Source organism: Labeo rohita, chromosome 3, assembly GCF_022985175.1.
Source record: "Labeo rohita strain BAU-BD-2019 chromosome 3, IGBB_LRoh.1.0, whole genome shotgun sequence".
In the NCBI taxonomy this organism is placed as follows: domain Eukaryota; kingdom Metazoa; phylum Chordata; class Actinopteri; order Cypriniformes; family Cyprinidae; genus Labeo; species Labeo rohita.
In genome coordinates this window covers 437690-508038 of record NC_066871.1, presented here as the reverse complement: position 1 = coordinate 508038, position 70349 = coordinate 437690, and the positions used below count along the sequence as shown (strand labels likewise).

At 41.2% G+C, this 70349-nt stretch overlaps 1 protein-coding gene across 1 annotated transcript; it reads left to right on the top strand.

Annotated features, from left to right (window-relative positions):
• Window positions 1–29973: 29973 nt before the first annotated feature.
• Window positions 29974–63475, top strand: LOC127161014 (uncharacterized). The gene is made up of 10 exons (XM_051103665.1): window positions 29974–30162; window positions 33356–33440; window positions 34052–34182; window positions 34328–34418; window positions 34633–34736; window positions 44368–44457; window positions 44534–44601; window positions 56559–56642; window positions 56785–56839; window positions 61540–63475. The coding sequence occupies exons 2-10, from the start codon at window positions 33356–33358 to the stop codon at window positions 62617–62619; spliced, it is 1788 nt and encodes a 595-aa protein (XP_050959622.1). The 5' UTR covers window positions 29974–30162; the 3' UTR covers window positions 62620–63475.
• Window positions 63476–70349: the final 6874 nt, after the last annotated feature.

Here is a 70349-nt window from a genome sequence, read left to right as displayed (position 1 = left end):
ATTTGTTGAACATCAAATTAAATTGATACTCTTAAATTGCTTTGGACGTTTATTGTATTTTCTAGCTCAGGGAACAGACACAGTCTCTATGGTGTGATATCTAGGCGAAAGGGTCTCTATGTGCTGAGAATTAACTAATTTCTGTGACGTAAGGCGGCTAGCAGACGGTTGGATTAGCCAGTCTGTCTGCTTCCTGACCTGGGCCCCAGTTAGACAAGTGCAAACTGTAACTGTGCGTTCACACCAGACGCGACTTGATTCGCGCGTAGTTGGACGCTTGAACATTTTGAGTTTACTCGCTTCATTCGCGCGTGAAATTCACTTCACAACAGACGCGAATTCGCGTCATGGGAGAGGCTTCTGCCAGGCGGCTCCAGTCTCATTGCGAAATGGCTGACATGCTGCGCTTTATGTGCTATGGAAGGCTGAAAAACGGCATAGACTGTTCGGCGCCGTGTCTGGGTCCATCAGATCAGTCCGTCAATATGTATATAGCTCAAAGTGAGTAAAGAGCATTTTTTACAACTTACCAGATTGTCTGACCTCCTCACTCACTTTCTTCCAAGCAAGATTCTTTTTATTCCTGTTTCTATAAAAGTACGAAGATATCGTACAGCTCCGGGTATCCATATACAGGGACGATGATTTTGACCTCCATTGTTGTTTCGGGTTTCTCCCTCCGCTCGCTATGTCGTAATCTACTAGAGCAAGCTCCTGATTGGTTAACGCGGCGCGAATATTCGCCAAAGTTCATATTTTTTAACTCGCGCGAATCACGCGTTCACGCGTCAAACGCCCAAAATGCTCCATTCGTGCGAATCGCGCCGCAGGATGTCTATTCGCGTCTTTGCATTGACTCAACATGTAAATCACTCGCGCTTAACGCTTCATTCGCGTCTGGTGTGAACGCACCTTTAGACTATGTGCCATATTTCTAGAAGTGAAGCTCCATATAGAGATGAAGACCATCTCTTTTCAACAGATCGGGTCTGCCCCAAAAACTCATCCAATTGTTTATGAATCCTATGTTATTCTGCAGGCACCACTTTGACATCCGGCTATTTAGTGATGACAATCTACTATATATCTCGTCAGCACGGTAAGCAGGGAGGGGATCCGAGCATGTTACAGTGTCTGACATCGTACTTGCAAGTTCACACACCTGTTTAACATTATTTTTAGTGATCTCTGACTGACGAAGTTGAACATCATTAAGGCCGATGTGAATAACAATCTTACTGAATTTACGTTTAGCATTAGCCAGCACTTTAAATTTGCCAAGATGTCAGGCGCTCTGGCTCCTGGTAAACATTGGACTATGGTGGCTGGTGTCTCTATTTTCACATTCCGTACAATAGAATCGCCAATTACTAGAGCACTTTTAACAGGTTTCTCCGTGGGTGCGTCACTGAGTGGGGAGAACCTGTTTGATGTTCTGATCGGAACAGAAGAGCGTTTTTTTTTTTTTTTTTTTTTTTATGACTCGCGACTATGCCGCTTCACAGTCACCCAGTTACCCTGCTGCATGGGTGCATGAGTGCTGTAACTACCGGAACCGAACAATTTGCATGGCAATCTGGGCTAGTCACATCCAAAGCTGTATCTAAGGCCCTCACATTCTTACTGTCCTCTATTAAAGAGGCCGACTGCCGACAGAGATAGATAAGCTATACATGTGGCAAGTGGTGCAAACAACAATAGCAGGAGAAGAAGCCATTACTCACCGTTATTGTAGAAGGATTCCAATTTACCACTGTTGTTTGATGAACTCTTGAAGAGAGGAGCAGGAGGAGGAACAATGGATTGAATAGGACGTAAAAGGAATCGCGATTCGCAAGCTAATCGGCTAACGGAATGTTAACGCGCTGCAGATCGTGGTTGTGGAATAAAAGCGAACGGTCAGCAAGAGAAAAAGGAAAATAGAAGTAGGCGCCAATAGAGAACGTGAATGTAAGATGCCAATGACAAGCTAAATGGCTAATGGAATGCTGCCGTGCTGCGATTGGAGGAGGCAGATTAGTGTGACGGATAATTTCAAAAATCTGTTGGGAGTAAAGCTATGAGTGATAGTGAGATTGAGATTTCTAAAGAAAAACAAGTTCCAGAAAGCTACAAAGACAGAGAGCTACAAAACACAAACCACTCGGCAGCTCCGCATCACACATTATGTAATGTATAGTGGATCTGTTTGTGCTCATACTTTTATGTTTTCCAGGATTATGTAATTATTATTCAATCATAGTAAAATCAAATATCTTCAGCTCCAAACTTTTTATTGCAATATGGTCAATTATGTCTTTGTTTATATGTGAGTGCCCATGTATATGTGTGTTCAGATATATACACACTTCTATATAACTTCTTTGCTTGTGAACTTTTTTATATTGGAGTGTTAAGGAAGAATGCAGTCACAAATAACTGACTTTGGGTGAAATGAGTAAACTAAGTGTACTTTATTTTAATAGAACTATAAACAAATTGCATTCATTTTAACTGGTTAAAAATAGCACATCTCAGGCAATTTGCATAGAAGAATAACACACTGTTTGTGTTACATTTGAATTAATGTCATAAATTGTGATTTAAAACACGTTACTGTGTTAAATATTAACCTGTGTTAAGACGAATATCACACTGGTTGAGTTGAAATGAACACAAAATGTGTTGTCCTTAATTTGACACACAAGTGCATTAAGATAAAACAGATGAGTTGAAAACAACGCAACCTGTGTTATAAGAGTGTAGAAAGTTTAAATAAATAAATGTGACACACTCTTTTAGACTTATTTTGCACCTGTAATAAAAAATGTTGAATTTGTTTTAAAGCTAATTTTTTAAGGCTAACCTATGTTATTATTGATCTATTTGTCTGCCTAGCAAAGAATCAAGTTAATCCTAAATCAAACAACTAAAATGTATGGAATACAGGTTGAAGAATACATAAAGTCTTGGATTAAAAAAAAAATGTAATGTTTCGATCTAGAAGAATTAGCCCAATATACTCACAAATGTTGCATCTTACCTCTGTTTCTCATTCAGACTTTGAGTTTTTTTAAAGGCTTTTTTTCAAGAATGAAAGACAGATGTACACCACCAAAAATGCCATTCAGTTGGTTTGGTAGTTGCCATTTACCCCCAGAGTTTTTATAAGAATGTCGGCATTTTATGGGCAGTCGTGGCCTAATGGTTTGAGTCTCAGGTCCTTGGTGAGAGTGAATAACGTCTCGGTTACGTATGGTAACCCTCGTTCCCTGATGGAGGGAACGGAGACGTTGTGTCGAGTAGTGTACGACACTAGGGGTCGCTCTTGGGAGCCCAAACACCTCTGACAGTATAGAAAACAGGCCAATGAAATTGGGTGTGCAGATTTTCACAGCTGGCCACGCCCCGGCCATCCGGGTACAAGTAGGGCAGCCTGTGCATCTGCTCACTCGTTCTGATCTGAGGAGCCGAGCGTCTCAACTCACTCAGAGGCGGTCCAGAGTTGTGGCATGGGAGACACAACGTCTCCGTTCCCTCCATCAGGGAACGAGGGTTACCATACGTAACCGAGACGTTCCCTATCTGTCGTACACTCCGAGTTGTGTCGAGTAGTGTACGACACTAGGGGTCCCCGTCAAATCACGCCACAAGTCTGGCCGCGTCACGAGTGACCGGGCGCAGATAGTAACAGGCCAGCGTGTTAACATAAGTGCGACTCACCTCTTCGTGACCTTCCAACATCCAAGAACTGACCTGTTACAGCAAGTGTCCTGCAGCCGGGCCTGCCTCAGTGGAGCGGCTGAGTGTCTTGGCGGACGTTGGGGAAGTGACTATTTCCCGAAGGAAAAAAGGCACTACGGAGCTCACAACCTGCCCAGAGGGGGGGTATAAAGTGAATATCATTAGATATGGGACCTGAAGTGGGTCTCACGCTAGGGGAGACTACCAAATTCAGATCCTAGAGACAAACCTGTCTTTAGGAGAAACACCGCACCATAGAGAGTTATAGGTGGAATTACACATATGGGGCCACATAAGGAGCCACTACATACGGGGCACAAATCCGACCAAGAGTTAGTAAAGTAACCATACCTTGTGTTGGGATTTTGCAGCGAGTTCCTCCGCCGAACTCCGCCACGTCCAGAAGTGCCAAGTGATGGAGAAGGTGTCCAGGGTTCGCGTCAGGAAACCTACTGAACTTAGAAGCGTAATCACCATTTTAGGGGAAGTGCTTAAGCAAGCTCTACACCCAACCAGAGCTTGCGATTGAAACTCTAGCTGACACTGGTTCCATGCACAAACTGGCAAGTATATAGGTGTAGCCCAACCTGTAGCTCTTGAAGATGTCTGTTAATGAGGCTGCAAGGTAAGCCTCCGGCCTTGTAGGCCGTACAGATCGCATCCACATTTTTTTTTTTTTTTGTGGGAGATCCTGGTTTGGAGACAGCCTTCCCCTTCCGCTGTGCTCCCTAACAGACAAGAGCTGACCAGGACGTCTGAAGTGCTGAGAACGTTCCAGGTAATGCGTGGGACACGGACCGGGCATGATAGGATCAGGTTGGGGTCATTTCCCTGGTAAGGAATAGCTTGCAGGGTTACCACCTGCTCAGAGGGAGTGGTGGTTACCATGGGCATGTATCCAGGCCGGGTTCCCAGGACAACGTGAGAGTTCACCGGCCCGAATTCCAGGCACGAACGTTGATGGAGAGGGCTTGAAGGTTTCCCGCTCTTAACAGGGGTGAGCACCACCGGGGGGGCCGTCTCACAGAGAGGGCACCGAATCACCCAGCTGAGGGCTCAACGGATCTTACTGTAGGCCCGAGGACCACAGACAGACCAAGAGGGGATGTGGTGTTACCAAGCGTGCCCCACCGATCTGCCTTCTACCAAGTCATGGTGGCTGTACACGGACCTTGATGTAGAAGCAGAAAGCTGCTTATTCAGGCCTCCTTGGAGGAGGGATAGCACAGATTTGACGCCGCAACTCCGTGGGTTCTACCCTTAGAAAGAACCTCTGCGCCAACCCCAGGGCATGCCACCATCTGGCTCAGTCCTGTATAGGGTGCTTCCCACTGTGGGTGGAAGATTTCTGGAGGCTTCCTGGTCGCATTTAGGGACCATAGAAGAAGCTCCAGAAATCTGGGCGCAGGTGCCAGATTGTGCCCCTCCCCTGAGGAAGGAGGTTCCTTCTCAGGGGGGGTGTGTCAGGAAGGCAACGATGGTAGGAGCACGAGCTCCGAGAACCAAGTTCCGTTGGGCCACACAGAGCTACCAAGAGAATCTATTTCAAAACCTTCCTGACATTGCACCGTGTCTGTGCAACAAGGCTTACTGGGGAGTAAGCCGTACGGTCCGCTGAGTATTAACGGACCTGAACCGAGGGGAGTCCTTGGTCAGGCCGTATACCCTACTGCAATGAGTGGATTCCAGTGAGACACAGAACACCTGTGCCTGGCCGAATCGACTCTAAAACAGCCGGACCGTCTGAGGGTGGAGCCCCCCACTCACCTCGGGGCAAACCTGTCACCCGGACAGTGAGTGGCGCACCACAGCCTGAGTCTGTGCTGGCTCCAGGGCAAGAGATGGCGGGTGAGTTGTGATATGTGAAAGTAGCGTACACCATCCTAGTGTATGCCACAGTCACTGTGTTGTCAGCGCCAACCAACACACGCTTGCCATGACCGAGGCCGAATCCCTTCAGGGCCCAAGCATTGTCAACAACTCCAGGCGACAGAATGCCCAAGCAGCCGAGGGCCCAACCAAACCCCGAGGCTGCATACCCGTTGCACATGGCACCCCAGCTTGACTTGGAAGCAAATGTTGCAACACAGTGCGTCTAGACACCTGTCCCAGGGGCAACCTGCCCGCAGGACTAGCTTGTCCCCAAGGGCTGAAGGTTTGCAACACAAAGTGTGACGTACACACGATGTGAGCTTAGTGCCGCGTCCATCTCGGGACTCGGTATGAAGTCAGTGCTACAGCGGTTCCATATGGATCAGGTCAGCAGCGTAACTGCGGCTGAAGCTGCCATATGTCCCAGGAGCCCTGGTACATGAAGGAGACCGCTGTGGTGAACCCGGAGTGCACCCACGCACTACAGCACTGACTGTACACAGTCCTAGGCAAACGCGTAGAACAGTGACCGAGTCTATATGGAGAAAACGGCAACCCCGTACTGAGGGGAGTTTACTCTTTTCCCAGAAGACCTGAAGTCCCAATCTAGCCAGGTGGTTGTGAACCACATCCCTGAGAGTGCAAACCGCACCTCGTGAGTGTGCTAAGACAGCCAGTCACAGAGATAACTAAGAATGCACATGCCCTCTACCCCGGGGGCGAGGGCAGCACCCTTGACCTCCGTAAAGGTGCGGGACGATAGGGATAGGCTGCAGGGGGAACCTTGTACTGATGAGCCCGCCCTTGAAGACAGAGTCTTGGAGGGAACAAGGCAAGTTGCTTAGCCAAGTCAGTTAGTTCTTGAGAAGCTAAGGGAGAGATCGCACCCACGTAGGGACTCAGCTAGCAGTCTCAGTGAACTATACCCGACGTACCTGGAATGGGGATGTCGCTGAATAAGGCAAGGAGCATCGTGCTTGGAGAAGAAGCCCCAAGAACACGGTGTGTCTTTGCCAACACGCAGAAAACCAGCTAAGTGCCCAACCACCCTGGTCTGCAGACTCAGCATCTAGCCGTCATATGGAGGGCTATTGCTGCAAAATCACCGGGATAACCGGGCCTATATACTGACCCGGCAGTGACTGTCTGTGGAGACAGACAGTCAGAACCGTTGTGCCGAATCCACCTCTCATCCCCGGGTCGAAAGTGGATCTGGGTGGGTCAGTTAGGCCGCCTGCTCTGGATTGCTTGTCTGAGGACAAGCTAGAAGCCTAACGAGGGTTCTAGCCAGCCTACTGACAAGCTGGTGTTACCACCTTCCCACAAGAACTTTGACCGTTGGACGGGTCTGGCCGGAGGCCCGGCTGTCGCGGGGCCTCAGGAGTTCTATAGGGGGCCGTCCATGGCAACGACAGACAGGAGTAGTCGGGGGACAGGGCCGAAGCTGCTCCTTAACCACCGTGAAGGACTTGCGTGCAAATGCTATCACGGTGTTGCCAGAAGGACCGACCTGAGAAATGGGGGGGGAGCGAACTTCCAATTTCCCGCATTTCCGACAGGTGAAGCCACAGGTGGCGTTCCTGGACCAACAAAGTGGACATCGCCCTCCCCAGAGCGTGCGCCACAACCTCATTGCTTACCGAGCGTAATCGGTATCGTATGCAGTACCCGCAGCTCTAGGTTGGCACCACCCTTGTATCGAAATCGCAGCAGGCGGACGCAGCTTGTCCAGAAGCCATGCAAGCCTTGCCCGGAAAGAACTTACAGGCTCTGGACGGGGGTCATGGGAGGAACCCAACAAGTGGCGGCGTATTGAGGGCAGTGCCCCTCAATCGCTCCCTCCGCCCTGTGAACCTCTGAAACCCTCTCGCTGGACCCCCATGGAGGATGGTGTAGGAGGAGAAGTTGGACTATCACGTCCCACCCGTTTTCTCTTCTTTAAACGGACTTTCTGCGATACCATCAACCTCTCGTGCACCTTTGGAAAACAGGCACTGGAAACGAGCATACCGGTCGTTACCCAGATGTCTATTAACCAGCCCTTTCATGACTGCCCGTTTCAGGCACGGCCGCCATATTAGCGTCTGCCTCCAACTGAGAATCAACACCCCACAGAGGTTTGCTCAGCTGAAGCTTCAGCTTTAAACAGTACACGTCCTCCTAGCGATGCTGCCGCTAACCTTTTCCGCCCATTTAGAAGCTCCAAATAAGAAAGTCAGCTGTACTGAGACAGACTAACAAACTCGTCCGAAAGCTCGACCGCGGGACGCGAGGAGCGAGAGGTTCGCGGGGTTTTCACCCGGCGAAACCATCCGTGCTTCCTAATACTCGCCACTGACGCCCCTAACAACGGCCTCGTACCCGGAGATAGAAGGACCGTAGCGGAAAGCAGTCAGGGTGAGCCGCGGCTTCATGAAAAGCACACGGCTCGTGAGCAAAGCGCGTCCATGATCATGTTCTCGCCAGCAAAACATGAATCAACAACAAAGGCTGTATCAGCGTGAGCATAACTCCAGAGTGAACACAACCATCGTGTTGATCGTATGGAAAGGTAAGCCGCAACCAGGATGGCACGGAGGGAAAGATATGTTAATCAACACACCGCGCTAGCTCTTTCTGAGAAATACCTTCTTAGAAGGAAGATTCCTCTTCAAGATCGCCGTCGACGCACGCAGGGGAACTCTCACAACACTTATCTGTGTATGAGAAGGGAGAGACCGCTGCCTGTGCTGCTGATCCAACGACGAAAGAGGTGAATGTTGCCGCTTCTCACGCAGAGTCGCTGCATTCGGCTCCGAAAAACAGAACGAGTGAGCAGATGCACAGGCTGCCCTACTTGTACCCGGATGGCCGGGGGCGTGGCCAGCTGTGAAAATCTGCACACCCAATTTCATTGGCCTGTTTTCTATACTGTCAGAGGTGTTTGGGCTCCCAAGAGCGACCCCTAGTGTCGTACACTACTCGACACAACTCGGAGTGTACGACAGATAGGGAACCAGCACTCTCTCCACCCTCAATACCACAAGTGAGACCCTTAAGCAAGGCACCAAACCCCCAACTGCTGCCCACTGCTCCAGGTGTGTGTGTGTGCACTTGGAAGGGTTAAATGTATAACACAAATGGGTATGGGTCACCATACTTGGCCACATTTCACTTCCTTTTTTACCTTTCCTTTTCTGACTGTTTTTATTGCCAATACAGAAAATGAAAAATCTTTTTTCTTCTTTTTGTTTTAGCATGATCTTTCAATCTCAGCATTGTCTTGCAGTATTTTGTGATTTAAATTTGGGCATTATCCAATGAATGGTGTAGGACCAGTTGGCAAAAGAAAATAAAGACCAAAAATGTGACTTTGTCCAAAACCATAAGATATCAAGTGGTTTTTTGTTCTACATATAGCAGAAGAAATTATACAGGTTCTCTGAAAAACCACAGTGCGAAATAAAATAAAATAAAATATGTATACCATACCCACATATATTATGAGACATGCTGTAGACCAATTATATCACACATGATAAATGACAAATGTTATGTACTTGGCAAAGTATATAGTAAACATTGACAAATACAGACAGTAGTTAAAGGTGCTCTATGGAGTATTGACTTAAATGCAGTTGCATGTCTGCAAGTATTGCGGTCTTTAATGTGCAACGGTTGCTTCTGCAAAAAAAAAACAATGTAAACAGAAATGTCAACCACAGAAATGAACATATATATCCTGTTTTCACAAAACATTTCCTGCAATGATTACAGATGATACATTTGCTCAGCTGCAATTGTAAAGGCACACTAGGGCTGTCAAGATTATGAAATCTGGCTGATGATTAATTGTCTAAAAAATAATTGTGATTATGTCAATTAATCGTCTGGTTAAGGGCTTTGAAAATACATTTTTATGCATTGTTCATTAAATTGTTAAAAAAGGATTGTGATTAGGGACAACATAACATGGAAATGCTTTCGAAAACCAAAGTTACCTTTGGAGACACATTCATATAAACCCCTACACAATACTTTTTTACTTTACTACTTTTTTACTTTTACTTTTTTTTTATTTGCTGTGCTCGCACAGTATTTTCTGCTATTGCATCTCACACTGCAGGTAAACTCAATTGTCAGTTCACCTTTTACTCTTTAATGCCATTCTGTACACAATGAGTGACAACTGCATTAGACAACCACATTAACTCCCGAAAAATACAGCTAGCATACAGGCAACTGCTTTTACAGAAATACTATGCAGTGTTGAGCCCTGCATTTAACTTTTTTCTATGCCCATTGGGCCGAGCTTTGGGCTAATTTTCACATCATAGTTCAGATGCGGGCCGAGAATCGGGCCTGTTTTAGGTTTCTCCTCCTTTTTATATTTTAGACATCCATCAATTATCGTGACAGAATCAGAAAGAACTTTATTGCCAGGTATGCTTGCACATACAAAAAATTTGTTTCAGTGCCATTAGCTTCCAGTACACAGAGACAACAACAACAACACACAGACACTAAAAATAAGACGAGATTAAGAAAATACACAAATGTAAATATAAATAGACAAAAAAAAATAGAAGAAATTGAGAAATAAATAAGTAGTATTTTCTGTTGTGCTAGGGTGGAGGTGGTAGCAAATAAACATCAAATTATTTTACATATTTTTATTGCACAATGGGAGGAACATTTTAACTGTTCATAAGGTGGACTAACTGGGGGAAAAACTGTTCTTGTGTCTGGTTGTCCCGATATTTGGGGCTTTGTAGCGCCGGCCAGATGGTAAAAGTTCAAAGATGGGATGGCTTGGATGTGAGGGATCCAGAGTGATTTTTTGAGCTCTTTTCCTCACTCTGGATGTATACAGTTCTTGAAGGGTGGGCAGGGGAGCACCAGAAATCCTCTCAGCAGTCCAAAATTTTCTCTGCAATCTTCTGATGTCACTCTCTCGAGGACCACACAAGAGACTTTGTGTTCCTCGCTCCCATGACGCACTATCCGGACAGCTGCCTTTGCTCATTCTCTTGAACAGGACTAAACAACTCCGTCAAAGTGCGGCTGTTCAGGTATTATCCTCGGGAGAGCATCGGCGACTATATTAAGTGGGTGCAGGTGTTCAGCAGATCTTCGTTGACTGCAGAGGATGACACCAGCCCCACTCAAGACCCAGAGTCCAGCCAACCCTCACCCCAACACGTGGGGCACGAGCACGACGGAGAGCCAGAGCCGCGAGCGACAGAGCTGTTATCACATGGAGTAACAGTGAGAAGAATTGCCACAGAGCCTGAGCCTATCATCCAGGTGCGAGAGCCAGAGAGATAATAGAGAGATACAACCACGATCGGATGACAAGAGCAGGTCATTTGTAACTCTAATAAGAGGGTCTGTAATCATTATGATCATGTGTATGTGAATATCTGCGCATGTGTGCTAGTTATTGCATCTGGGGTGGGAGAGGCAGCATACAAATCAAATAGTAAAAGATTATTAATGAATATATAAAAAATTAATAGTAATAACAAAAAGGAAGCTATTGGAAAAATCAAATGTTATTAGCAATAATAATAACCAAAATATCTATGACAACAATAAAATAATAATAATAATAATAATAACAATAACAACAATCACATTAACAAGACTTGGAGATTTGGAAAGGGGGGAGGACAATGAAGAAGGCAAGTAATAATACCAATAGTACTGAATTATAACTTTAAATGACACATACATGACACGTCTCATCATGAGTGCCGGGGAAGAAGGTGGTTTAATATGTTAAACCACCATCTGGTAATAGGTTTAAGAGGATCAGTTCTATTCCATTTTAATCTTACTGGGGCATGGTCTCGAATGACAATAGGACGGATCTTTGATTTTAAATTAGATTCTGAAATATTTGATATGAGAGAATTACTAGTGAGAAAGAAATCAATGTGGGAATATGAGTGATGGACTGGTGAGAAAAATGAGTATTCTTTAACATTTGGATGTTGTAATCTCCAACTATAGCCAAGACCAACTCATGAACTGTTTTTGGTTTCTGCAGATTGTCAAATGCGTCTATTTCTTGAATTATTAGATCTGTCTTTTGCTGGGTTGAGAACTGTATTAAAATCACCTGCTATTATGACTGGAAAATTAGAAATATTTGAAATGGAGGAAAAGAAGTTTTAAAAAAATAGATCATCTGCGTTTGGGCCATATACATTATCAGTTGTTACTGGGCTATTATTGATTGAGATGTTTATGATAATAAGCCCTCAGGGTCTATAACTGTTACGATCACTAGCTGGAGTGCCTGTGAACTCCAGTAGAGGGCACTCCAGCCACGGACTCTGGCTATGCTTTGTGGACTCAATCTGCTGATTGTTGTTAGCTTGTAGTGTTTCCCTAGTTCCTTGTTTTTGTTCCCTTCCTTTGCCTTGGGTTTGGGTTTTGATCCTGTTTCCGGACTGTTTCTGCATTTGTTGATCTTTTGCTACCTCCCCTGACCTTACGCCTGTTTTTCGGATTACTCTTTTGGATTACCGATGATTATTTGGGGTTTGACACGGTTTGCTGGTTTTAAACCCTGCCTGTCTGTCCACGCTCTTAATAAAGCCCTGCATTTGGATCCACACTTCAGTTGTCTTCACTACCATTACAGAACAGGTAATGGTAACCGGTCTCTTGAGGACCACATCCAAGATTTTCTGGACATTGTTCAATACTCTGATTTCCCAGACTGTGCACTCATAGATATATTTTGCCATGGACTAAATGAACCGTTAAGAACAGTGCTCATACTTAGGGTTGCTTACTGAATTTTTGGACTTTGCTCTGCTGCTCACTGGATCCTCATTCACTGTGGGTGTTGTTGAGGAGTTGGTTAACAAAATGGCAGCCTTCTCAGAGTCAATTCAAGTTACAGCCGAGCTTCTTGAGTCTTGCCACATCACAGCTGACTGTCCTAAGCCTCACGTCATGTCTGCCAGGCTAGGGCCCACTCCCACGCACAAGATGGCCACCAGCCCAGAGCCACTGCACAAGATGGCCGCCAGTTGAGAGCCACTACACAAGATGGCCGCCAGTTGAAAGCCTCTTCGCAAGATGGCCGCCACACCCGAGTCTCTTCACAGGATGGCCGCCATGCCCTAGCCTCTTTGCAAGATGGCCACCATGCCTGAGCCTCATCACACCACAGCTGCCACTCCTGAGTCTCGACACATCATGATTGCTATTCCAGAACCAGCCAATGCCTGATCACGCTATGTCTGCCAGGCCACAGCCATCTCATGTCACGTCTGCCAAGCCACAGCCTGCTCACGTCACATCCGCCAAGCCACAGCCTGCTCACACTGTGTCTGCCATGCCACAGCCTGCTCACGTCACATCCGCCAAGCTACAGCCTGCTCACACCGTGTCTGCCAAGACACAGCCTGCTCATGCCATGCCCACCCTTCCTGAGTCTACACCTGTCATGGCCACCCTTCCAGCTGCTGTTCCTAAGTCAAGTTGTGTCGCAGCTGTTCCTTCAAAATCAAGTCAAGACACAGCAGTACTTCCTGAGTGAAGAAAAGACACAGCTTCATGTCCTGAGTGAAGTCAAGATACAGCAGCACTTCCTGAGTCAAGTCAAGACAGTTGCTCCTCCTGAATCAAGTCAAGTCACAGCTGTTCCAGCAAAGTTGAGACAAGTCAATTCTGCCTGGGTCCTCTGCTCCACCTTGGCACCCTGCTTTATTGGCTCTGCCTTAGTCTCCAGGTCCTCCACCCAAGCATGGGCCTTCTGGTTCTGGATTTGGTCATGGATGTCCAAGACTAAGGGGCTCACAATGCATTCAGAAGGTATTCAAATTCAAATTTATTTGTATAGCGCTTTTCATGATACATATCGTTGCAAAGCAGCTTTACACCAAATTGACATTTTTACAATATATGTAGTAGTAGCTTGATGTACATATGGCAGAGATGTATGGTAAAGATCAATTAATGATGTAATCAAACAGACAAAGAACACTATAAATTAGTAGCAGAATTCGGTAGTGCTGTATGATTTCAGGGTTGGTGTCATCTGAAGTCCTCTGTGGGGTTGGCATCATCTCTTCTTAAGTGTTCTGGATCCACACTGGAGCTTGTGAATTCGTAGTTACCATGGGATGTCAATCCCATGACAGAAACAGAGAACAAATAGGAACATAATTAGCGTAGCTGCTGTTCAAACTAAGAAAAGGAAGATTTGTTAAACCAGAGCTAAAAGATTAATAATGAACATTTGATCAGATATAGCTGCAGGAAAAGTTCATGAGATGCATTATTTGAATGCTTGGCTAAAAAGATGTGTCTTTAATCTAGATTTAAACAGAGAGAGTGTGTCTGAACCCCGAACGTTATCAGGAAGGCTGTTCCAGAGTTTGGGGGCCAAATGCGAAAAAGCTCTACCTTCTTTAGTTTTTGCTATCCTAGGTACTACCAACAGTCCAGAGTTTTGTGACCTTAGGGAACGTGATGGATTGTAGTGTGGTAGAAGACTAGGTACGCAGGAGCTAAACCGTTAAGTGCCTTATAGGTAAGAAGTGCTATTTTGTAGCTGATGTGGAACCTAATAGGTACCCAGTGCAGAGACTTTAAAATTGGGGTAATATGATCATATTTTCTTGACCTGGTAAGGACTCTAGCAGCTGCATTTTGGACTATCTGTAGCTTGTTTATTGAAGATGCAGGACAACCACCTAGTAGTGCATTACAATAGTCCAGTCTAGAAGTCATGAATGCGTGAACTAGCTTTTCTGCATCAGAAACAGGTAGCATGTTTCGCAGCTTGGCAATGTTTCTAAGATGGAAGAATGCTGTTTTTGTAACATTAGAAATGTGATTTTCAAAAGACAAGTTGCTGTCTAATATAACACCCAGGCTTTTGACTGTAGTGGAAGTAACAGTACATCCGTCTAGTTGTAAATTGTAAGTCAAAAGATTCTGTGTATTGTTTTTTTTTAGTCCAGTAAGTAATATCTCTGTCTTATCTGAATTTAATAGCAGAAAATTGTTGGTCATCCAATCTTTTACATTTTTAACACACTCTGTTAACTTTGATAATTCAGAAGTTTCATCTGGTCTTGTTGAGATATATAGTTGAGTATCATCAGCATAACAATGGAAACTAATCCTGTGTTTTCTAATAATATTACCAAGGGGCAGCATGTATATTGAAAATAGTAGAGGACCTAGTACAGATCCTTGTGGCACTCCATACTTTACTGGTGATAACTGAGATGACTCCCCATTTAAATAAACAAAGTGGTAGCGATCAGACAGGTAGGATCTAAACCATTTTAAAGCCTGCCCTTGGATACCTGGATAATTTTGTAGTCCATCTATTAGTATGTCATGATCTATAGTGTCGAACGCAGGACTAAGATCAAGTAAAACTAGCAATGAGATGCAGCCTTGGTCTGACGCAAGAAGCAAGTCATTAGTGATTTTAACAAGTGCAGTTTCTGTGCTGTGATGGGGCCTGAAGCCTGACTGAAATTCTTCATAGATATCTTTTTTTTTTTTGCAAGAATGAGCACAGTTGAGCAGATATAACTTTCTCTACAATTTTAGACATAAATGGAAGATTAGAAATGGGTCTGTAATTTGCCAGTTCACTAGGGTCTAGTTGTGGTTTCTTAATAAGAGGCTTAATAAGCGCCAGCTTGAATGGTTTAGGGATGTGACCTAAAGATAATGATGAGTTGATAATATTGAGAAGCGGTTCTTCTGCCACAGGTGACAATTCTTTTAGTAATTTAGTGGGTAGAGGATCTAATAGGCATGTTGTTGGTTTAGACACAGTGATGAGTTTATTTAACTCTTCCTGTCCTACTGCAGTTTTTCTTTGGGTGCGACGAAAGAAGTTGACATATTAGATGCAGTATAATCTACATTGGTTATTGTATTTCTGATGTTATCTATTTTATCAGTGAAGAAATTCATAAAGTCATTGCTATTAAACTGTAAAGAAATATTTAGATCAGGTGGTGTCTGGTTATTTGTTAATCTAGCCACTGTGCTAAATAAAAACCTTGGATTGTTTTGGTTATTTTCTATGAGTTCGCAGAAATGCTCAGTCCTAGCAGCTTTTAAAGCCTGTCTGTATCTGGACATACAGTTTTTCCATGCAATTCTAAAAACTTCCAAGTTAGTTTTTCTCCATTTGCACTCAAGATTGTGAGTTTCTTTCTTGAGGGAATGGGTATTACTGTTGTACCATGGCGCAAAACGTTTTTCTCTAACTTTTTTCAATTTGATGGGGGCAACAGCTTCTAACGTATCGGAGAAGATGCTGCCCATCATCTGCCTAGTCATTTTGTCTAGATCCTGTGTATTAAGGGGTACACAGAGGAGTTGAGATAAATCAGGCAGGTTATTTGTAAATCTATCTTTGGTGGCTGGAACAATAGTTCTGCCAAGACGATAACGCGGAGCCATATAGTTAATATCAGTGATACGCAGCATGCACGATACAAGGAAATGGTCAGAAACATCATCACTTTGAGGTACGATATCTAATATAATATCTAGTAAGATCAATTCCATGCGATATAATTAAATCTAGCGTATGATTAAAACGATGAGTGAGCCCGGTGACGTTTTGCTTGACTCCAAAAGAGTTTATTAGGTCAGTAAAAGTCTTAACGCATCATTTGTATTATCAATGTGAATGTTAAAATCTCAGACAATTAGCACTTTATCAAAATTAACCAATAGTTCTGAAAGCAATTCTGCAAATTCTTTTAGGAAATCTGTATATGGCCCTGGCGGTCTATACACAGTAGCTAAAACAAGAGATAGGAGAGATTTCTTTTTGCATATCTGGCAGAGTAACATTAAGCAAAAGTATTTGAAATGAATTAAACCTGTATCCTTTTTTCTGAGTAACATTGAGAATATCACTATATATTGTTGCAACACCACCACCACGACCACTCTGACGGGGCTCATGCGTATAGTAGTAGTTTGGTGGAGTAGACCCATTTAGACCAATATAATCATTAGGTTTTAGCCAGGTTTCGCTTAAGCAGAGTACATCAAAACTATAATCTGTGATCATTTCATTCACAATAACTGCTTTGGGTGCAAGTGATCTAATGTTTAGGAGCCCAAGCTTTAAAAATGCTTTCTGTTCATGTATTTTGCTTTTTTCTGGTTTAATTATGATCAGATTTTTTTAGATCCTGCATTAAATTTATGTTTTGATCTCACTATTCGAGGAACAGACATAGTCTTTATAGATTGGACAGTGCAAGCACTATCTAAGCGTTCTAAGCACACATTTAAGCGTTCAGAACAAAAGCCATCGTAGCAATCATTTGAGAATGTACTCACTAGTCAAATGGAGCATAGCATCCTGGAGATGCTGTCCGACAGCAGCTCCGCTCCGACTCTGCTGGGGTGCAGGCCATCGGCACGGAAAAGCCTAGCACGTTCCCTGAAAAGATTCCAATTATTAACAAAGAGAAGTTTCTGTTCTTTACACCATGTCAATAACCATTTATTTAAAGCAAGAAGTCTACTGAACCTTTCGTGCCCACGTCGATACGTGGGAAGCGGTCCTGACACAATGATCCTCATCGCGGGCGACGTGCTGCGAACCGTCTCGATCAGGCTGCTGAAGTCCCTCTTCAGAACCTCCGTCTGCCGCAGCCTGGTGTCGTTCTCCCCCCGCATGCAGGACGATCGCGCCAATGCTCTCACCGTACTTCGGGATTGCGGGAAAACGCGAGACCCAGGAAAACAGTGGGTGTGGACTTAACCTTTAGCTAAAGTAGCACGTACGTACCGGACAATGAAGTCTCCGACGATCACAGCGTCGCATTCGGTCTCGCGGAGGGGAGCGAAGCGGTTCCGGGTGGAGATCTCGAAGACCGGAGGTGGCATGGTTGTCAGCCGGGGCCTGGCTTGCGTCTTCCGCTGCTGCTGCACCCAGGGTCCGTGGTGTCCCGGCGCCGGAGTGAAGGACATCTGGGAAGATCACGTCCAGGGTGCACGGGAGCTGTGCAGAGAAGCACACGGAGTAGAGGTGGTCAGAGTGTTAGTATCATGCTGTATACTTACTCGGGAGGATTCCGGAGCGGCTCTCTGCTCTCTCAGCTCGGTCTGCCTCACCAACAGCTCCTGGATCTGCTTCTCCACGGCTTCCAGCTCGAGCTGCAATGAGTGCAGCTCGAACGTGTCCTCACCTGCACTCAGAGGTGGACACAAATTCGCCATTAAAGCAAGTAACAGTGGGTAACCAAGGCAATGTGTGTAAACAATCCAAGCAAGATTAGTGGCAACCACGCTGGTGCTGCTAACGGGCTATAAGCTAGCAACTCACGAAATCAAAACAAAACTAGTGATAAAGCAATCCAGATGTTTTAGTTGTAGAATACAATAGGGGGTATATTCACACATTATAAGAAATGAGACTGATGGTGTATAAAATTGATTTTGAATTGAAAGTCAGACAATAAGAAATTAACTTGACGGAGCTCAAACTCTAAGCGTGCGACCGCCAATATGATGGTATGATGGTTTCAGGTTCTGAGGAGGGATCAGAGTTGTACTGTCTGGAGAGAGCATCCACCTTGACATTCTTAGACCAAGAACAATAAGTGATGTGGGGCGTGGGTGTCTGACAGGGCAGCTACAAATTAAATTATCCAGTTTTCCACAGTATAGGCAGAGATGGGAAGAGAGTCTTTGATTTCGTTCTTGGTGGGTTAACCGTGTTTGGTCGACTTGCATGGGTTCAGCCATCGCCACAGACTGAGGAGCAGTTACAGGGGGCTGGCAGGCAGCTAGCAATTGGGAAACCCTCGTGGTGAATCATCATGCAGCACCATGGTGGCTTGGATGTCTGAATTCAGCCCTTGTGGGTAAGCACTTAAAAGTGCAGTCTCATTCCAACCGCTAGCCAATGCCAGCGTGCGGAAATGGATGGTGTACTTTGAGGCTGAAGAAGTGCCCTGTTGAAGGTGGAATAACTGATCTGAAGTGGTTAGTGTGCCAGTCAAGGTTTCAAAAACTTCAGAGAAATGTTTTGTGAACAGATCAAAAGAATTGGTTATGATGTTGTTGTTATTCCATATTGATTTTGCCCATTGTAAGGCCTTACCGGTCAGCAGAGAGACGAGGAATGCAACTTTGGAGGTTTCGGTTGGGAAACGATGGGGTTGCATCTGGACGTGTAAGTTGGTTTGGAGAAGAAAACCGCTACACTCAGCTGCAGCTCCCGTGAAGTTTCAGGGCATGGGACAACCTGAGACAGATAGTAATGATGGGGTAGGTCGAAGCGAAGTTTAAGGGAAACCACCAGCTAAAACCAACTACTTCCAGCTTAAACCTTCCGAATCATTACCCGAACCTCTTCTATCCATCACATCACTCCTGTCCTCCAGCAGCTTCACTGGCTCCTTATCCAGTTCCGTATCCAGTTTAAAGTCCTCTTGCTGACATTCAAAGCTATCCACAACCTCCCCCCCCCCCTTATCTATCTGACATTCTTCATGTTTCCATTCCATCTCGTTCTCTTAGATCCTCTTCCTCATTACATTTGTCTGTTTCATCTGTCCGTCTCACCACAATGGGAAGCAGAGCATTTAGCCGCTATGCTCCCCGTCTCTGGAATTCCCTACCATCTTATCTTAGAAACATGGACTCATTTGCTCATTTCAAATCTGGACTCAAAACTTATCTGTTCAAACAAGCCTATTCATTGTAAAATCCATTCATCTGTTATATTAATTTTAATCTATTTTTTGCATTTTACCTTTTGTAGTGTCTATTAATTTTTATGTATGCTTGTACGGTGACCTTGAGTGTCAGAAAGGCGCCTTCTAAAAAAAAATAAAATAATGCTAGGCTACCTAGGCTGGTATTAGCTGTTTTTTTCAGCAGGGGTGGTGAATGCCTGACAATGATACATCAATGCTAAGCTTATTTCTTGTATAAATCTCAAAAAAATTGTAAAAGATATATATGCGTGTGTGTGTGTGTCACACACAGACGGAGGCAGAGTCGGAGGTAAGTGCAACGCAGGAATGGTAAGGTGATGATCATGGCCTAATGGTTAGAGAGTCGGGCTTGTAACCCAAAGGTCACTTGTTCGATTCCCGCACCAGCAGGAATTGAAGGTGGGGATTGTGAATAAACAGTGCTCTTTACACCTTCAATACCATGACTGAAGTGCCCTTGAGCAAGACACTGAACCCCCAATTGCTCCCCGGGCGCTGGAGCAATGGCTGCCCCTGCTCCGGGTGTGTGTTCACTTCTCACTGCTGTGTGTGTGCACTTGTGATGGGTTAAATGCAGAGGACCAATTTCGACTATGGGTCACCATAGTTGACAGTACGTTGTCACTTTCACTTTCACTTTGATGCAGATTTGTAAACAGAATGCAGTGGTATTGATGGTAAGTATTCTTATCTGAACAGTCCTTGTAAGCAGGTAAGCGAATCCAGAGGAGCAGACAAGAGAATCAAAGTCCATAGATATCTGAGGAACAGAGAATCACAGGGGATGTGATCTGTAGACCAGACGGGGTTTGAATGAACAGTCCAGGTATATATAGGGGCGTGGTAAGTGGAGTCAGGTGAGTAATTAGAAATCAGGTGAGTTGGAACGAGTGGGTGGATTTCCAGGAGGTGTAGTTTGAAGGGGATGACTGAGGTGAATGCCTGACAGTGTGTGTGTGTGTGTATAAATGTAAAAATTACATCATAGATTAGATATTAGTAGTTTTCAGATTTTTATTCTTAAAGCATATTTTGTTAAAGCAATATTGTTATATTTCTTCATTCAGATGACCGGGGCCCGTATTTATCAAGCATCTGAGAATTACTCTCAAGAACACTGCTAAGAATTGGTTTAAGTGTAAAAAAAAAATCTTGGCACAAAGCTGCACTTAAAAGTTAGTTATCAAGCATCTCAGTCGTAATTTAAGCGAAATGTAGGACTAAATCTTAAGTATCAGTCTTAGTGATGATTCCCGACACGTTTCTGTGCCACAAAACAGGATTTTGGATGACAAAATACACATGGACCAATCACTGAATAATTTTCTTATTTAAGAATATTCTCAGATAAATTCATGTTGATGGTTACATTTCTTATGGGTGTCACGTGGAGAGGGAGACGAGAGGCGAGGGGATCCAAATGCAAGCTTTTATTTAATGGACGAGGCAAAGACATGGTCAGACAGGCAGGGTCAAAATCACAGCAAACAGGTATGTTGGGGCTAGGCACAATAGAAGTCCGGGAGGCTGGCGTGGGTCGATCAACGGCGAACATAATCTATAACGTGCGACAGAACAATAATCCTTATAACGATCAATAGTCCAGAAAGGCAGGCAGGGAGACAGACGAAACGAGATAGCCAGGCGAGAATACTAAACTCAGGAAACCAGGAACTCACAATACAAGGAAACTAGGAACTCGGGATACAAAGGGAACACAGGTAACTAGGAACTCGGAAACTTAGAAAACTAGGGAAACAGTGCTAGCACTTGGAGAGCGCTAAATGTAACTGAAAATAATCTCCACATAACACTCCACAATACTCGGTGCTTGCCGAGTGAGAGTCCGGGACTTTTATGGGGTTGCTGTTTGGCCACAGGTGTATGGCGCAATCAGCATGGTGGATAGTGGGAGATGCAGTCCGGGGTGTAGTGCAACAGTCTGTGTGTAATAATGGAACGAGAGCGACATCTGGTGGTGAGCGGACCGCAGGTCACCGACCAGATTTGTGACAGCCCCCCCCCCCCCCAAAGAGCGGCTTCCAGACGCTCCAACAGAACAACAGTCCAGGGGAGCGGGGGGGGCGGGAGCGAGACAGGACGATGGTTGGAGGACCAGGACCCGGTAACTGAGGCAGGACAAGCAGAGCAGGAACCCTCCAGGGCGGAGCTGGAGGCAGAGCAGGAGGCACGGGAGCCCTCCAGGGCGGACATGGAGGCGCAGGGGCCCTCCAGGTCAGAGCAGGAGGCGCAGGGGCCCTCCAGGGCAGAGCAGGAACCCGTATCATGAACTGGGACCTGGGGAGAACAGGGACAGAGGAGGCAGACAGAATAAGGGGAGAAGCAGAGAGTGCACAGGTTAACGCTGCCTCCCTGGGAGGTTCTACGGCGAATGCCGACACCTCAGGAGGTATGGGCGCAGCTTCTCCAGCGAAAGAGGCCTCTTGAGCAGACCTGTGGTCAGACGAGACCTCTGTAACAGACTTGTGAGCAGACGGGCCCTCAGGGGCGGACTTGTGAACAGACTTGACCTCAGGAGCGGATTTGTGAACAGACGTGATTTCAGGGGCAGACTTGTAAACACACGAGACCTCTGGAGCAAACTTGTGAGCAGACGGGCCCTCGGGGGCGGACTTGTGAACAGACTTGACCTCAGGAGCAGACTTGTGAACAGACGTGATCTCAGGGACAGACTTGTGAACGGACTTGACCACAGGAGCAGACTTGTGAACAGACGTGACCTCAGGAGCGTAGTGTGCAACCCATATACTGAGAATGGTGATTGCCATCACACTGGCAGACATAACGTGACAAGACTCTGGGATGTCGGACGAGACTTGACAGGACTCTTGATGATCAGACATGTCGTGACGAAACTCTGGACAGACAGTGGAGCTGTGACGGGGCTCTGGGAGGTTAGACTAGATGTGACTTGACTCTGGACAGACAGACGAGACGTGACTTGACTCTGGACGGACAGACAAGACGTGACTTGACTCTGGGACAACGGCAATAACTTGACTTGGCATATGAAGATCAGCTGTGACTTTACTTGACTCCGGAACGACAGCTCTGACTTGGCTTGCCTCAGGAACAACAGCTGTAGCTTTACTTGACCTTGGGAACATGGCTGTAACTTGACTTGACACTGGAGGTACAATTGTGATTCGACTTGACAGAGGAAATACAGCTGTAGCTTGACTTGACTTAAGAAGAACAGCTCTGACTTGCCTTGACACAGGAAATACAGCTTGAACTCGACTTGACCCTGGAAACACAGTTGTAGCTTGACTTGACACTGGAAATACAATGGTAACTTGACTTGACAGAGGAACGAGTGCTGTAACCTTGCTTGACTCTGGAGTGGCAGCCATATCTTGACTAGACTCAGAAACAGCAGCTGTAGCTTGACTTGACTTAGAAGCTTCACTTGACCCAGGAAACACAGCTGCAACTTGACTGGACTCAGAAACTTGACTCAGAAAATGCAGCTGCCACTTGACTTGACTCGGAAACTTGACTTGACTCAGGAAACGCAGCTGCAACTTGACTGGACTCGGAAACTTGACTTGACTCGGGAATGGCAGCTGCAACTTGACTGGACTCGGAAACTTGACTTGACTCGAGAACGGCAGCTGTGACATGACAGAGCTCCGTTATCGCCACCATTTTGTGAGCGCGCCCTGGGGCGCCCGCCATCTTATGCACGAACGCCGCTGTCGCCGCCATTATGTGAGCATGCAACGGTGCGGCCAACATTTCACAAGCGGGTTGAGCAACCGGCATCACCGCGGTATCGCAGTAAACGGCGATCCCACACACAATAGTGCAAAGTCCAAAAAAGCAGCTAATGAAAAGCGCGGACTATCGCGTCTCAGCCTCCCCTTTAAGGGCTGGTTTACTCCATCACAGAAAATCTCAATGATTATACAGTCCGGGAGGGTAGAATGATTTGCAATTGACAGAAATTCAAAGATGTATTGCTCTAATGAACACGGTCCTTGTTTTAATCTGCATAGAAACCTGTCTGTGTCCATACCTGAATGTCCGTGGTAAAAGTGACGTGGAGAGGGAGACGAGAGGCGAGGGGATCCAAATGCGAGCTTTTATTTAATGGACGAGGCAAAGACATGGTCAGACAGGCAGGGTCAAAATCACAGCAAACAGGTATGTTGGGGCTAGGCACAATAGAAGTCCGTGAGGCTGGCGTGGGTCGATCAACGGCGAACATTATCCATAACGTGCGACAGAAGAATAATCCTTATAACGATCAATAGTCCAGAAAGGCAGGCAGGGAGACAGACGAAACGAGACAGCCAGGCGAGAATACTAAACTCAGGAAACCAGGAACTTACAATACAGGGAAACTAGGAACTCGGGATACAAAGGGAACACAGGAAACTAGGAACTCGGAAACTTAGAAAACTAGGGAAACAGTGCTAGCACTTGGAGAGCGCTAAATGCAACTGAAACTAATCTCCACATAACACTCCACAATACTCGTTGCTTGCCGAGTGAGAGTCCGGGGCTTTTATTGGGTTGCTGATTGGCCACAGGTGTATGGCGCAGTCAGCGTGGTGGATAGTGGGAGATGCAGTCCGTGCAACAGTCTGTGTGTAATAATGTATTATTATTAATGTAGTGCAACAGTCTGTGTGTAATAATGGAACGAGAGCGACATCTGGTGGTGAGTGGACCGCAGGTCACCGACCAGATTTGTGACAATAGGAGTTGACATTCAACACACATTTGACAATTAATAATTTTCAAGAGCATACATTATGGCAACGAAATGAAGCATCATCACAAGCATCAGTTTAGGGTTGTACTAAACTTAAACTTCATTTTTGGATTTCAATGGCAAAGTGGCTAGATTTTGTTTTGTTTCTTTATTAAGTTAATTGAGAAATGTGTTTGGAACATTTTATGTTTGTTAAATTCAAGATTTAGTTTTTTAAAGTAACAACCAAGGGACCAGCAGCAATGAGTCGAGCATATTTGATCAATTTAGCCTTCTCAAATTAACACAACTTGCATAAAATAAAAGCTGAAGGCTCCCGCTGGCGGAGGATGGAGGGAGCCACAGAGACCGTCCTTGTGACAGAGCCCCCCCCGCGAGTGCCTCCTGGCACGAGGAGGTAACCGGCGCCGTGGTCTTCCCCTTCCACGAGGTCCTGGTCGATCTGGGTGCGATGTATGAAAGTCGGTAGTGAGAGCAGGATCGAGGATGTCCTCGACAGGCACCCATGACCTCTCCTCGGGGCCGTAGTCCTCCCAGTCGACCAGGTACTGTAGACGACCCCTCCAGCGCTGGGAGTCCAGAATGGTGTTTACTCGGTAGACCTCCTCGCCATCGATGATCAGGGGGATAGGTCCCTGCGGAGCAGGGTTCTAGGTTCTCCGCTCCTCCCGGGCAGCCAGCGGGCTTTAACAGAGACACATGGAAAGTTGGTGAGATACGGTATTCTGGTGGAAGCTCTAGTCTAAAGGATACTGGGGTTATTTGACGAGTGATTCTAAAAGAACCCACGTACCTGGGGCTAAGTTTCTTGCACGGTAGATGTAGGCGCAGGTCCCGAGTAGAAAGCCACACCCACTGCTCAGGTTCGTAGGATGGCCCGGCCCGACATCTTCGATCGGCCTGGGTCCGAGTCCGACGGATGGCCCGTTGCAGGTGGACATGGGCCCGGTTCCAGGTCTCCTCGCTCCGTTGGAACCAGGAGTTGACTGCAGGCAAATCCGAAGGCTCCCCCGGACCAGGGAAACAAGGGGGGGTTGGTATCCTAGAACGCACTGAAAAGGTGTGAGGTTAGTGGAGGGTTTGCGAATGGAGTTCTGGGCATACTCAGCCCATAGGAGGAACCGGCTCCAGTCCTCCTGGTGGTCCTGGCAGTAGGAGCACAGAAACTTGGTCAACTCCTGGTTCAACCTCTCGGCCTGTCCGTTGGCTTGAGGGTGGTAACCTGACGTGAGGCTCACGTTAACCCCCAGCAGGTGGAAGAAGTTGGACCATAATCGTGAGGTAAACTGGGGTCCTCGGTCTGAGACGATATTCTCCAGCAGCCCGTAGAAGCAGAACACCGAGTTGCATAGGGCCTCAGCTGTCTCCATGGCGGTGGGCAGTTTGGGAAATGGGATGAAACAACAGCCCTTGGAGAATCAATCGATAACAGAGAGGATGGTAGTCTGACCGTGGGAGGAGGAGAGATCGGTGACAAAGTCGACAGTAATGTGGGCGGTTAGGTACTGGTAGAGGCTGCAGAAGGCCGGCAGGGAGCTGACGAGGGGTCTTGGAGGTGTTACACACAGAGCAGTTCTTAATGAAAGTTATGGTGTCGGAGCGGAGGGACTGCCACCAGAAACGGTTGTTAAGCAGCTTGATCGTGGCCTCTATCCCTGGGTGACCCGAGCTAGGGGTAGAGTGGACCTCGGACAGGACTCGGGAGCGTAGATGAGTGGGAACATAGGTTAAGTTTTCTGGACATTCGGTCGGGAGAGGGTCCTGGGCGTGACCCTCGGTGATCTCGGTCATAATGTCCCAGGCCACGGGGGTTAGAATGACTGAGGCAGGCAGAATTGTCTCTGGTGGTGTGGTGGAGCGGTCGGGTTTGTGCATCCGAGACAGAGCGTCCGCCTTGGTGTTCTGAGAGCCAGGTCGATAAGTTATCTCGAATTGGAAGCGGGTGAAGAACAGCGACCATCTGGCCTGACGGTGATTAAGGACCCTGGCGGAGCGAAGATACTCCAGGTTCCGATGATCAGTTAGAATAGTGAATGGATGTTTAGCGCCCTCTAGCCAATGCCACCACTCCTCGAGGGCAAGCTTGATGGCCAACAACTCCCTGTTGCCTACGTCGTAATTTTGTTCTGCTGGACTGAGTTTGTGGGAGAAGAAGGCACAGGGGAAGGTCTTGGGAGGTTGGCCTTGACGCTGAGAAAGCACCGCCCCCACACCGGTGCTAGACGCATCCACCTCGACGAGGAAAGGCAGGTTAGGGTCTGGGTGATGCAGAATGGGTGCAGTGGTGAACCTTTGCCGGAGCTCGTCATAGGCCTGAGCGGCAGAAGGGGACCAGGTGAGGCGAGTGTTACCTTGTTTGATCATGGATGTGAGTGGGGCTGCCATGGTACTGAAGTTGCGGATGAACCGGCGGTAGAATTTAGAAAAGCCCAGAAAAAGCTGCAGTTCCTTGAGAGTCTTAGGGCGTGGCCAGCTTCGAACTGCGTTGACCTTAGAGTCATCCATGGCGACCCCCTCTGGGCTGATGACGTAGCCGAGAAAAGTGATGCGCTCTTGATGGAATTCACATTTCTCCAGTTTGGCGTACAGCTGGTGTTCAATCAGGCGTTGGAGGACGGCCCTGACGTGTTGGACGTGTTCAGTGACTGAATTAGAGTAGATCAGTATGTCATCGATGTAGATGATGACCCATCGGTTCAGCATGTCCCGGAAGACTTCATTGACAAAGGCCTGAAAGTAGGACGGACTGTTGGCCAGGCCGAAGGGCATCACCCGGTACTCGTAGTGACCAGTGGTCATGGAGAAGGCCGTCTTCCACTCGTCCCCCTCCCGGATTCTGATGAGGTTATATGCCGACCGCAGGTCCAGCTTGGTGTAAATATTAGCCATACGTAGCTGTTCCAGGGCTGGGGAACCAACGGGAGTGGGTAACGGTACTTGATCGTGATGTCGTTGAGTGCCCGATAATCAATACATGGACGTAGTCCTCCGTCTTTCTTCTTCACAAAGAACAATCCCGCCGAGGCAGGAGAGGTTGAGGGCCGGATGAAGCCCTTGGCGAGTTCCTCCCTGATGTACTGATTCATGGCCTCAGACTCGGGCTGAGAAAGGGGAAAGATGCGCCCTCTAGGGGGAACGGCTCCGGGAAGAAGGTCTACAGCACAGTCCCCAGGGCGGTGAGGCGGCAGCTGGGTGGCCTTGGTGGTGCTGAAGGCCTCAAGAAGATCTTGGTATTCGGCTGGTATGGAGTCCCTGGGGCCGGCGGACACTGGTGTGGAGGTTGCTGGGTTGGCTGGCTGTGGACAGTGCTGCTTACAGTGAGAGGACCAATGGGTGATGGCACCTGCTGACCAGGAGATGATTGATTCGTGTAGGTTGAGCCATGGGTATCCGAGAATGAGCGGCGTTTGAGGAGAAGAGATGATGAAAAAACGGACGATTTTCCTGGTGACGTGGTTCTAGGCAGAGGGTGAGGTCGTCGGTGGTGTGTTCTATTCTTCCAATACCTAGTGGTCTCCCGTCGAGGGCGGCCACTGCCACTGGTCGTCTCGGCACGCTAGCTCCACCTGGAGGTCTGGATTGAGTCCCTTGCGATAATGTAATTTGAGCGGACCATCATTCCAACCACTCTGGGCAGCAAGTGTACGGAAATCCAAAGCATAATCAGCTGCAGTGCGCCGTCCCTGCTTCAAGGCCATAATCTGGTCTCCGGCCTCCCTGCTCTCTGGGCTGGGTTGAAACGCCTCTTTGAAGCTTTGCAGGAAAGCGGCGAACGAGGGGAAAATGGGTTGACCCAGGTCCCAGACAGCCGTGGCCCAGTCTTCGCGGGGAGCAGAGCAGAGCGGCGCTCTGGAATGGCCGCCAAACGGGAAGTGCACCGGGGTGACCCGAAACCGGAAGTGGAGCCCCAGGCACGGGATTGTGGGAAATGTAGTGACTAGAACTCCGGTGAAGGCTCCCGCTGGCGGAGGATGGAGGAAGCCACAGAGAGTCACGTCCTTGTGACACTAAATGTTATCTACTATTATTATGACTTATCCACAAAATGGTTTGATGTTTTGTTTTTTGAAACTCTGAAACTTTGTTTGATTGATTTCATGAGACATTGCAATTATTAATTAAAAAAATACATGCAATAAAATATTTTTGTATGTTTATTTTGTGCTGCAAATATTAAAAATAAAAAGATCACTGATTCACATGCCGCTTGATCTGATGCGAATATTTATCGAATATAGTGTTAAAAACACATTTATTATTTGTATTTTATTATAAAATTGACAATGTATACACTGAGACTTGCATGCTAGAAATAATGAATGGACTTGAAAATGTTAAACATTATTTCCAAGCATTTATACCATAAATAAAACAGCTTGTGAATGCTCACGTAATGTTATGTACTTAAGAAAGTACATAACATTATGGGGGGACTTGATGACAATGTTGTAGGGTACCAGGTTCAGATAATAGGTTATAAAAGTAATCACTCAGAATCTTGATTTAAAAGAGGAGTATTCGAATGACCATCTGAGATAGCTTTGGTTTATTAAAACAAAAACTCATAGGTAATACATTAAATAACAGCGAGAAAGTCTTCACACATGGAATGGCAAACACTCAAACCTTACCAAACCAATTTATAGTCTGAATACTAATAAGTTCCCTCCTTCCATAAACAGGTTGCAGACACATCATCTCAAAAGATAAGCACACACACATTTGACTTCCTATGTAAGCAGGGGTCTCTCGTTACCATAGCAACGCTGGTACAGGAAATGTTTGCGCTCCTAAGCCATCAGCTTTCTAACTGCAAGCAAAACTAGCTCTTCTTAGGTCATCATTTCTATTGTCATAAGTAAAACACAAAATAAATGCAGGTAAAACAGAATCAATCCACTTTAGAAGTTCCATTCTGTAATCTGGTTACAAAATGCATCTCCCGTTGAGGAAGTACATTAAAATCTTCACCTTTAAAACATACACTTTTAATTTCAACATTTCATGTCATCTCATAAGGGGAACTCAGGTCTTCTCCCTTTGATTACATCAAAACAGGTTCAAAGGTGTCACAGGCAAAAGAAGTTGTTTGTAATCTCAATGTTTCAAAATCAGTTGCTAAAGAGTGCAACTCAGAATAAAATTATAAAGCAATCAATTCCTTCAACAGTTTCATTATTCTTTTTGCCATTTCTTCTTGCATTCTAATTAACCAAAATCATTTCTCTTAAAGAGGGTTGTTTAGTGTTCCAAGTTTTCTCTCCTGAAGTCCATCTTTGGTCCACTATGGTATTGGTTTGCTTTTTGGTTTGTTTGTCATGGTCTATCTGAATTTTTTTGGACAGGCAAATCGTCAAAATAAATTTTCAATGTTTCAGGTTCGTTAACGTTACCTAGGGCAATTTGTTCAGGGGATTCCTCATATTTAATCTGTAAAGCTCCATTGGAGCCCGATTCATATTTAACTTGTAGGGCTCCATTGGGATTTAATATAACAGTTTGCAACAAAGTAAATTTAATGAATTGAACTTGTCACCTGCTCTGAATATTACTGTACCTTTAAAAAGGTATTTCCCTTACCCTGGATATTAACATTTCTTTGCATTAATAGATCATCAATACTTAGCATTCAGTAGGTCAATTGATCATAATGTAAATTCTGCTTTATTAAGCTAATTCTATTAAATTATCCTAATATCATAATTAATTATAACAAGTTATGATTAATTATTAATATTTCCCCTTTGAGCTAATTCATTACAATATTCAAGGTATAATCATTGTCTCAACTCATCAGTAACAAACTCAAACATGCAGCTGTATTCTGGAAATATGGCCCCACCCCCCCAAAAACCTAATGTTCAAAGTTGCTTGGCAAATGTGGGCGGAAATAAAGAGAAGAAAGATATACAAGAGAGAGGAGGAAGAAGTCTTTTAAGCATATGAAACACAAGTGCTTTAAAACTGGATAGGTTCTGTGCATGTTAAGGGCAATTTAGTTAAGCAAGTTCTCCTGTTTTACTGTGTGGATGCCAAGCTCAAGCTTTACCTATTTCATTGCATCTTTTATTTGTACACATACTTCATCAGGACTACAACAAGGTTAGTGTATTCATTGGTGTTAATGCAATGGTGACACTTTGTGTGAGTTATTAATGCACTGAAATGTTTTCAGTAAGCTGTAACTTCTACGCTTAAAGTTGCATTTGAAAAATATCCAAATATAACACTAGAAATAAGAATATTTTTTTAAAAAAAGAACGTATACATAACTAACTTGCCAAAAAGCAGTAATCTAAATATAAATTTACTTTAAATTGTTGACTATACATACATATAACCTAAGACAGACTATACAAGTACTTTACACAATAACTGCATGATATAATGCAAACAATGTCTTTAAGGTTAAGAAGCAAATAGTGCAATATGATTTGCGGTGCATTCGCAAAGTAAGTTCTTATATACAAAAAAAAAAAAAAAGTTTTAAACAAAACAGACTATTTTAATTAGGCTTTGTTTAGAATTAGTAAAATTCTAAAAACAATGTATCGTGGTCACCATTATTTATTTATTTTTTTATTTTTTTTTTGTGATTAAACTGAATAGACGGGATGCGTGATGCCCCTGGTGTTCTCTGATGCTTTTTTTTCTTTTTTTTTTTTTTTTTTTTTGAACTGTTTATATTAACATGATGCATATATAAATATATATAATATAGCTTATATAAATATATGATAGTTGCATCCACTAAAAGCATAATACATATAATCAGAAAGATTTAGTCAATTTTGTGTTCCATGTTCCTGTTTATTACAGACACATTTCCACAGCACAGGCCTGCTGATGCAGTAAGTTTACGCCAGTATAAATCTGATACTCGACATTCCTGTTGAAGCAGTAAAAGATATTGATTTTTAAAAAGCAGTTATTCAAAACTACTGAGAAAGTGCTTGTGCATAAGTATGGCAGGCCACTGTTCTTTACATTAGGGAAGTTTATGGAGATTATGAGATGTTTTCATATTTATTCAACACATCAATAACCACATTCACATGTAAATATTCCAGTTATACCGACATATGTGCCAGGCCATTATGAAATTCTTGCTTTTAGAAATCCACACAAGTACTTTTCCGTAAAAGTGTTCTAAAATCACAAAAAAAATGGTCTATAATAATAATCATAATAAAACCTTGCCATGTATTTTTCATGTAATTCCCCTTTCATTCCACAAGGCTATATTGTATTTTTTTGTATTTATTTATTTATTTATATTGTATTTGCATTTATAATGTTTTCTTGAGCTCCATAAAATCAGTAGCCTCTTTCACCGCCCCTGTAATGTCTCTCCTGACATTGCCTTAGCAAGGGGGAGCACTGCCGCGCTCATCCAGCATCGCTTAAAGTATAAAGTATATTGTATTGTAGAATCCACGTTCAGCACCGCTGAGAGTTTTGTATGACTGTTATACTGAAACCGAAAGTAAAACACACACACACACACACACACACACACACACACATTCAGAAGCCATTTTAATACCTCACATTTAGAGAGTGACTCCCCAATGTGCACAAATTAGGCTACATAACATATCTAGGCTGGTATTATTATGTAGGCTATAATCGATTGTTTAGTTGTCTATATCTCTTCATCATGCTTGAAGAATTCTGTCTTTATTTGCATTCTAAAAATTTGGAGAGCAGCCTACTTTGATTATGGCTGCATTTATTGTCTGCTCTAAGAACTAAGAAAGAACTCCATTGTTTCATTCATTCTTGTCCCTTGTTTAAGGTTTGATGTTTCCTTGAAAGGGAACGTCTCAGATTAGGTATGTAAACATGGTTCCCTGAGAAAGGAACGACACACTGCATCCTCTAGAAATGTCACCATGCTTTTGAGGCAAGCTTCAGATGAAGAAGCAGATGACGTCTTCTTCTGGCACTCTTTTATATTGTGTTTGGTCAGGTAATGGTAAGCTGTCGCCAGCTAGTGTTTTTGTCTTGTTTGGAATTATGCTTCAGTCACCGGTCACTTGTCTAGAAAATGTCTTTAAAAATTCAGCTGGAAAGCCATCTGGGCCAGGGCTCTTACCACATTGTATGGCAAAAATGGCATCACAAAACTCATCTAAAGAAATGGGGCTATCCAAAAATTGCATGGCATCAGTATTGATGGAGGTAGTGAGAGATCTTTGAAAAAGTATTTCTTGATTTAATCAACATCTCAGTTGCAACAATAAAAAGGGTGTCGAAATCGGCTTTTAAGAAAAGATATTCAAGTATGAAGGATGGCAGATAACTTATATACTGATATTCTAACTGCAAGATGAGATTTGTCAGACCTCCCAATGTGCTTTTCAAATGACGTGTAAGATATAATTTGACCACTGATATAGGTTTTGAATGTTTCCCAAATTGTGCTGTGTGTAATATCTGGGGTAGCGTTCACGCTGATTAAAAAGTCTATTTGGAAAGAAACACATATAAAGACAAAGTCTCCACTAGTTAGCAGGCAAACATTTAGTGGGTGCATCATGTACCTACATTCAAAGTAAGAGGACTAACTTTATGGGCTCAGTCAAGCAGCGCCTTCTCTTCCAAATTCAACAGGTTGTGGAGGAATTTCCGAAACAAATTCTCCTTCAATGATTCTGATCAGCCTGATGTTATTTCTTCATTATCTGCTTACTAGATCCTCGCACTATTATTAATTTCGCTTTGAAGTTTGGCCACCACAGTTGCAAGGTGTATGAGAGTATTACTCGCGGCCAATGCTGAGTCCTTGATGTCTCTCAGCATTAATGTACTGTGGTAACAGCTGATGTCAGCTCTTTTTTAACACCATATAAGTCTGATTGTAGACTACTAATCGCACTCTCAATCTCAACGCAAATGTCATATGTCATGCTGTGAGTGATTCCCCCTCATGAGTACCTCAGCCAAATTAGCGATGTTAGCCCGCGTCTTGTAACTGCCTTGTTTGCTACCAGGAGCTGCCATTACACACACAGTATCTACTAATATTGTGTCAGAATGTGTTCACAAAACATATTACACTGATAACATAAATCAAAAATAAACTTCTGGGTCTGTTTGTTATTGGGTTAAAATTTTACCTGTGAGGAGCTCACTAAAAGTTTATCTGTATTCCATTCACACAACAGCGCCCCCCAATTCAATTGCTTTATATGTTGAGCACTAAAGGGGCTCCATCAATAATATTTAAACTGTAATTATAATTGATACTTCAAGATTCCATTTTATGATTATTATTTTGTTTTCCCTAAAGATGGCTCAAAATCGTAGACTCTCCAGTGCCAGTTATGACACCAGTGCCTCAGATCACAGCAGAGAGATTTCTTCTAGAATGACCAGTGAGTATTAATTTCATATTGAATTTAAGCAACATTACTTTATATGTCAGCAGCATAAACATTGATTTTATGTTAGCAGCACAAAGCATCAAATATCCCTTAGAAACCGCAATCGCCCTGCTGAAAAAAACAGCATATGCTGGTTAGGCATGTTTTGGTGCTGGGATGCTGGTTTTAGCTGGTTTATGCTGGTCCTTTGCTGGTTTATGCTGGTCTTTTGCTGGTTTATGCTGGTCATGTTGCTTGTCAAGCACCAGCATAAACCAGCAATGAAAAAAACAAATGATAACCTATTGGTTTCTGCCTCATTATCTTTATAATCCAAATCAATGTTGAATGACAGTATATTGATAGCAGACCCCTTATTGAAGTGGCAAACAACAAATCCATTTATAAATCAAATATATTTAAATAATATCAAACATTTTAAATTTTTGTAAAAGGTGTTTTTATGGTTGTTTAAATTGAGTTTTCATTGCATCACCATATGGGGTTTTATGTGCTTATAAATAAACATTTTGTGAAGCAATTGGTTCAGTTGATTTAAAGTTTCTAAGAGCCCTCTAGTGGTCAATGTATTTTGTAGCAATTACTCTATATTTTGATGATAGGAATGTTAGATGAACATGGATACAACATGCAGAAAGAACTTGGACATGGGGAAGAGTGTTCAGGAAGAGTGTTTCTGGTCACAGACATAGATGGAGATCCCTATGTGGTCAAACAGCTGAATTCAAGAGATGTAAGTACAATTAAGCATTTACTAAATCAGGAATTTACCTAATCATTTACCATATTTATTACATATTTAGTTTGCTATCAAAAAGCTATTAAAGTTGCCATTTTTCTCTTCTTTTACTTTTTCCCCCCTCAATTGTTCCCCTCAGAGGAAGGAGCTGGAAAGAGTCCACAAGGAAATCAAGATCTTAAATAAAATAAACTGTGGATATATTGTTTCTTATGTGGAATCATTTGAAGGTGTGTTTGTTTAAAAATTAGAACAGACGAAAGTAAATTTCCTTCATTTCCTTTGCTCCAAGTGAAAGTGTTTCTGTTAGATTAAAGAAGGATTACAAAATGAACACAAACCAAAATATCTCTTTAATTACTGACTGTGAAATGAAGCTGTTACACTAATAATCACATTTATTATTAGTTGAATTAATGTTTGTCTGAATATTTTCTTATTTAGATAAAGAAGCTGAACTCTTTTATATTGTGATGGAGTATTGTGCAGGAGGAGATCTTAATGAGAGGATGAAAGCACAAAAAGGGAAAGGCTTTGAAGAGCATCAGGTGAGTTTCTTATGTAGATATACATACTCCCAAAATGTAGATCCATTCATTTTAAAATTGGTATTTAATATTACTGCCAGGATTTACTAAAGTGAAAAATTAGCAATGAAAAAGTGCAGAGACAGATATTTTGGGGCTGATTTTACATTGCATTTGCATGTGCATTTGAATACATTTTATTTTCCAGTATCGGTATGGGGCCCCAATACTGCCCTCTTGTACTTGTACTGGCCCACTCTTGTGCTAAATGGCGATACCACACAGCATGTGAACAGTGCAGTATCCAGTCTAAGAAACACAGCAACAGAGAGCAGAATGGAGTTATTAGATATTAACCCTCTGGTTGTGTTCAGATCAAATTGACCCAAAAAATATTTTCATTTTCCCAAAAATACTAGTTAGCATTATCGCATTGTACTCAAACTTCTTGACTTTGTTCACACAGTGTATAAGTACTTCTCAGAATTTTGTTTAGAATGTATAATTTTTGTGAGTTTTTATTTCACTTAGTCCAACTTGTGGTGTTCTCAGTCAAAAATGACCGGACTCCAAACAATTGTAATTATAAATCTCTCATTATGCTATATTATCACCGAATCTTGAATTCACTAATTTTTTAAGGGAAAAAAATTATATTATTCACAATATTTAACAAAAAAAAGATTAAACAAATTGCACTATTTATCACAATGTGTTTTAATGTTTAATCAGGAAGTTTGCTTTAAAATGCACACAGAATAATCCAAACTGGCAAAGTTCATGGTGACATGACAGAGTCTATGTGGTGTAAGAGTCCATCTGGTGGTGAACAGAAGGAAGACCACAAACCAGATTTGTAACAATTATTACCAATATTAATGGGGAAGATCACAAAACCAGGATCTCTATTTTTAAATGCTTTTATTTTCCAAAAAGGGGCACACACATTTAACAAAACTCACCAATTGACATCTCAACAAACTAGAATATGCTGACAGCTTATTCAGCTCAAAACACCCACAAAGCCTGAGCCTTCAAAATGGTCTTTCAGTTTGGTTCACTACGCTACACAATCATGGAAGACTGCAGATCTGACACTTGACAATCAGTGACACCCTTCACAAGGAGGGTAAGCCACAAACATTCATTGCCAATGAAGCTGGCTGTTCACAGAGTGCTGGATCCAAGCATGTTAACAGAAAGCTGAGTGGAAAGAAAAAGTGTGGAAGAAAAAGTTGCACAACCATCCAAAAGAGAACCGCAGTTTTGGGAGGCTTGTCAAGCTAGTCGATTCAAGAATATGGGTGAACTTTGCAAGGAATGGATTGAAGCTGCGCCAGTGTGTAGGTGAGATACATTAAATCGCCGACACGAGAGCGTAGTTTAATCAAGCCTTTAATGGCGACGGCTAACACAACAGAGACAACAAGAAGCCAACACGTAAACTCCACCCGAGCCGTCCGGGTCATAAACCACGTCCGTAGTCACGTCACGGTCCACGTCACACTTCACATACTGGCGCCACCCATTTCCCTCAAGAACATACTCCTCCGTCTCTGGCACCTGTGGATGTATGAAACGAACAAAAAAAAGGGGGAAACAGAAATGTGACATGTGACAACACAAGATGAATCAACAAAACTGTCGAGGTTCAACAGCACAGCAGACTCTCACGTAGCCTGACAGAACACCGATGCAAAGCATCAACAGAGCTTCCTTAAAGCGAAGCAAGAATACGGAGGAAGGCAGTCCATCTAGTGCAGCTCATAATCCCTTAATCTCTTGGGAAGTCGACAGAGATGACCTGATCAATGAGGAGCCTGCACTGGAACTGCTGAGAGGGACGCCAACTCACGGCACGGGACCTGGCAAGGGGACACGGTCCTATCCTCCGGGCGTCTGCTGCAATCGCCCCTGGGGGGTGAAGCAGGTGTCGCTATCGCCAGGGGAATATCAGGTTCACTTGGGGGGGACAACGAATGGCATGTCACGCTCCTCTTCACTCTCAGACGCCACAGCATAATCACAAGGACCTGCAACACTTGGGAAAGAGTCAACTTTATAACAATCCGTTAAGCGAACCCTGTACGATCCACGCCGCAACTGCGAACCCGTAAACTTACAGCTGTTGCACCATGTCCCATCTGAACTAAGCACAAAATATCTGCTTCAAACCTGTGACTTGTTACGGTCGCTGTACAAATACACGAGATCGCCAGGGTAAATATCAGGGACAGGTGCATGCCGACTCAGTGGAGCTTTCGCTTTAACACTGTGGGGGTGGTTAGCTAAACGTTGTGAGTGCTGCAACGCAATCAGCTCCTGGTCATGCACCGGTAACTGTTCAAGGGAGAACTGATCGCGCTGCAACAGCATCTCATGGGCTGAAATGCGGCTATTTAACCGAGCAACAGCTACCGATAATAGCAAGGGGGTGACGACCCCACAGTGTGGTTCTAGTCGCAAAATCTCGCCCTGTAGCTCCTGGATGGCCTTTTCGGCTACCGGATTTTTATTGACATTTTTAGCATTGCCAACCTCAATGGCCAGTCTGTATTGAGCAAGCACTGTGTCCTTGGCCAATGCTGAAAAACCTGGTGCTGGGTCAGTTCTAACTACAGTAAAGGGGCCATCAAGCGGACGAAGACCAATACACAAGCGTACGATACCATCCCGCAATGACTCCTTCCACTCGTCATCAATTAACAAAGCCACTATGAAAGATGACACACACTCATGAACGACTAAGATGAGCTGACGCTCGCGTTTAAGCACGTCTGCTGCAAAGGTAGACCCGACTGTCTCAGGTGGGTTGCAGCTGGACTGCTCCACCGCAAACACTGGGGACCTCGCTAGTGCAGCACATTGGTGACATCCCTTACTGGTAAGCTGAATGGCCGAATCCAAGTCCAGCGTGTAGAAGTATCGGCCAACAACGAGTCTCAACTGGTGAGCCAAGGGGTGATCTAACCTGATGTGCAGTGACATAAGCAATCCATGCAGTACTGACCTCGGAACGACGATGCATTCGGTAATGTTTGACAGTGGAGTGTTACGCCATACAACTAACAGTCCATCATTTGCTAAGGTAACAGTATTCAAATACCGTTTCACATCTTTGACATTGGTAACTCTCTTGGAACCCTACGGAGGTCTGGACACTCAGCCTGAATAGACACCCACGTCTATTGGCAAAGGGTACCTTTTGAGCTCCCCGCAAGATGTCAGCAACGTCAGTACGGCACACGACGGAGACCCAGGATTCACAAACGAAGCTACACACCTGACACACAGGGCAAGATGCCAATGTTGCAATGCGGTGCGAACTGGCGCGAATAGTACCCTGACTCCAGACCCAGCCCAAAATATTGGTCTGGATTGGAGCTACTATAGTCTTACTGGGAGATAAGCACAGATTTCATACCTGGAGGGCCACTAAGACCTGTTTCCACACTACAAGAAGATCCTCAAGGGTATCAGCGCCACAGTACAGGTCGTCAGCAATTTTGGCCACCCGGCCTTTTTCAAGGAGGTCGCCGAGTATGCGACAGGTCAACTCCTCTAGTGCGGCTTCTGAGCCGGGCATGCCCATGGCACACCTGGCATACACACGAACTCCTTTAAATGGCGTGACCACTCCGCAGTACTTCATAGAGGACTTGGATAGTGGAATTTGGTAGAATGCCTTGGTGAGGTCAGTCGCAATGATATACCTCCACTGAGCTATCAAACGCAGTGTGGCATCCGCATTCGGCATCAGTGACGGTTGGGGTTTGCTGTAACGGCCCACGTCGGCGAATGCTGTAACAAGACGAAACCCCCCGTTAGACTTCTTGACAAGAAATTATGGGTTCAAATCATCAAATTCCCTATGGACTTTTCAAAATTTGTCTCTAATGTCCGTAGTCATAATGGCATCAGGGTCCAATGAGATAAGGTCAGAGAACAGTGTTGTGCTGGGCATACAGGGCTTGCGAACGGCAGCTTGAGAAACTTCCAACTGGACTTTTTCAGTATGGGGTTCTGTTGACTGGAATCCATAATGTAGTCTGATAGTTTGCCATATCTGATCGATGCACGTGGAGTTTTTAACAACGGTATTTCACGAAATAACAGGGCAGTAGATAGCAATCTGCCCCAGCATAAGCTCCAGCATGATGATCTTTTGCTGGCATGTGCGCCATTGCGCCGCGGGAACATCGGTGTCGTCATCGGTAAAACCTCTGAATGGAGATGCCCTCGTCTTCTTTTCCCAGCGCGCGCCGTCAACTAGAAAGGGAGCAAACTCAGGGTCCAAAGATAGCGTGTAAACAAGGTTCTGACGGCAGTTTTCGAATGAGTTCATGGTCTCAACTTTCGTTAGACACCACTGCTTCCGTGCTCTGTGTGTATTCACCATGGCTAATGTCTCGAGTTTCGTCAACGGAGATAATCCACAATGCGGCTCCCTCGCGCATATTTCTCAAACGAGCTCACCAGGATGTTTTGGGAGCGAGTATGATAACGCTGCCACCACGCCAGTTTGTAGGTGAAATACATTAAATCGCAGACGCGAGAGCGTAGTTAAATCAAGCCTTTAATGGAGACAGCTAACACAACAAAGACAACACAAATCCAACATGTAAACTCCGCCCAAGCCATCCGGGTCATAAACCACGTCCGTGGTCACTTCACGGTCCACGTCACACTTCACCAGAGGTGGGTAGAGTACCCAAAATCTGTACTCAAGTAAAAGTAAAAGTACTTATGGAAATATTTACTCAAGTAAGAGTAAAAGTAACAATCCCAATAGTTACTTGAGTAGGAGTAAAAAAGTATCCGATGGAAAAACTACTCAAGTAGCTAGTTACTAGTTACTTCTGATCTGATTGATATGAAGTGAAAACCTTGAATTTCAACCTTTTTGGAAAGCTTCCACACACCTCTCCTTGAAAGTCTCTTTGTTTTGTTTATATAAAACATAGGCTGAAGTAAAGTAGCCTATCTCAGTCCTGTGATGGGCACATTAGTGTACGAATTTGTGTATAACGTCACAGTATGCACTTCAATTTAGATTGTTGGAAAATGGATATGAAAACATGCAGACGTTTAGAATGAATGTTTTTTTACGAACGTGTGTTGTTTGTAAGGTTCACAAGATATTTGTCATTGCCGCACAATGACATATGAGGAAAAACATTCGGACAGTGTGTGACATATGGTACTATAGGGTCAAAGTGCCCATAGTTACCAAATTACCATTGATAGGGTTCAAATAGACATCATCATATTAGCCGCTTTTCCACTATCGAGATAGAATGTGTGTGCTAAGCGAAAGCGCGCTGTATGACCAAACAGCCAAGTAAACAGCTGTTACGCTGCGTTCATAGCTCATGCATTAATACTGTCAATAAATGTGTTAGTTTTCAGAAAGGTTTTACCTTCTGTGTCCATCTCTGTTAACATGCATATCCCCTCAGCATTTGTTGATAACGTTATACCTGTCGTCGCCTTCTATTTATTTTATTTTTTGCGTTGTTTATAGTTGTGTCCTTTTTTCTGTTATTTAACAAAGTCCCAAAAACAGAAATATCTGATCATATCTCTGTTTATATTACAATTTAATTTTATTACATTCCAAAGAGTTCCATTATCGGCACCATAGTGGAAAATGAAACCGTATCTGTGCTGACTGGCCCGGATCGGCACGGAACGGTTAAGCGAAGAGAACGGTTCGGCCCAATAGTGGAAAAGCGGCTATTGACACTTACCGCTACATGTTTTTTCATGTTGGAGCTGGAATTTTATGTACACAGCGATGTCGTTTTTTTGGTGCACACAACCTGCATCGCATTATGAAACTGTTCTTTCTCACATCTTGATTTGAGCCACGGGTGATCTGCCCCCGATAGCTCACACACGTCATCCTCTGCTTCAGCCATCATCTTTCTAAACGCGTGCTGAACTTAAGCGGGAGATGCGTAGCAGCCTCTTGCGAAGCAGCCTCTCCAACATCTCGCGAGACTTCAGATCAAGTCACGTAAACAAATTATTATTTTATATATCTAATATTTATTACAATTTTGTCAGTAACGGAGGAACGCCATCAAATGTAGCGAAGTAAAAGTAAAGTTTTTTCACTAAAAATGTACTTGAGTAAAAGTAAAAGTACCTATCTTTAAATATACTCGTAAAGTACTAGTTACCCCAAAAATTTACTCAAGTAAATGTAACGAAGTAAATGTAATTCGTTACTACCCACCTCTGCACTTCACATACTGGCGCTGGGATCAAGGCTTCAAGAGCCAGTTGTTGTATTCCTTTTGTTAAGCCACTACTGAACCACAGATCAAGGTCATAGAGTCTGGAGGAAGGGTTTAGAAGCTCATAACCCAAGTTGCTTGAAGTCTAGTGTTAAGTTTCCACAGTCTGTGATGATTTGGGGTGCAATGGGCAGCCGTGGCCTAATTTGGGGCAGCCTTGGCCTAATGGTTAGAGAGTCAGACTTGTAACCCACAGGTTGCAGGTTCAAGTCTTAGGTCCGGCAGGGATTGTAGGTGGGGGGAGTGAATGTACAGCACTCTCTCCACTCTCAATACCACGACTGAGGTGAGACCCTTGAGCAAGGCACCGAACCCCCAACTGCTTCCCGGGCGCCGCAGTAATGGCTGCCCACTGCTCCGAGTGTGTGCGCACCTGGTATTCATCACGTTATGGGGACCAAATGTCCCCACAAGGATAGTAATACCAGTAAATTTTGACCTTGTGGGGACATTTGTGAGGTCCCCATGAGGAAACAGGCTTATAAATCATGCAGAATGAGTTTTTTTGAGAAAGTGAAAGTGTGCACAGTCTCCTGTGAGGGCTAGGTTTAGGTGTAGGGTGATAGAAAATATGGTTTGTACAGTATAAAAACCATTACGCCTATGGAATGTCCCCATAAAACATGTAAACCCAACATGTGTGTGTGTGTGTGTGCACCTGGTATTCATCACGTTATGGGGACCAAATGTCCCCACAAGGATAGTAATACCAGTAAATTTTGACATTTGTGAGGTCCCCATGAGGAAACAGGAGTGTGTGTGTGTGTAGTATGTTCCTAGTATGGGTCACCATACTTGGCCTCACTTCACCTCCTTTCCTTTTTTCCTTTCCTTTCTTAATGACATCTGCTTTTGTTGGTCCACTGTGTTTTTCGAAAACCAAAGTCACTGTACCCGTTTACCAAGAAATTTTAGAGCACTTCATGCTCCCTTCTGCTGACCAGCTTTTTAAAGATGCTGATTTTATTTTAAAATAGGATTTGGCACCTACTCTTACTGCTAATAGCATCAAAAGTTGGTTAAACGACCATGGTGTTGGTGTGCTTGACTGGCCAGCAAACATACCAGACCTGAACCCCATTGAGAATCTGTTGTCAAGAAGAAAATGAGTAACAAGAGAGTAATAAAAATCAGATGAGCTGAAGGCCACTGTCAAAGAGTCCTGGGCTTCCATACCACCTCAGCAGTGCCACAGACTGATCACCTCCATGCCATGCCAAGTTGAGGCAGTAGTTAAAGCAAAAGGAGACCCGACCAAGTATTGAGTACATATACAGTAAATGAACATTACTAGTCATGTCACTAGAGTCAGTTGCTATAAAAATGGCATTAAAACTCTTAAGAATGCAGATTCTCTAACTACGTTATTTTTTAAAACCCTGACTGAAACACTTCACCAATGGCATTATCAGTAAGGAAGAACTCAAGTTGATTAAAAACTGTTTTCTCCTAAATCTTTGCTGTATCTTTTGTGGCTTCTGAAGGATTACAAATTTAAGAAACTGTTTAAAATATGCTGATCCTATGCTCTGATATAGCATCACGTGAAAACCTAAGGTGCAGTACATTGTATTTAGCATTTAAGGTAAATTTGATGACATCAGACAAATGATTCTCTCAAGCAAAGTTTGTAGCAAGAGGTTCCTGCCAGTTCCTGTTCTCTTATTGTAAGTCAAATGAGCCAGATTACTCAGATGTTCACCTTTTGTTTGTAATGGCTCTTGGTACCTCTGCCCAGGCTTTGAGTAGATATGATGATTGGATTAGGACTGGTGTAAATGGTGCAGGCTGCTATACCTGAATACTTCATTTGCATGCTTTGTTTGGGGTTGTCACCAAGGTGCTTTGTCTCCAGATCTAAGCACTGCCCCCTAAATATATATAAACTACAATGTATCACTGCCTTAGTCAGACTTTTGAGGACTGCAGAGCTACGCAGCGCATTCTCAATAAAGAATTCTGCTGAAGATACCCAAGAGTCTCCTGGTCTTCGCTTCTGAGTTTCCAACACTTCCCAAAGACAGTACTAAATGGGCACTAAAGTATTTCAACAAAATAACTTCCTTCATCTGGTTCAAAAGTTTCACCCCCAGCTCCAGGACACTGGAGAACACCAGCACCCATTCGATGAAGGCGGCAATGCTTTCTTGAGGACCATCCCTGGACAACTGCTTGTGTGGCAGCATTAAGTCCAGCATGATAGAATGAGCAGAGGCAGTTGTCTAGGCAGTGTGTGAGGCTGACGATGAACACAAAGACTTTAGTGTGGTCCTCAAAAGGGCAATCCCCCTGCTCCAGCAAGAGGACGAGGATGGTTGGGTCATCCATAACCAAAAGAAAAACTTTCAAAATGGAAAATAAACATGAGGCGAAGACGCTGCTTACTTTTCTTTTTGGTCCAATGATCTGTCATGCTACGGTGTGTAGAATAAGGTGCATATTGACAAAAGGGAAATAGTCTCTAATGGTTTACACAGTGAACAGTAATCTACAGATTTCATTCATTCACTGGACCCAAACATACCTAAATTTCAAATGCCACTGGCCCAGTTGGTAATATTTGTATTTCTAATGGCTCTCAGCGTTAAGCAAAATCAGCAGTGTCTATGAAAATCCAATATGGCCTGTTGACTTTTTACGGTGGTTGGCAAACATACAATAGGTGCATTCCTGCCACTTTCTGGGCTGTAGTGTGTGGACCCTTGATTTCAAGAGGAATCTATTTATACATAAAGTAGAAAAAAGAAAATAAATCCTTTCCTTATTCATAAAGAGGAAGCAGAGCAGTAAAAGTTTTTTTCAAAATCTCAGTAATCCACCTATCGGAATAAGGGAAGACACATAGCAACCAATAGCATTGTTGAATGGGCTGAGATGTAGGCTTCAGTTAACCTGCCACACATGACTATAGCAGGTTATATGTGTTTTACCAAATAAAACATATTCCATGGTGTACCATAGCCAGGCCACATATGGCTCTCAGTTTTGTGCTGTCATCTGGACTATATACCTTGATACAAATTTCCTCCCATTCTAAAGCCATGACTAAACACCTATGGTGAAAGTTTGGCCCATATGCTGATTCATGCCATATAACTCAAAGCATTGGGGGGTGGCCACTTTTTTCTAGTTTCTTAGTCAAACCTTTTTGATTCATTTGGATTCTGAGAAGTTTGCTGTTTTTTTAACCTGCTACTACTAGATGGCAGTAGCCTGTTAAAAACAGACAACAGAACTGTAACCAAGCTCTTGCTAAACATGGCTTATGTACTAATATATTCGAGAGTGAGAGCAAAGATGCATCTTTTTTGGAGTATAAAATGATAATTTCTTCTTTTTCCTGTGTGCAGATTCTTGACTGGTTTGTTCAGATTTGTATGGCACTGCAGTATATTCATGATGAGAGGAGGAATGTTTTTCACGGAGATATCAAACCTCAGGTAAACACTGATAATTAAAATGTTTTTTTACCAAATTGATTGTGTATAATTGATTAGATTTCTGTTGTCATTGTAGAATATTTTTCTGACTGAAGATGGCTACATCAATCTAGGGGATTTTGGATCCTCAAACGTGCAGAAAAGGTAAACAAAACAATTTTATTTTATTTGCAATAAGTAAACCAATTCTAATTATTAGATTCATAATGTATGTATGTGATTAATTAGATATATATCAAGATAGCAAGCAACTGAATTAATGTTAAGTCAGTGTTGATATGTCAATGTTCTAACTGCATTGCACTATTCCCACATAGCAATTGACATCTGGCCCAGCTCTGGGCCAAGCAAGGAGTTACACTTGGCCCAAGTGCAGCAAAGAATTACGGCCCTTGTTTGGCCCAGATCTGGACTACAGACGTGAGCCACACATGAGCCATAACTGGCCCAAATCTCAGCCAAACAGTAACTTATAACCAGCCCTGAACTGAGCCAGAACAAGTTTTATTAGTGCTACCCCCAAGCAACCATTGAATCAATGTTAAAAGTAGTTGATTTGTCAATGTTAATGATATTGAATTAATATAACTTTTGCTCCTACTAATAATGTTGAAAAAAAAAATTGAATTTTAACAAACAACCATTGTTGTGATCAGTGATCGCTTTAGTTGGGCTCTTGACTCTTTGTACTTTAACATTAGATTTTCTTTGTCTATTGTAACATTGTGTGAAAACATGTTACTTGAGACAATGAAAAAACTAAGATATGCTGCAATTAGATGATGGTGGTGACTGTAACCATTACAAGGTTATTTAATGAATTGCTTACAAGTGCGTTGGGCTTTGAATGATGGTGTGATACTGCAATGTGAGAGTAAATCTCAATAAAACCAATATCATACTTTTATGAATTAACAGAGAATATTAACAAAAAAAACCTTTAAATTACTGAATCAATTAGACATCAAGAATCAGCGTATGAAACCCAACAATGGTGACAATCAGCAAAATAAAATTATATGCAGAAATGCATGCTGGGTATTAATATAGTAAAAAGTAATTCATGATTCCCAGCATGCATTGCAGTTGATCTGTTTATCTGAATTAGTTTGGTGATTGTCACCATTGTTGCGATTTGTATGTTGAGTGTTCATGTCTAAATCTTTTTATTCATTAACACAGATTTTTTATTTATTTTTTTGCGTTCATGCTACAGAAGATTTACGTTGGCATCCATCAATGACATCCATCAATGTTATTTAGAATTGTTTTTCAACTGTATTGCCAGTTGCCACCCATTGCTAAAAGTAATCGACCTTTATTTACTTTTAAAACATTTCTTTTCAGTAGCATAAGTGTTTATATTGAAACACCATTACAGCACAGAGAAAATGTGCATGTAATGAAAATCAAGAATTAAGAACCCAACTAAAGCAATCACTGATCACAGTAATGGTGGTTTGTTGAAATGTCAACATTCTTTTCAACATTAATTGTTTTAATGACATTAACCTTGACAAATCAACTATTTTTAACATTGCTTCAATGGTTTTCACCTGCTCTCTTGCTATCTGGAACCCAGTCAAGCCTTCAGTAAACCACATAGAGTCCAGTCTTTAACCAGAAACCCCAAAACTGAGCCTAAAAAAGGAAACAAAAACCAACTCAGCCATGGATCCTTCAATAAGCAGTAAAACAGTTACACCTTTAGACATGGCTCAGTTTTGGGGTTTCTGGTTGGTCTCTATGTGGTTTACTGAAGCCTGAGATTGTGTGGCACTATTAAAACTTGTTCTGGCTCAGTTCAGGGCTGGTTATAAGTTACCGTTTGGCTGAGATTTGGGCCAGTTATGGCTCATGTGTGGCTCACGTCTGTAGTCCAGATCTGGGCCAAACAAGGGCCGTAATTCTTTGCTGTACTTGGGCCAAGTGTAACTCCTTGCTTGGCCCAGAGCTGGGCCAGATGTCAATTGCTATGTGTGTTGTTACAAAGTAATCTTGGTACAATATAACTTTTGCACCCTCAATTAATGTTAAATATAATAGTGACAATTCAGAGATGTCATTACTTTGCCCCTGCTATTAATGTTGAAACAATGAAGATTTTAATCAAAAAACACAAATTAATTCATTGAATCAAGGTTACAGTATGACTGATTTTACATCACTGCTATTGAAATAAACAAAAATAAGTAATGAGAATATTGCTATAATAAATGTTATAGGCTTGTTGGGTCACTGTCACAATGCCTAGACAATTAAGATCCAGCCCCAGACGCCAGATCTCGTCAGAAAATATCAGTTTGTCCAGTAGCAGAACAATTCGTCTGCAGAGTAGTCTAATACCTAAACCCTTTTTAAACGAGGTTTTGTCTGTTACCCAAAATACCCAAAACACTATTAACAGTCTACTGTCAGCCAAGAAGTTGTCTGAGGAAAGACCGGTGAAAGTGAAGAGCAGAAGCAGGAGAAGAATTGATGAATTGATGATGGTAAAAAGGAGTTTATTGAATAGTCTTAGTGCATATATCTCAATGTTTAGACTTCATCTGAAGAACACAAATCCTACACGTAGTGTTGTACCAAACTGATTCACAACAACATCCCGGAAACTTTGGGTCTTCGTAAACATACCCTTGTATCTCTTATTCATGAGGACAAACAGGCCTTGAAACCACACAGTCACAAGACTGAACAGCAATGGAAAAAATGTATAATAAAACATAAAAAAGGGCAAATCAACTAATGATGACATGGCTCCCCAAACCATCACTGACTGTGGAAACTTCACACTGGACTTTAAGCAGCTTCACTTTTGTGCCTCTCCGGTCTTCCTCCAGACTCTGGGACCTTGTTTTCCAAATAAATGCAAAATTTGCTTTCATCTGAAACCGGGACTTGGGACCACTGGGCAACAGACCCGTACTTTTTCTCCTTAGCCCAGCACAGACGCTTCTCACGTTGTTTTTGGTTCAGGAGTGTCTTGACGCATGGAATTCTCCAGCTGTAGCCCATGTCATGCAGACGTCTGTATGTGGTGAATAATAATAATAATAATAATAATAATGGTTCTTGATGCACTGACACCAGCCTCAGTCCACTCCTTATGAAGCTCCCCCATGATTCTGAACCACCCTTGCCTTGCTTGACAATCCTCTCAAGGCTACGGTCATCCCTGTCACTTGTGCACCTTTTCCGGCCATATTTTCCCTTCCTTTTAACACTCTGTTAATATACTTCGTATACTTGCATCCAGCTTCTTTTGCAGTTGCCGTTTGAGACCTTTTCTCCTTAGGGAGGGTGTCAATGATGGTCTTCTGCACAACCGTCAAGCCAGCAGTCTTCCCCATGATTCTGAAGCCTACTAAGCCAGACTGAGACAATTTACTTTGCCTAAATGATAAACTTTGTCATGATATTCTACACTGTAAAAAAAAATGTAATTTTATGGAAAATAACTGTTATTTTTTTAGGTTGTTTTCTTTTATTTTGAATTACAGTCAAAACTTTGTAAAACTATCTCTAAATTAAAAACTTGGCTGTTATTTTAAGTATTATGACATTAATGACAAATTACAGTAATTCACATTTTTTATACAGAAAAACTGCTGTATTTTTATACAGTATGTTTTCTGTTTTCTTAAATTACAAACAAATAATGTAAAATAACAAAACAAATCTGTAATTAATACAATAACAAATCCGTTAGATGATAAAACGGTCAAATGACTGACAGTAAAGTAAAATCTCCTTATTTAAATAAACTGACAAACACTGTTATTTTACAGCTATTTCCTGAATTTAACAATCAAGCACCTTGACTGTAAAACAAAAGGCAAAGAAACGGTCAAATGACTGGCAGCACAGGGTGCCAAACAAAAACCTTAAAATTAAAGTCAAATCTCTTTATATAAATAAGTTAACAACACTGTTAATTTACAGGCATTTCCTTAATTATTACAAACACCTTCACTGTGAAATTAACTCATTAACTAATGAATTAATTACTTAAACATCACATGACTGACAGCAACAGAACATGAGACACTAACAGATCTCTCTAGATCTCAGCATCTAGTCTGACTTTATTTCTTTCATACAAAACTTATTATTGAGAATTAACAGATGTTTATATGTTAATGTTTTTATTGAAAATAAAGTTTGAAGTCACCATTGTGGAGATAAACATTTGCTTTAGTTGTGCTCTTGATCCTTCAATTTATAAACTCATGTTTTTTCTGGTTATTATAACTGTGTGTTTCTAAAGCATGTTTGTTATAGTAAAAGCTGGTATTGAAAAACTGTTCAGATAAAGCTGATTATTCATGGTCAACAGTTTATTGATCATAGTAGCCTGATTCTCTGAGCAGATCAAGAATCTTATTGCTGAATACGTTAGCTTTAGGTTCTGCAATTTCACAGTAGTCCTGTGATGTTATGACAATTTTTTTTTATTTTTATTTCTTATATATTTTTGAACAGCGTTTTTGACACACCCAAACATCAAGAATTAGCACGTGAATCTCAACAATGGTGACAATTGTTGCGATTTAGCTCAAAGGGAATTGTATATAAATAATTACAATTAATTATATCAGCTGCCAGTAGTAACTGCAGCAGAATTAATTTTCCGTCAACTAATCGGTTCGCCCAGCGAACATTCAGTAAAATTGTAAAATCAACTCTAAGAAATTATATTTTCTTGGCCACAGAAAATAACTTTCTTAAAGTGCATTAGAGCATGTAGCTCGAATCGGAATCGTAAGGGGACATTAATTTGCAAGGCAGAATCAGAATCAAAACTCATGTAATTTGTGCATAATAGTTTATTAACGAAGGACTAACACATAACTAATCTACACAAACAAACATGAAATCACTCATACATGGGGGAATGGTCAGTGAGAAGCAGTTAGAGAGAGACAAGGAAATGAAGCTATGAAAGAGTCAGTTAACCACCTGCTGTGAAACCATCAGTGCTGTCTACAGCTTATACTAAACCTCTGTTTGTTTAGTTAAGTGTACGATACTTGCATTGCCTTGGTCGTTGAACAAGTGTCCGAATGCAGTCTCTGGTGAAAGATGGTTTGGAGCAGTGGTGGGTTTGGACATGCAATCACGTTCTTCCGGGTCTGAAGAGTGATGAATTCCAAAGATGTTCTGACTCAATGGTGACTGGGAGTTTCTTCCCATGTGAAAGTGAAGAAGAACCAAGAGCTGAGAGGGACTCAGCTGAAGTCCTGTGATCTTTGGGGAATGGAAAGACAAGGCCGCAAGGCCTGGCGCACGCTTGGGCTAGTCCTGAAGAGTTCTAGCTCATCTTCTTAGGTTCTAAAAGAACCACTGACTGACTGAGGTGAGTCATGAAAATGAATTCAGGAGTTGAGTGGAAGTGTCTGGCTCTTAGTGGTCGAAAGCCAGTGTTGGGCCTGTCGGGCCCGCCAGGCACGCCCTGTGCCGGTTCAGGCTTCCCGTGGGTTCCTCCACACGGGCAGCAATCGGAAGATGTTGCAGACGAGTGAAGAAGAGGGAGAAGAAGGAAGAACTAGGGAGGCAGTCAACCGTTTGCCTTTAAGCTCTCTGGAGGCTGCGCCTCCAGGAGGTCCGCGAACCAATGGTAACTTTCGCCTTTGAAGGGAAAGTTTACGACTCTTTGTCTGTGAGCATGGTATTTTGCATATGTCATTCGATTGGGTGTTGATGCAAAAACTACTAAGGTTTCTTAAAACACTAATATGTTGCAAAGGTATCAACATCTAATTTACACCATCTTTTAGATCATTAAAATACGAACTCAAAGAGTCCAAGCATGACATAGGTGGGTTATACTTCTAGTCATCTATCATAATACATGCATAAAACAGTAGAAAGACGAATACAAATACAACAGACAAAATTAAAATACAATGCAGTAATACTGTCCACAATGACCTGGGCTATGTGTGATAGGAAGGTCAAAGAAAGGTTTGTCTGTGAATGAATGGGAAAGTAGTCATTTCCTATAGCAGTATGTTTCTGTTTTAGAGAGATTTAAGTAGTGGGAGATTCTCTCTACATACTTGCAGGTTGTAAAGTTTATCTGATCTGGCCGAGGTATTCTGGTGTCCATGGTAACCAGGGGCCTGGTGGGCCATTGGAGATGTCCCGGCAGACAGTGTTCTGGATTGGGCGAGGGGGTCTGTGATTATTTGTTAATTTAATGAATCATTGATTTAGCGAATCAAATGAACCATTGTGTGTCTGATTGGCCCAAACGCTACACAATCAACAAAAAGCTTGTTTTGTGATAATCAGGGCTAATATGAATAGTTTGTTAATTGTCACCATTGTTGAGACTCATGTCCAGATTCTTGATGTCTGTGACTCTACTTGTTCTTGTTTAAGTCATTTTCTCAAAAAGGCAGCCAAAGCTTTCAAAGTAGCGAAGCGTGGTTGTATGATTACAGAGAGAAATCCATCTTGATTAACATGTTCTGATACTAGGATTTTGCTGACATCAGTGAATTAAGCCTCTATATGATGACAAGGTAATGTTTAATACATAACCAACTTTGTCTGATCAGACACTTTCTTGCTGGTTTTTCTATAACAAATGTGCTTTAGAAATGCACAGCTACAGCAACCAGAAAACAAAAAAGCTATTAAGAAAATCAAAAGCCCAACTAAAGCAAATGTTTATCTCCACAACGGTGACTTCAAACTTTATTAATTTCAATGAAACACCAACATCTAAACCTCAGTTAATTCTCAAAAAGAAGTTTTGTATGAAAGAAACAACGTCAGACTGGTTTGTATTAAGTGAAGATGTTGTGATCTAGACAGATCTGTTAGTGTTTCATGTTCTTTTGGGATTTAAAGGTTTCTGTTGTCTGATTTTAGTGGGTTACCATTGTGCTGAAGAGTACAGCGTGTGCTTTAGTCCGGGAGAAGACAGTAAAATGTTGATGTTATACTGCATGACGTTTTATTTAAAGTCTGTGACTGTGGAGTTATTGATGCAGAGATAGTTAGTTTTTGTATGTGTGCTGTTGTTAGTTAGTGGTTAACTACAAAAAAACTTTCTTTCACAGAGAATGTTTTGTGATGATAATCCAAACAATACTTACAAAACAACAATTTTAAAAAAAGAAAAAGAACATTTAAAAAAATGTAGGATATTTGACCTTAATTTTACAGTTTTTCTTTGGAAGCTGCTTCTGCCAGTCATTGACCGTTTTTTAAAAAACGGTCTTTAACCATTTTTTCCATTAATGGTAAACGTTTGGCACCCTGTGCTGCCATGCATTGCGTTTTTTTACGTTTAAATTTTTTACAGTGTAATTTTGTGAAATACTGGATTTGTTTTTTTTTTAATCTTTAATCCATAATCATTAAAATTGAAACAAATAAAGGCTTGAAATATTTCACTTTGTGTGTAGTGAACTAATATAACATACAAGTTTCACTTTTTGAAACAAATTATTGAAATAAATGGACTTTCACTCGATATTCAAACAGTTTGGCACATACCTGTAGTTAATATAGGAGAAATATGTCAAAGTCATTTATATGTGCCAAACCTCCTGCTGCCAACTGGTGGCCTCTACGCTTTTACCTGATTACTGGCATGTAGATATGTTTAGGCCAGCACTTTTATCAAGTGAAGTTTGAGGCAGATTGGACATTTTATGGCTGAGTTATAACAACATCTGTTTCCATGGCAAAACATCAAACTTGGTCACGCCGCCACGGACACGCCCTATAACAAAAACTCCAGATCTTCACAATTTAACATCACTAAAGCCTTTAGATTAGACTGACTGATTTTGATCTGTATAAATCTCTAGGAGTTTGTGGCAGTGTAAAACGGAATATGGGCATGTAGATGTTTTCAGGTCAGGAGTGTTATCAAACATGTGATGTCTCGGGCAGATCGGACATTGTATGACTGAGTTATAGCAACTTCCTCTTTCATGGTAAAACATCGAAATTTGCCAGGCCACCATGGACACGCCCTCCGACGAAAACTCTACTGACCAAATTTGGTGTTAATCTGAATAAATCTCTAGGAGCAGTTTGTTAAAGTACACTGTAAAAAATTTTAACATAAAAAAACAGTGAAATGCATGGCAGCACAGGGTGCCAAATGTTTACCATTAATGGAAATAATGGTTAAAGACTGTCATAAAAAATCATAAAAACTGTCAATGACTGGCAGAAGCAGCTTCCAAAGAAAAACAGTAAAATTAAGGTCAAATATCCTACATTTTCTTAAACATTTGATGCTGAGATCTAGAGAGATCTGTTAGTGTTTCATGTTCTGTTGTTGTCAGTCATGTGATGTTTAAGTAATTAATTCATTAGTTAATGAGTTAATTTCACAGTGAAGGTGTTTGTTTATAATAATTTAGGAAATGCCTGTAAATTAACAGTGTTGTTATCTTATTTATATAAAGACATTGGACTTTTTGAAGGTTTTTGTTTGGCACCCTGTGCTTTTGTTAGTCTTCTGCCAGTCATTTGACCGTTTTTAGTCTTTTGTTTTACAGTCAAGGTGCTTGATCATTAAATTCAGGAAATAGCTGTAAAATAACAGTGTTTGTCAGTTTATTTAAATAAGGAGATTTTACTTTACTGTCAGTCATTTGACCGTTTTATCATCTAACGGATTTGTTATTGTATTAATTACAGATTTTTTTTTGTAATTTTACATTATTTGTTTGTAATTTAAGAAAACAGAAAACATACTGTATAAAAATACAGCAGTTTTTTTGTATAAAAAATGTGAATTACTGTAATTTGTCATTAATGCCTTAATACTTAAAATAACAGCCAAGTTTTTAATTTAGAGATAGTTTTACAGAGTTTTGACTGTAATTCAAAATAAAAGAAAACAACCTGAAAAAAATCACAGTTATTTTCCATAAAATTCCCTTTTTTTTTTTTTTTTTTTTTTTACAGTGTACGACACCTGAAAATGGCAAAAATTACACAAAAATTGTTGAGAAAATGAAAAATAACCAACTTTCAGTTAAGTTTTGGATTTTGCTCCAAGAGGCCTTTTTTTGTAGGTATTGGTGTGTTACATGTGTGTACCAATTTTCGTGCATGTACGTGAAGCGAAGCTCAAAGCGCATACCGCTGAACGTGTAAAGGTGGTGCTATCGTGCCATTTTGCCACACCCACTTCTGCAACCCATATCAGACGTAAATTTTCACCAGGTTTGATGTGTGTGCAAAGTTTCATGAGTTCACGGGCATGATTAAGCCCTCAAAAATGTGATTCATTTTAGAGAATAATAATAATAATAATAATAAACTGAGCAATTCCAATAGGGTCCTCACACTATTGGTTAATTAAAGCTGCAAGCAGCGATGATGGGCTGGTTTCGCGGTTAAAAGTGTTTGAAATCCACAAAGAACAATAACGTCAGTAAAAAAATGTGCACGCACTGCAAATAATTTTGTTATTTTCTTTATTATTGAGATTTAAGAAGACTTCTTTTGCAGACTTTTATTTTTTTTAATTACAAAATAATTAGTATTCAAACAAACATACTGTGTTTGAGAGTAAAACTACAGACACAAAAATAACCCCATACTCTAACACTCAACACACACCTACATAAAGGCAGAGTGCCATAGAGGCCCTGTACCATGCCTGGGCCCAGTCTCTGTGGCGTCCTGATGGCCACAGATTCCAACATGTGTGCAAAGTTTCAAGAGTTTTCGTGTAAATTTCCCAAAACATAAAGAAAAAATAATAATAATCCTTAGAAGAACAATAGGGCCTTCAGCCCTTTGGGCTCGGGCCCTAATAATAATAATAACAATTTTATTTTAAGTCCACTGTTTCATTTGTTAAGAGATTGAATTCAGAGATTTTAATGTCAAATATTGAATAACTTGCTAATACGTAATACAGATGTTCATTTATCATGAATTCGTCCATTTCTTGAAAGACATGAAAGTGAGTGGTAAACAGGAAGAACAGAGTGAACTTTATATGTAGGCATATTTCATGTGTTTGATGTGAAATTTTTTTTAAATTATGTTTGAAATGTTTAGCCAGTTGAATATAATATTGAACATGGTTCTTCTTGGAGTAGCTCGGCATGCGCTGCATCTTCTTGTTTGACAGGTGTCAGCGTTAAGGCACAATACTGCCACCTGGGAAGTCAACCAGGCACTGGCGCTGGAGTAGGATATTTGCGTGTTGTGTTATCATGAGTGTCCTGTTCATTTTAAATATTGCAGTTGTCGCCAATACCGGTATCTTCTACCTGCATGCCAAATTTTATAACTTTCCCACAAGCAATTCTATGGGCTCCCATAGAACTCTACACCCCACATAGCAATTGACATCTGGCCCAGCTCTGGGCCAAGCAAGGAGTTACACTTGGCCCAAGTACAGCAAAGAATTACGGCCCTTGTTTGGCCCAGATCTGGACTACAGACATGAGCCACACATGAGCCATAACTGGCCCAAATCTCAGCCAAACAGTAACTTATTACCAGCCCTGAACTGAGCCAGAACAAGTTTTAATAGTGCCACACAATCTCAGGCTTCAGTAAACCACATAGAGACCAACCAGAAACCCCAAAACTGAGCCATGTCTAAAGGTGTAACTGTTTTACTGCTTATTGAAGGATCCATGGCTGAGTTGGTTTTTGTTTCCCTTTTTTAGGCTCAGTTTTGGGGTTTCTGGTTAAAGACTGGACTCTGTGTGGTTTACTGAAGGCTTGACTGGGTTCCAGATAGCAAGAGAGCAGGTGAAAACCATTGAATCAATGTTAAAAATAGTTGATTTGTCAAGGTTAATGTCATTAAAACAATTAATGTTGAAAAGAATGTTGACATTTCAACAAACCACCATTACTGTGATCAGTGATTGCTTTAGTTGGGTTCTTAATTCTTGATTTTCATTACATGCACATTTTCTCTGTGCTGTAATGGTGTTTCAATATAAACACCTATGCTACTGAAAAGAAATGTTTTAAAAGTAAATAAAGGTCGATTACTTTTAGCAATGGGTGGCAACTGGCAATACAGTTGAAAAACAATTCTAAATAACATTGATGGATGTCATTGATGGATGCCAACGTAAATCTTCTGTAGCATGAACGCAAAAAAATAAATAAAAAATCTGTGTTAATGAATAAAAAGATTTAGACATGAACACTCCACATACAAATCGCAACAATGGTGACAATCACCAAACTAATTCAGATAAACAGATCAACTGCAATGCATGCTGGGAATCATGAATTACTTTTTACTATATTAATACCCAGCATGCATTTCTGCATATAATTTTATTTTGCTGATTGTCACCATTGTTGGGTTTCATACGCTGATTCTTGATGTCTAATTGATTCAGTAATTTAAAGGTTTTTTTTGTTAATATTCTCTGTTAATTCATAAAAGCATGATATTGGTTTTATTGAGATTTACTCTCACATTGCAGTATCACACCATCATTCAAAGCCCAACGCACTTGTAAGCAATTCATTAAATAACCTTGTAATGGTTACAGTCAGCACCATCATCTAATTGCAGCATATCTTAGTTTTTTCATTGGCTCAAGTAACATGTTTTCACACAATGTTACAATAGACAAAGAAAATCTAATGTTAAAGTACAAAGAGTCAAGAGCCCAACTAAAGCGATCACTGATCACAACAATGGTTGTTTGTTAAAATTCAATTTTTTTTTTCAACATTATTAGTAGGAGCAAAAGTTATATTAATTCAATATCATTAACATTGACAAACCAACTACTTTTAACATTGATTCAATGGTTGCTTGGGGGTAGCACTAATAAAACTTGTTCTGGCTCAGTTCAGGGCTGGTTATAAGTTACTGTTTGGCTGAGATTTGGGCCAGTTATGGCTCATGTGTGGCTCATGTCTGTAGTCCAGATCTGGGCCAAACAAGGGCCGTAATTCTTTGCTGTACTTGGGCCAAGTGTAACTCCTTGCTTGGCCCAGAGCTGGGCCAGATGTCAATTGCTATGTGGGACCATAGTAGAAGAAAAAGAAGTAGAATTCAGTTAATCATTTGCCAAGTATTGCTGCCCTTTTCTCTTCTCAATTTATGGTTATATTTTTTTTTATTTCAGAGCAAATCCTTATACAAAATCAGTTGCAGGTGCAGATCTCTATTTCAGCCCAGAAGTTTATCAGAACAAATATACTTCCAAAAGGTATGCATTTTGAAATTGAAAATATTGAAATTTCTTGCATAGTATTTACATGGAATGCTAACTACTTTAGCTGTCTAAACAATGCACTTTAATTGATCCTTTATTTACATTTATGTATTTGTTGTATGTTTGTTTTTTGTAGTGATATTTGTTCACTGGGATGGGTGCTCTATGATCTCTGCATGCTGGATGTTTGGGTGAGTTTTTTTTTTTTTCCTTCTCAAAGTGCACTCTATTAATAATAATCATTTGACTTAATAAAAGGTAGGTTTCGAAGGTTTGTGTATAGCAAAACCCTTTCAATGACTGTTTTACTTTCAAACAGATCCAGTGTAAGGTTGCATCCCATATAGCAATTGACATCTGGCCCAGCTCTGGGCCAAGCAAGGAGTTACACTTGGCCCAAGTACAGCAAAGAATTACGGCCCTTGTTTGGCCCAGATCTGGACTACAGACGTGAGCCACACATGAGCCATAACTGGCCCAAATCTCAGCCAAACAGTAACTTATAACCAGCCCTGAACTGAGCCAAAACAAGTTTTAATAGTGCCACACAATCTCAGGCTTCAGTAAACCACATAGAGACCAGTCTTAAACCAGAAACCCCAAAACTGAGCCATGTCTAAAGGTGTAACTGTGTTTTACTGCTTATTGATGGATCCATGGCTGAGTTGGTTTTTGTTTCCTTTTTTAGGCTCAATTTTGGGGTTTCTGGTTAAAGACTGGACTCTATGTGGTTTACTGAAGACTTGACTGGGTCCCAGATAGCAAGAGAGCAGGTGAAAACCATTGAATCAATGTTAAAAATAGTTGATTTGGCAATGTTAATGTCATTAAAACAATTAATGTTGAAAAGAATGTTGACATTTCAACAAACCACCATTACTGTGATCAGTGATTGCTTTAGTTGGGTTCTTAATTCTTGCTTTTCTTTATATAAATTTCTCTGTGTTATAATGGTGTTTCAATATAAACACTTATGCTATTGAAAAGAAATGTTTTAAAATTAAATAAAGGTCAATTACTTTTTGCAATGGGTGGCAACTGGCAATACAGTTGAAAAACAATTCTAAATAACATTGATGGATGTCATTACCGACGTAAATCTTCTGTAGCATGAACGCAAAAAAAAAAAAAAAAAAAAATCTGTGTTAATAAATAAAAAGATTTAGACATGAACACTCAACATACAAATCGCAACAATGGTGACAATCACCAAACTAATTCAGATAAACAGATCAACTGCAATGCATGCTGGGACTTTTTACTATATTAATACCCAGCATGCATTTCTGCATATAATTTTATTTTGCTGATTGTCACCATTGTTGAGTTTCATATGCTGATTCTTGATGTCTAATTGATTCAGTAATTTAAAGGGGTTTTTTTTGTTAATATTCTCTGTTAATTCATAAAAGTATGATAGTGGTTTTATTGAGCTTTACTCTCACATTGCAGTATCACACCATCATTCAAAGCCCAATGCACTTGTAAGCAATTCATTAAATAACCTTGTAACGGCTACAGTCACCACCATCATCTAATCGCAGCAGATTTTAGCTTTTTCATTGTCTCAAGCAACGTTTTTTTCACACAATGTCACAATAAACAAAGAAAATCTAATGTTAAAGTACAAAGAGTCAAGAGCCCAACTAAAGCGATCACTGATCACAACAATGGTTGTTTGTTAAAATTTATTTTTTTTTCAACATTATTAGTAGGAGCAAAAGTTATATTAATTCAATATCAAATCAACTACTTTTAACATTGATTCAATGGTTGCTTGGGGGTAGCACTAATAAAACTTGTTCTGGCTCAGTTCAGGGCTGGTTATAAGTTACTGTTTGGCTGAGATTTGGGCCAGTTATGGCTCATGTGTGGCTCATGTGTGGCTCATGTCTGTAGTCCAGATCTGGGCCAAACAAGGGCCGTAATTCTTTGCTGCACTTGGGGCAAGTGTAACTCCTTGCTTGGCCCAGAGCTGGGCCAGATGACAATTGCTATGTGGGATGATGCATCAAAATAAAATTTAAATTGTGATAAAATTTGTATTTGTAAATGCCACAAGAAGGCTGTGATTCAGTAATGTATGTGGAGGGTCGCCGTCAAGTAAGACGTGTTTAACATTACAATCCAAAAATACACACGTGGACAAAATTGTTGGTACCCTTCGGTCAATGAAAGAAAAACTCACAATGGTCACAGATAAAACTTTAATCTGACAAAAGTTATAACAAATAAACATTCTATGAATGTTAACCAATGAAAGTCAGACATTGCTTTTCAACCATGCTTCAATGAATTATTTAAAAAAAATAAACTCATGAAACAGACCTAGACAAAAATGATGGTACCCCTAGAAAAGATTGAAAATAATGTGACCAAAGGGACATGTTAATTCAAGGTGTGTCCACTAATTAGCATCACAGGTGTCTACAATCTTGTAATCATTCAGTGGGTCTATATATAGGGCTCCAGGTAATCACTGTGTTGTTTGGTGACATGGTGTGTACCACACTCAACATGGACCAGAGGAAGTGAAGGAAAGAGTTATCTCAGGAGATTAGAAAGAAAATTATAGACAAGCATGTTAAAGTTAAAGGCTATAAGACTATCTCCAAGCAGCTAGATGTTCCTGTGACTACAGTTGCACAAATAATTCAGAAATTTAAGATCCATGGGACTGTAGCCAACCTCCCTGGACGTGGCCGCAGGAGGAAAATTGATGACAAATCAAAGAGACGGACAATCCGAATGGTAACAAAAGAGCCCAGTAAGACTTCTAAAGAGATCCAAGGTGAACTTGATGCTCAAGGAACATCAGTGTCAGATCGCACCATCCGTCGTTGTTTGAGCCAAAGTGGACTACATGGGAGATGACCAAGGAGGACACCATTGTTGAAAACAAATCATAAAAAAGCCAGACTGGAATATGCCAAACTACATGTTGACAAGCCACAAAGCTTCTGGGAGAATGTCCTATGGACAGATGAGACAAAAATGAAACTTTTTGCCAAGGCACATCAGCTCTATGTTCACAGATGGAAAAATGAAGCATATCAAGAAAAGAACACTGTCCCTACTGTGAAACATGGAGGACGCTCTGTTATATTCTGGGGCTGCTTTGCTGCATCTGGCACAGGGTGTCTTGAATCTGTGCAGGGTACAATGAAATCTCAAGACTATCAAGGGATTCTAGAGAGAAATTTGCTGGCCAGTGTCAGAAAGCTTGGTCTCAGTCGCAGGTCATGGGTCTTGCAACAGGACAATGACCCAAAACACACAGCTAAAAACACCCAAGAATGGCTAAGAGGAAAACATTGGACTATTCTAAAGTGGCCTTCTATGAGCCCTGACCTCAATCCTATTGAGCATCTTTGGAAGGAGCTGAAACATGCCGTCTGGAAAAGGCACCCTTCAAACCGGAAACAACTGGAGCAGTTTGCTCAGGAGTAGTGGGCCAACATACCTGCTGAGAGGTGCAGAAATCTCATTGACAGTTACAGGAATCGTTTGATTGCAGTGATTGCCTCAAAAGGTTGTGCAACAAAATATTAAGTTAGGGGTACCATCATTTTTGTCTAGGCCTGTTTCATGAGTTTATTTTTTTTTTATAATTCCATTGAAGCATGGTTGAAAAGCAATGTCTGACTTTCATTGGTTAACATTCATAGAATTTTTATTTATTATTACTTTTGTCAGATTAAAGTTATTTCTGTGACCATTGTGAGGTTTTTTTTTTTTTTTCATCATTGACCGAAGGGTACCAACAATTTTGTCCACGTGTGTATAGACCTAACCCAGGGGTGTCAAACTCAGTTCCTGGAGGGCCGCAGCCCTGAAGAGTTTTGTTCCAACCCTGCTCCAACACACATACTATGCAGTTTTCAATTAAGCCTGAATGAATTGATTAGTTGGATCAGGTGTGTTTAATTTGGGTTGCATCTAAACTCTGCAGAGCTGCGGCCCTCCAGGACTGGAGCTCGACACCCCTAACCTAACCCAATCCCTTCCCCCTAAACCTAACCCTACCCATAATTTATTCCTAAAAATCAGAGGGAAATGATAGCTGATTAACAAAGGTGTAGAAGCACCTAACTGATTATAAGCCTAAAACTGACATTTCCTTTAAAGTGATCCCTTAATTCTGTTTGGTTGATTGCAATATGTTGTACTTGGTTAAATCACGTTCACCGTATGTGGAAACAGAACCTGATTTTACCAAGTGCAACATTTTCCTAGTTCAACATCTTTGTGATTAACCAATCAGATTTGAAAAAAATATATATATATATTTTCTAGTTTTTGTAAAGTTTATGCTTATGAGTGTGTGGTGCTTGTACATCAGTGTCATTCATCTATCATATCCTCTGATTTTAGGGATTACTCATGGGTAAGGTTAGGGTTAGGTGTAGGAATGTGGTCAAAATTATATTTTTAGATTAAAATATTGTTCCAGGGTCAACAAAATATGTTGACCCAGGAACACATCTAACTCAGGACAATCAGGATGTGCGTATGTGGACTGTTTCAGAGTGAAACACTGTTCATTACTAATGTACAGCTCATGGTTTTGGCATAATCATTTAGCATGTATCAAGTTGGTCTTAGAGGCAGCACAAGTGACAGTTCACCAACTAGATGTCACTCAGAAGCACACTGTATCTCTAATAGAAAAAAAATGTGTGCTTTGGAATATTACTATGTTTATTTTTTATTGTTTAAGAAAACTTAATTGTATTCAATTATAGAATAGCACGCAATATCCTACTAGGGATGTCATTACACAAGCAAATATTTAACAAATAAAATAATTAAAAAAAACCTTCAAACCGTTTCATGATCCTGGATCTTATCTTTAACCAGACTTTCCTTATATTGTTTTTTTTCTGCACAGTCAGATGTCAATAGACGTCGCTTTCAACAAGCCTCCCTCAATGTAGGAAATCCTCTTGAATTCTCAAATATGTATTCACCGGATCTGCAGGACTTAATCAAAGAAATGGTCAGCACTGACCCTACATCCAGACCTTCAGCTGATGACATTCTAGCAAAACCCTTCCTAAGAGAGGCCGTAGACAGAAACAAGACATTTCCACAAGCACTGGAACAAAGGTTCATGATGTCCTTGAATATCTTTGATGAGACCTACAATGAGCACTATGATCAATTTGAGGCCTTAGTTAAAGAGTGGGGAGAAACAACGGATTCGCTAGAGAAGGTTCATCATAAATATACAGCAGGTGCGCTGTCAGGTTCAGTGATTGGAGCAGCTGGAGGAATCACTGCAGTGGTTGGTGCAATTTTGGCACCTTTTACTTTTGGTGCATCTCTGATTGTAACTGGTGTTGGTGTTGGAGTTGGAGTTGCAGGTGGTGTAACAGGTGCTGCTTCCAGCATTACCAATTCAGTCAAACAAAAATCACTTCGTGAGAACATTGAGAGAATTCAGCATAAATTTACCGAAGTGACACCAATTCTCGATTCACTAAATACAGTGAGAAAGATACTGAGAGTAATCCAAAAATTCAAGGATTTTGTCAGTGACTCTTTTGACAATGTGCAAATGTCATGCAATGTAGAGAAAAGGAAACTAATGTGTGCCAGAGAACTCATGAATCTCGGTCTGCTGGCAAATGTTGGCAGGATTGCTGCTCAAACTGCTAGAGTAGGACGGGCTGCAGCAGCTGCCACAGCTGCAGTCACAGGAGTGTTGAGTGGAATCCTAGTCATTGTTGACACTGTCTTCATAGTGAAAGACTCCATTGACATTCACAGGATGAGACAGGGGAAAGTAGATAATCCAAAAAAGGTCAAGTCAAGTTTACTCAAGTCCATTGCTAAAATGAGGAAAACACATAAAGATCTTTGCGATGTCCTGAAGGAAATTAAAGAAACAAGAGAGGAACTAAACGACTATATAGAAATGTCCAGGGAAAGAGATTTAAACAGAGATTGGGAGAGTTTAAACCCATAAATATGATACCAGTTAGAGATTCATGCAGCATCCTAGATTTGTCTGTAAGCTTGAGTGAAGAAAAAGGGTCACGTGAGGTTAGACATTTGCAAATATAAAAATCGTAGGCTTTAAATATACAAAGATGCATATCAAAATGTTAATGTTGTATGTTTTAACTCTATGACTCTCTTCGTTAATGTCTGGAAAATGTTCCTAGCCTCTGCATTCCTCTTCATAGGGATAGTCCACCCAAAAATGTAATTTCTCTCACCATTTACTGACCCTCATGTTGTCTCAGATGTTTATGACGTTCTTTCTTCAGATGAACACAAGCAAATATTTTTAGTCCATATAATGCAAGGGGGCAGGACCACTTTAGAAACCACGACAGTCAATATTAAAATATTAGTATGTGTATTCTTCTTGCATATGTTGTTTCACTTAAGACGACCCTGATTTATTACCAGGGGCTGCATAAGTTACTGTCATATTCACTTTGTGTTTAGTTTTTAAGTGTCATTTTAGATGCCCCATACACTTTGAGAGATGATTTTAATTTTTCCCTAAAACTCTTAGTTTGTGTTCATCTGATAAATGAATGGCATGAGGGGGGAAAGGATGGTGTTTCCTTATAATCCCTTTTCCTGTATTTTTATTTTGGTGTTCTGCTGTGCTTAATTTTAACTGTTGTTGTTGCACTGAACATATGCGTTTGACTTGTGCCATTGCATTTTGTTTTGTTCTGTCTTTAACCATACTTTTGTATTTCTGTCAGGAAAAAAAGACTTATTCTTTCTAATACTTGAGTACAATTTAAAGTTGTACTTTTTTACTTTTACTATAGTATGTTTTTGGCAAGATGCTTGTACTTTTGATTGAGTAAAATTTGTATCTGTACTTCCACTTGAATAAAATGTTTGAGTACTTTCTACACCTCTGCATAAGACATTGTGTCTTCATTAATAACTGCGTGGATTATTCCTATTTTTTTTGTTTTTGCCATAATATTTTTTTATTCCATTTCATTTTTAGCACTACAAAATACAGCCTTGTACCCACATAACAATTGACATCTGGCCCAGCTCTGGGCCAAGCAAGGAGTTACACTTGGCCCAAGTGCCGCAAAGAATTACGGCCCTTGTCTGGCCCAGATCTGGACTACAGACATGAGCCACACATCCCAGCCAACACATCCATGTGGGGCCCATAAGGGTTGCAACTGGGCCGATATCTGGGGCCCACATGGGCTAACCAACTGGGAACCAGCTAATTTTGTCCTCAGTTTCCATGGTGGCCCTCCATGGGTTAGCCCAGATGGGCACCACATACACAGCAAAATCCCCAGTGTTAATTTAACACTCTGAGTGTGGACACATATAGACACTGAAGCAGTGTTAAAGTTAACACTGAAGTAGTGTTGAAGTTAACGAGATAATTAGGTGATTAACAAAGTGATGATTGATCATTATTGAAGACACCTGATGTTAATAAGCAGAATCACCAAAGGAGAAAACCAAAATTTTTAAACAACCATTATAGTGCTCAGTGTTTGCATTAGTTGGGCTCTTGACCCTTAAATCTTTAATACTAGATTTTGTTTGGCTGCTGTATTTGAGTTGAAACAGCCAGACAAGCCAAGAGCTCAAGTCACCAGGTGATTTATGTTTTAACATATTCATTGTTTGCCATAAATCACCTAAAGTCTAATCTCTAAGTTAGGTTTTTTTTTTTTTGCTTATTGTAATAGCCTTGACAATCCACAGAAGATCTACCACTTCCTATACATTTTGGAAAGATTTTTTTTTTACAACCGGTTTTAAAAAGAAATATTTCACCTAGGCACACATAGACATCAAGAACCAGCCCATGAATCTCAACAATGGTGACAAACGGCATATTCAGATAAACAGATCAACTCTGAACTCTCATAATTTATTCATGCCGCAATGCATGATGGGAGTCATGGATGAGTTCTGATTGGCTACAAACATGCTTTTTGATGGTCACCGTTGTTGTGATTCTCACACTGATTCTTCATGTCTGTGTGTCTAAATTAAGATAAACTTTTTTTCATCATCTGTCTGATTATGGCAAAACTGATTGATCTGTTGTTCACAGTTATTTTTTTTAATCTGTAAGGAAATTCTATGTCAAATACTCAAGTCACTATATGATGATTAAGTCAAACACAGTCAATGCCATCTTATTGACTTTTGCTCTTGGCTTGTCTGGCTGTTATAACTCAGTAATTGCAGCCAAACAAGACCTAATATTGAGATTTAAGAGCCCAACTAATGCAAACACTGACCACTATAATGGTTGTTTAAAAATTTTGGTTTTCTCCTTTGGTGATTCTGCTTATTAACATCAGGTGTCTTCAATAATGATCAATCATCACTTTGTTAATCACCTAATTATCTCGTTAACTTCAACACTACTTCAGTGTTAACTTTAACACTGCTTCAGTGTCTATATGTGTCCACACTCAGAGTGTTAAATTAACACTGGGGATTTTGCTGTGTAGTACAATTTTAGTAGGATGGCTCACCCATGTGGGTCTTAGCTGAGTTACCCAAGTGGGGCCCAGATAAGATGCCCATCTGGGTTCACCCATGTGGGTCCTAGCTGAGTCACCCAATTGGGCCCCAGATAAGATGCCCACCTGGGTTTACCCATGTGGGCTAAACTGGGTTCACTCATGTGGGTCTTAGCTGAGTTACCCAAGTGGGACCCATATAAGATGCCCACCTGGGTTCACCCATGTGGATCCTAGCTGGGTTACCCAAGTGGGCCCCAGATAAGATGCCCACCTTGGGTTCACCCATGTGGGTCTTAACTGGGTCACCCAAGTGGGCCCCATATAAGATGCCCATTTAGAACCCATGCCCACTCTGTACCCATGTAGCCCATCTGAAACCCATGTGGGCCCCACATTACCGTGTTTGCTGGGATGAGCCATAACTGGCCCAAATCTCAGCCAAACAGTAACTTATAACCAGCCCTGAACTGAGCCAGAACAAGTTTTATTAGTGCTACCCCCAAGCAACCATTGAATCAATGTTAAAAGTAGTTGATTTGTCAATGTTAATGGCATTGAATTAATATAACTTTTGCTCCTACTAATAATGTTGAAAAAAAATTTAAATGTCAACAAACCACCATTGTTGTGATCAGTGATCGCTTTAGTTGGGCTCTTGACTCTTTGTACTTTAATTTTAGATTTTGTTTGTCTATTGTAAAATTGTGTGAAAACATGTTATTTAAGACTTAAGATCTGCTGCAATTAAATGATGATGATGGTGATGACTGTAACCATTGCAAGGGAATTTAATGAATTGCTCACAAGGGCGTTGGGCTTTGAATGATGGTGTGATACTGCAATGTGAGAGTAAATCTCAATAAAACCAATATCATACTTTTATGAATTAACAGAGTATTATCAAGAAAACTTTAAATTACTGAATCAATTAGACATCAAGAATCAGCGTATGAAACTCAACAATGGTGACAATCAGCAAAATAAAATTCTATGCTGAAATGCATGCTGGGTATCAATATAGTAAAAAGTCGTTCATGATTCCCAGCATGCATTGCAGTTGATCTTTTTATCTGAATTAGTTTGGTGATTGTCACCATTGTTGCGATTTGTATCTTGAGTGTTCATGTCTAAATCTTTTTATTTGCTATCACAGATTTTTTTTTCTTTTTTTGCATTCATGATTACATCAGTAAAGACATTCATCAATGTTATTTAGAATTATTTCTCAACTGTATTGCCAGTTGCTACCCATTGCAAAAAGTAATCTACTTTCATTTAATGTTAAAACATCTCATTTCAATAGTATAAGCGTTCATATTGAAACACCATTATAGCACAAAGAAAGAACTGACATAATGAAAAGCAAGAACCAAGGACCCAACTAAAACAATCACTGATCACAGTAATGGTGGTTTGTTGAAATGTCAACATTTTTTTCAACATTAATTGTTTTAATGACATTAACTTTGACAAATCAACTATTTTTAACATTGATTCAATGGTTTTCACCTGCTCTCTTGCTATCTGGGACCCAATCCAGCCTTCAGTAAACCACATAGAGTCCAGTCTTTAACCAGAAACCCCAAAACTGAGCCTAAAAAAGGAAACAAAAACCAACTCAGCCATGGATCCATCAATAAGCAGTAAAACACAGTTACACCTTTAGACATGGCTCAGTTTTGGGGGGATGTGGGACATAGCAATTGACATCTGGCCCAGCTCTGGGCCAAGCAAGGAGTTACACTTGGCCCAAGTGCAGCAAAGAATTACGGCCCTTGTCTGGCCCAGATCTGGACTACAGACATGAGCCACACATGAGCCATAACTGGCCCAAATCTCAGCCAGACAGTAACTTATAACCAGCCCTGAACTGAGCCAGAACAAGTTTTAATAGTGCCACACAATCTCAGGCTTCAGTAAACCACATAGAGACCAACCAGAAACCCCAAAACTGAGCCATGTCTAAAGGTGTAACTGTGTTTTACTGCTTATTGATGGATCCATGGCTGAGTTGTTTTTTGTTTCTTTTTTTTTAGGCTCAGTTTTGGGGTTTCTGGTTAAAGACTGGACTCTGTGTGGTTTACTGAAGGCTTGATTGAGTCCCAGATAGCAAGAGAGCAGGTGAAAACCATTGAATCAATGTTAAAAATAGTTGATTTGTCAATGTTAATGTCATTAAAACAATTAATGTTGAAAAAAATGTTGACATTTCAACAAACCACCATTACTGTGATCAGTGATTGCTTTAGTTGGGTTCTTAATTCTTGATTCTCATTACATAATTTTTTTCTTTGTGCTGTAATGATATTTCAATATAAACACTTATGCTATTGAAAAGAAACGTATTAAAATTAATTGAAAGTAGATTACTTTTTGCAATGGGTGGCAACTAGCAATACAGTTGAAAAACAATTCTAAATAACACTGATGAATGTCATTATCGACGTAAATATTCTGTACCACGAATGCAAAAAAAAAAAAAAATCTGTTTTCACACAATGTTACAATAGACAAAGAAAATCTAACAAAAAAAGTACAAAGAGTCAAGAGCCCAACTAAAGCGATCACTGATCACAACAATGGTGGTTTGTTGAAATTTATTTTTTTTTTTCAACATTATTAGTAGGAGCAAAAGTTATAATAATTCAATATCATTAACATTGACAAATCAACTACTTTTAAAAATTGATTCAATGGTTGCTTGGGGGTAGCACTAATAAAACTTGTTCTGGCTCAGTTCAGGGCTGGTTATAAGTTACTGTTTGGCTGAGATTTGGGCCAGTTATGGTTCATGTGTGGCTCACGTCTGTAGTCCAGATCTGGGCCAAACAAGGGCCGTAATTCTTTGCTGCACTTGGGCCAAGTGTAACTCCTTGCTTGGCCCAGAGCTGGGCCAGATGTCAATTGCTATGTGGGTATCGTCCAAAACCACACTGTGCTAGGGGTGTTTCCAAACTTTTGGAGGGCAGTCTATATACTTTTACTATTAATTTCATATGTTATCTTTTCCATAGAGTGTACTTTAGACACTACGTCTAACCAGTCACTTATTGCTGGGGATCCTAAACAAGTACAACTCATCTATACTTAGTAGCATAGGTCCTATACCCAAAACTATATTTTGTATTTTTATTATATTTGATTTCTTAAAAATTTCTTCTATTACTTGAATTACTTCTGTCCAAATATTTGATATTTCTGGTGTTATAAAATATCGCCTACTAATTTTCCAGGCACATTCTTGCCAATATGGAGATTGCGTAATCCTTAGATTTTCTTTTAAACTTTGTTCCAAATCTTCTTAATACATACTTTTTCTCTATGTTCTCAAATGTCTCCATCTCATTGTCTCCATACATTTGATAAAATCTTTGAAGTCCTTTGCTAGCCCAAACCTTATATACGTCATCAAAAGTATTTGGTTTAAAATCTGGATCTCTTGTTATTTCTCTTAAACATACCATCTCCTGATCACTAATTTCCATTACTTTGCAAATTCTCCTCCAACATTTAAAAGTTTCACCTACCCAATAATAACTAATGTTAGTAGTATTTATCCCTTTCTTTCACCCACAAAATATCAATGTACTAACTGCATCAAGTGACCTAATTTCTATGCCTTTCCACTTTGATATATTTTCTGCTTGCATCCAACTCAACATCGGCTTAACCTGGGCTGCGTAATAGTGATACTAGTGAAATTTAGCAATGATAAACCACCCATTTCTTTACTGTTTTGTAAAACATTACATTTTACTCTTGGTTTCCCCTCGTCCCAGGTAAATCTTTTAAAAATACTATGCCACTTTTTAAAATTACTACACTCTAAAAAATGTTGGGTTGTTTTTTTAACCCAACTGCTGGTTAAGCCTGTTGGGTCATTTAGTTGGGTTGTTTTGCTCAGTGTTGGGTTGTTTTTGTGTAACCCAACATTGGGTTACTGATTTTATCCAATCAAGTGACAGTTAAGAGAGTAAGCCACTCCCCCTACTCGACGAGCCAAGCGCTACCTTCGCGGCCATTTTGATTCACCTCAGGAATCGAATAAAACGAATATCAAAATAATATAAAGTTGGCACTGATAAAATTGTTATATTAATGTGTTGCAGTTGAATGTTTAATTTCAGTGTATATGTCAATGTGGATATAAAACTGTGGAATAACTGTGGATAATAATGATTTAACAAACAATAAAAATTAACCAAAAACACCTAATCAGACTTCTTTTTGGCTTTTTAATTTTGCTATAATAAATGTGCTTCATACACATAACTACAGCAGCCAAAAAAAAATTAACATAAAAAAATCAAAAGTCAAGAGTCCAACTAAAGTAAACCCTGTTCGCCATGATGGTGAGGTCAATTGAAACAAACAAAAATAAAAAATAAAACATCTAAACCTCTGTTTAGACATTCTGAAATAAAATTTGTGGATATATGACAGAAATCAAGTCAAACTGTAATGATGTTTGTGGAGTTGTTTAATCAGAGATTTAATGTCTTAATTTATTTAAGTTCATTTTATCTTTGGCTGTGGCTGATTCCTGTGTTTCTCTTTCCTTCTGTGATTCTGCTTGTAAACAGCAGGTGTTGATCATTATTGGTCAATCGTGACATAATGATCTCCTTAACTCCAACACTGTGTCAATGCTACTTGAACACTCTGTAGTGTGGAAACACATGAACACTGAGCAGGGTTTGTTTAACACTGGGAAATATTACGTCAACTTTACCTGTTTCATTTACGTAAGACTGATACAAATGCATCACATTAAGTTCTAAATGCATGGAAATTTTGTACGTAATTAAATTAAGTTAAGGGCTGAAATATTTTTTTGAGTGCACATGTATATTTTAACATTTATTAATGCAAATTGTATTTTTTATTTTGCATTAAAATAGCCTTTTATAAATTCATTTTGTCTCTTTTTTTGTTGTCTTAAGTAATTCTCTTTGATTATTGTTTATTTTCTTTATTATTAAATATTTCAGGTTTGTTTTCAACCAACAACATAGTATTTTTTTTGTCAGTAGTCTAGGTAAATAAAACAACCCAAAGTGTTGGGTCAAAGATTTAATCCAACAAGTTGGGTTAAAATAACCCAACGCTGGGTTTGTCCATATTTGACCCAGCATTGGGTTACCAAAATAACCCAGTTTGGGTTATTTTAACCCAGCGTTTTTTTAAAGTGTAGGTAAAGTCTACACAG

Bases quoted from the DNA above. Each gene is read 5' to 3' on its own strand.
- LOC127161014 (XM_051103665.1), top strand. From the start codon at position 33,356: ATGGCTCAAAATCGTAGACTCTCCAGTGCCAGTTATGACACCAGTGCC. The intron at 34,419-34,632 runs GTGTGTTTGTTT...TTTCTTATTTAG, and splicing joins TTATGTGGAATCATTTGAAG to ATAAAGAAGCTGAACTCTTT. The intron at 56,840-61,539 runs GTGAGTTTTTTT...TTTTCTGCACAG, and splicing joins TCTGCATGCTGGATGTTTGG to TCAGATGTCAATAGACGTCG.